Raw genomic sequence first — 60948 nt, forward strand, 5'->3', positions numbered from 1 at the left:
TATATATTCTTTGTAAAATTTCTGTCTTGAAGACCCCGTATACATGATGATGTATGTTAGGCTGTAAAACGTGTGTCGCATCGTAATCGTTTACGGTGATGTGGTGTATAGAGTCTGTCAACTTTAGAATTGATCTATGTAAACTCGTCAATCCTTTGAGAAAGACATAAAAGAGGGACGAAAGATACCAAAGGACAGTCAAACTCATAAATCTAAAACAAACTGACAACGCCATGGCTAAAAATGAAAAAGACAAACAAACAACAGCACATTTGACACAACATAGAAAACTAAAGAATAAACAACACGAACCCCATAAACTTATTATTAAAGCTGTTCAATTTAGTACTGTAATTATATCCTTGAATATTGTTTTATAGACACTTATATTGATTGTTATATATAAATTTAAACATATTTACTAGTGGATAGCCGGGGCAGGTTTTGATTTTTTCTATCGATCTCTGAGTTTTTTTTGAACATCGGTTTACTACTGTTGTCTTTATTAATCAGACTGACCGGATCCTCAAATACAGTTTGATAAACAATATAAAAATCAGATTATTCATCTGGAGACGAGGTGAGGTCGTTATTTATATCTTATTTCTTTCTAATTTGTTTTTATTTTTGTTTTAAAAAAAAGAAAATAACAAAACAAACATACTCCGAGGATAATTCTAAATGTAAAGTTCCTTAGCAAATAAATGGCACGGTGTTTTAAAGTGCGCTGTTCCTTTGGTTTTGTGTCCTTTTGTTGTTGCTGTGCATGAACCGATTTTGTGTCATCCCATATCAATTAATTTTTTGATAGTTTATGAATTTTTATAAAGAAAAATGTTGTTCAATTATCATTGATTATTTTGATGTAATTTGAAAAAAAGAATCCTATTTCGAAAAAGATTTCAATCAGTTACATGTTACTTTGATGTTTTATTTGAAATCAATACAACATGATTGTTAGAAAGTTTAAAAAGTACATATTATGTATACTGAATAATGTATAAAAAAACAGTTACTAATGAAAATAATGATTTTATGGATCGAAGCAAACCACACAATAAGACGCTATCCAGGGATATCCAGATTATAAATTGTGATTCGCTGTATCACATACTGTTCCGCTACCAAATTAGGGTACACGGACAATGAATTGTTTAGCTGTACGTATAAACAATTACAGTGGTCAGTTCTACTGTGTGATACTTTTGTAATTCTTATTTACTGTTTATATACGTATGATTTTAAATACATGAACGCTAATCACTTTAACTTTAAGTGACATGAAACAGAAGCAGATATTGTACTTTACTTCATGAAGTACTCAAGGGGTATAACTGTTATGCTTTTTTGGGGCAATTTGTTTCTTTGTTATCTGTTATTCGGGAGAAAAAAATTGTGTTAGCTGTTATTGTATTATTCCTTGTTACCTTTATAAGACTATTTTTTTTTCTAGCTGTTACTGTGAGAATGGATTTGCTGTTAACTGTTATTGACAATTGGAATGTAAGCATTTTGACAATCATTAGTAGAAACTTAAAATCGTTGACCATTTGGGTCTTTCCATTGATAATAGAGTGATCCCTAATTCGGAGAAGGATTCCAATAATAGAGACATATTAAAATCAGTCGCGTCCAGGACCATTCCAATATATATCTTATTAGATTCCTATGTAATTGATTAAATTTTCTAAGACCATTCATTCAGAGTTATCCGTAATTGGTTCATTCATTTTTTGCTTTGAATGAAACTCGCACGTGCTTGTAATTTTGATAATGTGTGTATCCTTAGAAAAAAATCACAGAGCTGAGTCTGTGTCTCTTGTTGTATAAAATTTATACACTTAACAATACACACTCAGCTCTGTATAAACAAGAATGTGCCCAAAGTACACGGATGCCCCATTCGCACTATCATTTTCTATGTTCAGTGAACCGTGATAATAGGGTAAAATCTCTAATTTGGCATTACAATTAGAAAGATCATATCATAAAGAACATGTGTACTAAGTTTTAAGTTGATTGGACTTCAACTTCATCAAAAACTACCTCGACCAAAAACTTTAACCTGAAGCGGGACAGACGGTGAACGAACAGACGGATGAACGAACGGACGCATAGACCAGAAAACATAATGCCCATACATGTCGCATGATAATGCCCATAAATGGGGCATAAAAAGGTTTTCTGATAAGGTCGTATGGACCTAAGCCTGTCCCTTAATGTATCCCTGACCATATGTTTCCCTATTTGAATTAATAAGGATTGTTCGAATTTGATTTTCATGTATATATGAGAATATATATATCCCTAGCTGTACCCCCATACGTAAAAATTAAATTCGAACAATTCCTAATATTACAAAATGAAAAACATACGGTCAACATATCATACAATATTTTTATTGTCATATAAACTTAAATAGTTTGTGAAAAAAACAAAAACAAAAACAAATTATGATATAGCAAAGATATAATAACTCTAAAAGAAATGAACACCAGGGATAAAATGAATAGCTATCCATATATGGTATACTTAGTATCTCCGGGTTGTTTGAACTTCTTTAGCAAAAAGATTACTAAACATTTCTATTGGTAGATTTCACAATGAAGCTACATTGGCTTTAATCAAATACATGACTTTTCTTGCTATGTTTTCTATATTTGAAGTAGGTTTACTATTACTCTTTATAGGAGTTCCTATGAATTTATATTCTAATACATTTTTTATCATATTACCATTGTAGTTAAGAAATTAACATACCCTTTTGGCAATAGGTTGCTGTAAAATCATTATTTTAGTTTTATTTATATGATCTCATATTAATAACAAGTTGCCAATTTTCACAGAAACTACTAAATCCATTTATACTCTTGTAGACCTTCTTTACTTAAAAGAAAATCATCTACCAAATATTGTGATCCAAGGTTTGAGTCTATTAGTTTCGGACAACAAAAAATTATTTTCATACATTGATTACTAGTAAAACAATTCTTGATAACTCAAATACATGTTCATGAAAATTGAATTTATTACAATGAATTATAATAAGTTATGCTGGATTGGTCCTGAACCCGACAGATTTTAACAAGTAACAAGTCACAATATAAAGTTACACGGAAGAAAAGCAAATGTTGTGTTGTTTTTGTTTTTATTTCTACCAAAATATGGAGTATGTTGAATGTTGAATGTTAAAAATGTTGAACCAACTTGACATCCGTTATTAAAAGGAAATTGAATAATTAAATGATAAAAAGACGCTGTATACACTGAAGCAAATCTCAAAACTACCAATGCAAAAAAAAAAGTTAAACCACAAACGCCAACCAAATACCGGGGTTGGTCCAGAGGGTATCACCAGCCCAGTGCAAAACGTATTTAGATAACTGAATGAAAACCAATCAAAGAAAAAAACAATATAAAAACCGTTTTACTAGAGAACCCCAATATTCTACACCAACATTTGCACTTTCTCATTACACTGTTGAAGATGGTTGACATTTGTAAATATATCTCAAACTTGTTTATCAGATTACTAAAAAATGTATCCCGAAAATAACACGGACCTTCCAATGTACCATATGTTTCATATTACAATGAGTACATTTACACCAAATACAATTAATCTGAACATGACCATAGCCACATGTCATACTTCCTGAGGTATAACAATGAATAACCACATATTCTGCCTCCTCTGTTTAATTTATCTTGTATGTCAATCTAAAAGTATAGCAGCCACTTACTCTGCTTCCTGTGTATGCATTCTCATCTGTATTATAATGAATCTGAATAGGATTATTGCTTAATACTTTGCTCCCTGTGTATGCATTCTCATCTGTATTATAATGAATCTGAATAGGATTATTGCTTAATACTTTGCTTCCTGTGAATATGTTTTTATATATAACAATGGATTTTTAATTTAGTTTCTTGTGTATAATTCGGAGTTTAATATAACGTCCATTATCAATTTACCAGTATACATTTTTTAAGGGGCCAGCTGAAGCACGCCTACAGGTGCGGGAGTTTCTCGCTACATTGAAGACCCATTGGTGGCCTTCGGCTGTTGTCTGCTCTATGGTCGGGTTGTTGTCGCTTTGACACATTCCTAATTTCCTTTCTCAATTTTATGTGAACATGAAAACAGCCACTTACCCTGATTACTGTGTATGTATTTTGATGCAGAAAAATAAATCTAAAGATGATAATAGTCAAGTATCCAGCTTCTTGCGTATGTACTCGTAATCATTATTAAGTATTAAATGATCATAGCAGCTACCGTTTTTATGAGTATGTATTCCTAAGTATTACAAAAAATCTTTTTTGACCACTGATTTCTGAGTATGTATTTGGCCTTTTTAACTTTTGTGGATCCGAGCGTCACTGATGAGTCTTTTGTAGACGAAACGCACGTCTGGCGTATATACAAAATTTAGTCCTGGTATCTATGATGAGTTTATTCATAAGGATCCAACGCCAGCAGGCAAAGATGGCATTAGACAGATCTTGTTACTATTTTGAATTTCCCTGTTTTGCTATTTTTCCAACCGGCTTTCAACATCTTGGCTTAGAGCGTTTCTGGTGAACATTAATCTAGTAATGAGCTTCAAATTCGGACACATAACATTGATATTGTTATTTCAATTTTGAGTAATGCAATGAATCCGAACATAATTATGTCCACTTACTCTGCTTCCTCGATAAACTCATTGATATAAGTATTCTTATATAATAGTATTATCATAGTGAATTAAGTTGATACAAGGACATATAACTAACATACGTCCTTGGTTGAGAGTAACAGTATGAGCACTGTGACCAGTTTTGATATAAAAAATTCGTAGAAAGCAGAAAGAGGTATATCACAATTTTGAAAGACAACAGCACGCACTTGTAGCTGTTACGGTCGACAACAGGACGCAGTCTTAGCCATAACGGTAGACAAGATCACGCGCTCGTAGCCTTCATGGGAGATAACATCACTTGTATCTAGATTGGTTTATTATGTGTTATAATTCTATATAACACGCACCAGAAAATATATCAAAAACGAACTTCATTATTAGACAAATTCGATTTATAAACACTTAGGGGACGACCATTTGATATTCTAGGGGGGGGGGGGGGGGGGCAGGAGGATTTGTTTTTTATCGGTTATTTATTTTTGTAAACTAAGAGGACAGATTATTCATTTTCTGCACTATTGAAGAAAGATTTTTCATTTTCATTAAAGCAAGGGACTGATTATTCATTTTCATTAAAGCAAGGGACTGATTATTCATTTTCACAACTATATTTTTGATATTCGAAAACATACAATTTTTAAATGATTTTTTTATTATAAATAATACATATAAATTTTTTTTTGCCTCGCTATAGTATTGTCAAGTCATTATGTACCATTCAATTACATAAAATTAAATGGTTCAGAAAAGATTAACCACCCCCTCCTGCAGAAATGAATCTTTTAAATTCCCAACTGCATATACGTGTATTGCATACATACATAGTATTAAAGTTAAGTTATAACTAGGCACTTTTAAATGTATTGGCAAACATACTACGCCGAGCGGAGCGAGGCAAAATGTTTTTGAAGGGTTTTAGAGCCACTGAAGGCCGAAGAAGCTATAGAACAAATGATGCAAAATCATGCTTTCTGGGTGTTCCAAAGACCCTTTCATAATCTGAAAATGAAGTTTTGTTTTAATAATTTTTTGACAATATTTTGATCTCAAAGCAAAATGTATAAATTCAGTGTAAGACTGAAGTTTCTAGGGACAACATCAAAAGACCAATGTGCATGATAAAGCAAAAATGGAATTCACATAGTTAAGTCTGGGGCTGCTGTTTTTTTTTAAACTCATGATCAACTTTATAACAAAATTACTAGATTACAAAAAGAATGCAACACTAACAGAATACAGAAGGGCAATCAATGAACAAAGGACAAATAAATAAGAAACATTGATCCTGAAAAATCAGGGCTATAAGTCTGAGCGAAAACAGAACTTTCTTCTTGCAAGGCCGTGAACACAATTTGATATGGAGACGAGCATTTGGTTTTGAAATTTCCTACATGTAGTTACGGCCCTGTTAAAATAAAAGTGATGTAAGGTTTCCTGAAACAATATACCTCAAGTAAAATGAAACCAATTTTCAGACATTTCAAGTATATTTTAATAATATTTATACTTTTGTTATAAAATTTGGGAAGTGTTTCCGGATTTTTTTTTTGGGGGGAAAAAAGATGAATTTATGAAGAATCTGGTGTCATCTCATACTTTCGATTAGACCTGCTGAGTTATTTATTTTCTATACATTGCAAGTCAGGTAATTTATTTTCAAACTACCACAGAACAAACCATTTATTTTTGTGATTATCAAGGCTGAGTTATTTATTTTCAAAATCCTTCTGCCCCCCCACCCCCCCCCCTAACCCCCTAGAATATCAAATGGTCGTCCCCTTACTAAGACGCTGTATTGAAATCTCAAAGATAGAAATAAAACGAAAAAATAAAAAAAAAAAAAACTCACCTCTCCGGATTTCCTATTCAAAATTCTCCAAAGATTTTGAATTTCATAACTTTATGATTTGTTAACTATATTATAGCTATGTGTTTCATGTTTTTCACAACGTAACTACATATTTTCGTACATGTCAATTTATGTACATATACATAATTAAAGCACCTGTTACCAGTGTACAAGATAAGTATACCAGTGGACAAAACATCTTACTGTTGTTTTATTGTTTACATACAGCTTAAGCCAGTACGTGTATGTTTTTCATGTGTAAAGGTCATATGCCATATAGAATGTTTTTAATATAATTTCGAACAAGTAAAGGTCTTGACAACTGTGTTAATGAATATTAAGGTGAACAAATATACACTTGTTTCCTGATCCTCCGAAGAACACACTTGGTAGGAAGGTAGGAAGGTAGATAGAAAAATAGTTTCAATTCGTTTGATGTTTTAGGTTTTGGTTTTGCCATTTGATTAGGAACATTCCATTTTGAATTTTCCTCGGAGTTCAGCATTTTTGTTATTTTACTTTTTGATGTTGTCTTTCATCTCTATGCCCATCCCTTTGTTACAAACAATGCAAAATGTATTCTCATAACTTTGTGCTTATAATATGTTTGTCATAGTCATTATTTATAATAGCAAATAAACTCATCAAAGATACCAGGATTAAATTGTGTATTTACGCAAGACGCATGTTTCGTCTACAAAAGACTCATTAGTGACGCTCAAATCTAAAAAATGTTTAAAAGGCCAAATAAAGCACGAAATTGAAGAGCATGGAAGAACAAAATAGCAAAACAATTTAGAAATATTACCTTGTTTCCGTTAAGTCATATGTCATACAAAATCTAGATGAATCAGATTGTTGAAAGAAACGTTTCCCTTGTTTGTTGATGATAGAAACAAAAATTGAATTATTTTCGCAAATAAGATATTATTCACATTTATCAAACTAGTGGACATCAAAAGCTGATAAAGTCATTATTATCAAGTTACAGATAACATATGGTAAAACATCAAACTTTTATAAGCACACATGTTTCAAACATAAACACATTCTTTTACTGAAATGTTGTATTAAAACCATGTATAAAAGTTAGCTATTATAGTCATGTTCAACTATAACATAAACGCCTTTTGATGTCAAATCCACCTAATGAAGCCATTTAGAGCTATTTATTCTTTAAGGTCCTTACATATTGAACAATATTTGTTCAAATTAAGAGACATGAAATTGAATTTATACATAAAATAATCATACATGTAGATACCAGGGTTGAAATATTATGTATTTTTACGCTAGACGCGCGTTTCGTCTACAAAAGACTCATCAGTGATGCTCCCATAAAAAAAAATGATAAAAAGGCCAAATAAGGTAAGATGTCGAAGAGCATCGAGGACCACAAAATCCTAAACATTTTGTCAACTACAGCTGAGATAATCTATTCGTGAGGTAGAAAAGCATTAGTATTTCAACAATTCTAAGTTTTGTTAACAGTTAGTTCATAATTATGAACATATCAATGATATGTCAAGAAGTGCTGACGACTGGGCTGGTGATACCCTCATGGTATTAAAACTCCATGAATACATGTCTCATTTATTATATATAAAACATAAGTTGATGGATCAAAAAATACAGGCGGATAAGGCTCTAAACATCATGTTAATTTATGAATTATTGAATGTTTAAGAGGTCAAAGTGTGTGTATTGAGTGGTATGTCGTGTTATATATAAACTCAATTTATGTCATTTGGTAAATTATGTTTGGCATTAAGGAGGATAAATCTATGTATAATCTTAATTATTGTCCAACCCTTTGTGTTTAATTTTATCTTGATCATGACAGTTGTCAACCACACTGTTAATGGAAAAATACACTTAGGTAAAAAGACAAAACCCGGTCAGTAATTGAAAAAAGTAGTGACTAATATGTTTGGAAATAATACTCTAAATCTAGATGTAACAAACTTTTCTTTCCAGTTCACTTGTGCATATGTACACAGACATGAAAACTGTTGGGAACTATATGTTAGTGTGTATAGATTTAGTAGCTTATCTGTCGACTTTCTGTTTGGAGGCCAGTGTCAAAGGAAAGAATTGAAACAAGATTCAATCTTTCCAAAAAGGGTAAATAATGGACAAAGTTGAAGAGAATTGAGGACCCAAATTACTGAAGATTTTGCCATGAACAGCTTCAATAACTATACCAGGGGTAGACATACCTTAGTATTTCGACAAAACTGGAAGTTTTTTTTAAAGTTAATTCATAATTATGACCATATCAATTCGTGTCAAACCAGAAGTACTGAAGTTATAGTACCAGTATAATGATATAAAAAGGCTTTGTTATTGTCAAGTTCATTCTATTTCAGTTATTCTGACTTTGGGTTTTCTGCAAACTTCATACATCCTGTATTCACTACAATTATACAATGTTTAAGCGATGATGAAGAGATTTTTAGGATGGTGACGTTATTGGTTGGTTGTTGTTGATAAATGTACAATGTTTTTCACTGTAAAAGAGGGACGAAAGATACCAGAGGAACAGTCAAAATCATCAATCGAAATAAATGTAAGAGGATATTGTTGACATATGTAAAAAGTAAAAACACAAATAATACTGAACTCCAAGGAAAATTCAAAAAGGAAAGTCCCAAATCAAATGGCAAAATCAAAAGTTCAAACACATCAAACAATTGGATAACAACTGTCATATTTCCGACTTGTCACAGGCATTTTCTCATGTAGAAAATGGTGGATTGAACCTGGTTTTATAGCTAGCTAAACCTCTCACTTGTATGACAGTCGCATCAAATTCCATTATATTGTCAACTATGTGTGAACACCACAAACAGACACAATAGTTAAAAATGTCAAAAATAGGGGTACAGCAGTCAACATTGTGTTATCATCATAATCACTACAAAAACAAACGAATGTAACAAAGAAGCACAAAAAGGCATACATCAAATTTAACATCCTCATTTTGCTTATATTATACGATTTTATTCATCTATGTAAAATCCATTCATAAAGGATAGAAGGTTTTCAGTACTGGTGTAAAATTGCGCGTTTAAAATTCGCACAGGTAGACATAAAATAATTTTGTCGTTGAAAGTATGACGGGATTCTCATAAAATTGTGTTGTCATTAGTAACAAGTAAAATAAAAAAAATACTGAGTAAATTCAAAACAGAAAGTCCCTAATCAAACGGCAAAATCAAAAGCTCAAAATACACCAAACGAATGGAAAACAACTGTCATATTTCTGACTTGGTATAGGCATTTTTTTTATGTTGAAAATTGTAGATTAAAGCTGGATCAATAGCTAGCTGAAACTCTTATTTCGTGTTGACATTGGTAAATAAAGGCAACAGTAGTATACGCTGTTCGAAATTCATATATCGATTGAGAAAAAACAAATCCAGGTTACAAATTAAAACTGAGGGAAACACATCAAATATTAGAGGAGACACAACAGAAACACTATAATGCAACACACAGAAAAACCATCTATAAAATTACAATAGCCATTTTCCTGACTTGACACACGACATTTTAAGAACAAATGGTGGGTTAAACCTGGTTTTGTGGTTAGCAAAATCTCCCTCTTAAATGGCATTGTTAAATATAACACTAAAATGACATCATTACATAGAACTACAATACAAATAAATGGAAGAACATACTGGACAGAGAAACACAAATAAAACAATACACTAGAACATTACAAGCTTATAGTTATTAAAGGGGAAAAGTGTTGGCATTGATACAATCGTGTTGGCATAGGTACAACCCATCATACAATGTAACATGTTACCTATAGCCACAGTACAGTCAACCACAGTTGACATTTTCAGAGCACACCTTAAACAAGGAGTTCTCTGTCAACTTATTAAATCAAGACAATACACAATATTTTAAGCACTTTTGATTTTGGTTATATACATATTGGTGGAGGTACCAACAACACTATATATAGAGAGCACTTGAGCTGAGAATGTAAATATGGTTAGATTCCCAATGTTGGAAGGAGAAGAAAACTGTACATAAAGAGAGCACCTGTTCTACATATGAAAATATGGTTCTTCTACAAAGGGGGTCTATTAATGATAAGTTAGATTAGATTAGATTAGATTAGAACAAATTGTTAAATTTGTATATATTTTTTCTTTGGCATTTACAAGAAAATAAAAATTATACCACAAATGTGCAACGACAAGTAGCCTTCAGTGTCCTGAAGTTTTGTTGCATAACTAGAGAAGAAGAAACACATAAGTATTTTGATAAACATCTTTAATCACTACAATTGCACAATTAACAAGCTTCCCATACAATGAACAAAATCTTCTGAAATAAACACTACATTGAAAAAATAATAAATAAGTCTACAACAACATATAAAATATGATTTAAAAAATATGTGGGAGACTAGTACATGTTTTAACTTGACACTTTTTCTGGAAATTACATAAGACGAAATAATCGAATTACATGTACATATAAATTAGTCAGAAATCTCACAAGAAATATAACTGAGTACTACTCCATAATACATTAATATGATAATGGGTATGATTACTGGCCTTGCTGACTTGATCTATTTGTTGTTTTGATACTATTAGAAAAAAAATATATATTTCATTTTCGCATTCTGATATCTAATACATATATCTGTATCCCAGATTTTCCTAAAATCACATTAATTTATGTCGCATCATTTTTATTTTTGAAAATTGCAATAATAAATGCATGCAATAATTTCTGAATTTACAGAATTTAATGGAGGGGGTCAAATATTGATTTAAAACTAGAATGACATTATCATTGTTTCATAAATAATACATAGTATAATCAAATAATTCAAAATGACATAAACTTCAGTTCTTTAAAAAGATTGCATGTGTAGTTGTAACAAGCATACTCCAACTCACATCAGAAACCAGGAAGTAGGTATATGGGTTAACTTTAAAACTCCTCACTTTCATTCTACTGACCATATATAAAGTCATTCTGCACAGACATACTTGAGTAACGGTGAAATAATATTTAATACAAGTTTATTAAACATATTCTAGGTACTGGAATAGATTCATAATTGTCAAGCTACTGTCAGTAGTACTTGAGAAAAGAAGAACATAAATATTTGTCAGAAAGGCAGACAGTCAGAAAGACGAATGGAAAAGGTAAATTCTAAAAACCTGAAAGAGTAGGGCTTAAGTTACTTTTAGGTTTATACAATTATTTCATAATGACTTTTTTATTATAGAACCTTGGATGTATTTTTTACCACAAAATATATACAACACTAATTTTTCATACCAGAACAAATGTAGACTTAAGGTGGTACCTAACACTACAGGGAGATACCTCTGTAAAATCAGCTAAACGTTTTAATTACATCGTGTTGTTAAGGGAATATTAAGCTTCTCAATGATCAAAATAAGTGTTTGTCAAACTGCTATATAACCAGTGTATTTTTTCTGATAAAACGGTTGGTTCAAATTTTTTGAAATTTTTGTATTTTTGTAAAAGGGTCAAAGTAAATACTTTGTCAAAATTTTAAGAAAATTAAACGAGCCAAATTAATTTTAGTGAAAGTGTTGGGTACCACCTTAAACTCATTTACACATGGAAAACACACTCTTATTGATAAGTGTACAGCTGATAAACATTAAAAGATCAAACTTCATGCAAGAACATAATAAGTCATATCATAAATGTGAACCTCAAAATTATATCTAACAGAATATAAAATAAACATGTTATTATAAAAAAATTCATATCAGGATAGAAGTATAAAATCAATTATAAACAACGGTCTCAACAGTTGCTCCGCTTAAATAATCATCCCTCTTTAAATTAACCACCACCAAACAATATTAAGACATGTCACCCTCTTATATAATCTATTTTATAGAGACCTTTCAATTCTTAAAATATCCTTCTCAAACAGCCTGCTTACAGCAATAAAACATTGATTCTTTGTACAATAACCAATCACAAAAGACTTTTTACAAGGTCGTTTTTTCATACATACTAGTAACAGATTTAAATGATACTTCAAAACAAGAATGTGTCCAAAGTACACGGATGCCCCACTCGCACTATCCTTTTCCATGTTCCATGGACCGTGAAATTGGGCAATTATCTAATTTGGCTTAAAAATTAGAAAGATCATCTCATAAGCAACAAGTGTACTAAGTTTCAAGTTGATTGGACTTCAGCTTCATCAAAAACTACCTTGACCAAAAACTTTAACCTGGACGGACGGACGGACGAACGGAGGCACAGACCAGAAAACATAATGCCCCTCCTCTATCGTAGGTGGGGCATAACAAACTTTAGCACCAATATTAATATTAAATGATAACATGGATAACCATATCCTAAATTTATGAACAATACATTTCAGAGCAAAGACATTTCTTATAGTAATAAATACTATTTATTACAGTAATTTCTCAAAGAACTTAATTGCAATCCAAATACTCATGTAAGCCCCTCAAAATAAAATTTGTTATCTTAAATAATCCACCACCAAATATTGAATCTCTGACATAAGGGAACCTTTTATTAGTAATTACCATTATTTAACAAATGTAATACACATTGATTGTGTTTCTAGTTCTTTGATTTTGTAATCATTCATTATATACACCAATTTTATTCAAATAAATTAATTAAACAGGTACCCAACAACAAATTTATAGGAATGTCATTTATTCACTGATTGTATTTTTTTTTAACCTGGATATAATAAACAGTTTATGCATTTTTTTTTTTGAATTTAGACCAGATAGCTTGGGCGCTTCATTACAGTCAATTTCCTCTGAATACATTGGGTTTTTTTTTTATTTCATATTGTTCTTTTGGGTTGTAGCTGATTTATTGCAGGAAACTGTATTAACCATGAAAAATAACTCACAAAAAAGCAAGTTTCAGGTTTTTCTGATAAGAATATTTCTTCTTCTCTTCAGCTACCCTAAATTTTTTTGAATGATCCTAAAACTGAAGCAAATATCACTAACCTTACATTGGGGTAATGCAAAACAGAGAATTTGACAACAACCCATAGATGAGATTTTGTAGTGCCTTACCTGGGTATGTTTTAATGGCACATCGTTAAATTTGTCATTTTACTCCATAATGTGTTATCATATATTTTTTAAGAAATAAATTAATTTTGGACAAGCAAATACAAAATTAATACAAAATATCTCCTCTATTGCTAGACCACCAAACCTCAATAAGAACCAGTCTCTACCATGGGTAAAATAAGAAAATACAATGCAAGTAAGAGCTTTGTATTAAATAATAAAAAAAGCTTTGCAAATTGAACCCAGTGGTGAACTGCCTCAGAAACTATCATCATTTTCTGTTTCTACATTGAGCAAAACATATAACAAGCATTTATCTTAAATGACAATGAAAAACATAACCATTTCTTAAACATGTTTTCAATTACAAGTCATCTCCTAATAATATTGTACTGTGAACATTATTCAAATCTTATTAGTGTCACCACTATCCTCCTTCACTCCTTTCCTCATATAATCATAACAAAAACTCTTTATTCCCATTCTTTCTACATTTATTATTCAGTTTTGACATCTTTTCGTTTTGCACAGAGGACTACAACAAGGGAGACAATAAAAGCTATGACTGCCATGACTATCCCTACTATTATCAGGAACTGGTTCCTCTTTGGACTGTTCATTTTCTCCTACAAATAAAAACAGTTTTAACATGTTTTAACTACTGTGGGTTTATTAATATTTGTGATACCGGTATATCAATTTTTATTGAATTTATGAGTAAATGTAACTAGAGGCTCTTAAGAGCCTGTGTCCCTCACCTTGGTCTATGTGCATATTAAACAAAAGACACAGATGGATTCATGACAAAATTGTGTTTTGGTGATGGATGTGTTTGTAGATCTGACTTTACTGAACATTCTTGCTTCTTACAATTATCTCAATTTATAATGAACTTGGCCCATTAGTTACAGAGGAAAATATTTTATTAAAATTTACAAAATTATTAAAAAAAAGGCTATAAAGGGCAAATAACTCCTTAAGGGGTCAACTGACCTTTTTGGTCATGTTGATTTATTTGTGGATCTTACTTTGCTGAACATTATTGCTGTTTACAGTTTATCTTTATCTACAATAATATTAAAGATAATAACCAAAAGTAGCAAAATTTCCTTAAATATTTCCAATTCAGGGGCAACAACCCAACAACCAGTTGTCGAATTCATCTGAAAATTGCAGGGCAGATAGATCTTGACTTGCAAAACATTTAACCCCATGTCTGAATTGCTCTTAATGCTTTGGTTTCAGAGTTATAAGCCAAAATCTTCATTTTACTCCTATTTTCTATTCTAAGCCATGGCGGCCATCTTGGTTGGTTGGCAGGGTCACCGCACACATTTTTTAAACTAGATTCCTCAAAGATGATTATGACCAAGTATGGTTAAATTTGGACAAGTAGTTTTAGAGGAGAAGATTTTTGTAAAAGATTAGAAAAAATTAGGAAAAATTGGTAAAAAATGACTAAAAAGTGCAATAACTCTTTAAGGGTCAACTGACCATTTTAGTCATATAATTTATTTGTAGATCTTACTTTGCTGAACATTATTGCTGTTTGCAGTTTATCTCTATCTATAATAATATTCAAGATAATAGCCAAAAAAAACGGTATAATTTCCTTAAAATTGCCAATTCAGGGGCAGCAACCCAACAACCCGTTGTCAGATTTGTCTGAAAATTTCAGGGCAGATAAATCTTAACCTGGTAAACAATTTTACCCTGTCAGATTTACTCTAAATGCTCAAGTTTCAGAGTTATAAGCCAAAATCTACATTTTACCCCCATGTTCTATTTTTAGCCATGACAGTCATCTTGGTTGGTTGGCAGGGTCATGCCACATATTTTTTAAACTAGATACCCCAATGATGATAATTTGGCCCAGTAGTTTCAGAGGAGAAGATTTTTGTAAAAGCTAATGACGGACTACGACGACGGACGACGGACGCAAAGTGATGAGAAAAGCCCGAAGGGCCAGGTGAGCTAAAAAACATGATTGCAAATGTAAGAAAAAGTTCATTTTTTTCTAATTGCTTGAACATGTTGAATGCAAACTTTGGAAAAAAAATCAAAACAACAATGAAAACACAATTTTCCTCAAACCATGAAAATCAATGCCAACTAAAATGAAACTAGAGGCTCTAAAGAGCCTGTGTCGCTCACCTGTTACTGTATTTACTGATGTCGGCCATCTTGGTTGGTAGGCGGGGTCATTAGACACTTTTTTAAAATAGATACCCTAGTAATTATTCATTGTGGCCAAGTTTGGTTAAATTTGGCCCATAGTTTTAGAAAAAAAGATTTTTGTACAAGTTACAACAAGAGTGCACACGCTGAAATGTCTCGCCTTCTATACCAATCATTGATATTATGTTGATAGTCCTAAGTATAAAGCTAAACTGTCACATAAACTTAACATTAACCAAGATAACTTAACAAAGACCAATGAACCTTGAAAATGAGGTCAAGGTCAGATGAACCATGCCAGGCAGACATGTACAGCTAACAATGCTTCTATACAATATATATAGTTGACCCATTACTTATAGTTTAAGAAAAATAGATCAAAAAACAAAATCTTTACACTGTGCAATGAACCGTGAAAATGAGGTCACGGTCAAATAAAACCTGCGCGACTGACATAAAGATCATAAAATATTTCCATACACGAAATATAGTTGACCTATGGCATATAGTATTAGATAAAAAGACCAAAACTCAAAAACTTAACTTTGACCACAGGACCATGAAAATGAGGTCAAGGTCACATGACATCTGCCGGCTAGACATGTACACCTTACAATCATTCCATACAAAAAATATAGTAGACCTATTGCATTTAGTATGAGGAAAACAGACCAAAACACAAAAACTTAACTATAACCACTGAACCATGAAAATGAGGTCAAGGTCAGATGACACCTGCCAGTTGGACATGTACACCTTACAGTCCTTCCATACACCGAATATACTAGCCCTATTGCTTATAGTATCTGAGATATGGACTTGACCACCAAAACCTAACCTTGTTCACTGATCCATGAAATGAGGTTGAGGTCAAGTGAAAACTGTCTGACAGACATGAGGACCTTGCAAGGTATGCACATATCAAATATAGTTATCCTATTACTTATAATAAGAGAGAATTCAACATTACAAAAAATTTTAACTTTTTTTTCAAGTGGTCACTGAACCATGAAAATGAGGTCAAGGACATTGGACATGTGACTGACGGAAACTTCGTAACCTGAAGCATCTATATACAAAGTATGAAGCATCCAGGTCTTCCACCTTCTAAAATATAAAGCTTTTAAGAAGTGAGCTAACACCGCCGCCGGATCACTATCCCGATGTCGAGCTTTCTGCAACAAAAGTTGCAGGCTCGACAAAAATGACGAAAAGTTGTTTAATATTGACTATAAAAGACAACAACTCCTTAAAGGGTTCTCTGACAATTTTGGTCATGTTGACTTATTGTAGATCTTACTTTGCTGAAAATTATTGCTGTTTACAGTTTATCTCTATTTATAATAGTATTTAAGATAATAACCAAAAACTGCAAAATTTCCTTAAAATTATCAATTTTAGGGCAGCAACCCTACAACGGGTTGTAGGATTCATCTGAAAATTTGTGAGGGGATAGATCTTATTCTGATGGACATTTAAATCTTGAAAGATTTGCCCTAAATGTCTTAGTTTCAAAGATATAAAGCAAACACTAGTACTGCATTTACCACTATGTTCTAATTTTAGCCATGTCGGCTATTTTGTTTGGTAGGTGGGGTCATCGGACACATTTTTTAAACTATATAGCACAATTATTATTGTGGCCAAGTAAGTTTAAATTTGGCCCAGTAGTTTCAGAGAAGAATATTTTTTGTACAAGTTACAAAAAATGATGAAAAAGTTGTTAAAATTGACTATAAAGGGCAATAACTCCTTAAAAGGTTGACTGACAATTTTGGTCATGTTGACTTATTTGTAGGTCTTATTTTGCTGAACATTATTGCTGTTTACAGTTTATCTCTATCTATAATAGTATTCAAGATAATAACCAAAAACTGCAAAATTTCCTTAAAATTACCAATTCAGGGGCAGCAACCCAACAACAGGTTATCCGATTCATCTGAAAATTTCAGGGCAGATAGATCTTGACCTGATCAACAATTTTACCCCAATGTCAGATTTGCTTTAAATGCTTTGGTTTTAAAGATATAAGCAACCAGATGCTCCGCAGGGTGCAGCTTTATACGACCGCAGAGGTTGAACCCTGAACGGTTGGGGCAAGTATGGACACAACATTCAAGCTGGATTCAGCTCTAAATTTGGATTGTGATTAAATAGTTGACCCAGCATAGGTTTCTGACACAGAATGAATGTGGTCTAATGAACTTAAATTTTTTTTTTGCCTTTGAGCAATTCACTATGCTGTTGAATATTAATCCTCTCAAAAAAATGTTTGAAGAAATTTTCTTTTTATTTATGAAATCTGAAATGAAAAAAATTGACCCCCCAATTTTTTTTTCACATCCCCCTTTCCCTTATTTCAAAACTGATCTCAATTCAAATTTCTAATGAAGTTTGCAACAATAACTACTCATTTAAATACATCATAAAATATTAAAATGTAAAAAGAGTGCTTGTTATTACTGAATGGTAAAGATTGTTTTAATCTATCAGTTGGTAGTAAAAGTGAATATACATTGTATATTGTATAAAACAATGATTTAAGTTGATTCAACTACTATTCTGGACAAAGAAAGATAACTCCAATTGAAATCCAATTGGAATTTCTTGCTATTGCACAATATTGTGCAATAAGATATTTCTTGCTATTGTGCAATACTGTGCAATTGAAAATATTTGCTATTGCACAATACTGTGCAATTGAAGATTTTTTGCTATTGCACAATACTGTGCAATTGAAGATTTCTTGCTATTGCTGAATACTGTGCAATTGAAAATTTCTTGCTATTGCACAATACTTAATATAATAATTTTGGATCCTGATTTGGAACAACTTGAAAACTGGGCCCATAATCAAAAATCTAAGTACATGTTTAGATTCAGCATATCAAAGAGGCCCAAGAATTCAATTTTTGTTAAAATCAAACTTAGTTTAATTTTGGACCCTTTCGACTTTAATGTAGACCAATTTTAAAACGTGACCAAAAATTAAGAATCTACATACACAGTTAGATTTGGCATATCAAAGAACCCCAATTATTCAATTTTTGATGAAATCAAACAAAGTTTAATTTTGGACCCCGATTTGGACCAACTTGAAAACTGGGCCAATAATAAAAAATCTAATTACATTTTTAGATCCAGCATATCAAAGAACCCCAAGGATTCAATTTTTGTTAAAATCAAACTAAGTTTAATTTGGACCCTTTGGACCTTAATGTAGACCAATTTGAAAACGGGACCAAAAATTAAGAATCTACATACACAGTTAGATTCGGCATATCAAAGAACCCCAATTATTCAATTTTTGATGAAATCAAACAAAGTTTAATTTTGGACCCTTTGGGCCCTTTATTCCTAAACTGTTGGGACCAAAACTCCCAAAATCAATACCAACCTTCCTTTTATGGTCATAAACCTTGTGTTTAAATTTCATAGATTTCTATTTACTTATACTAAAGTTATGGTGCGAAAACCAAGAAAAATGCTTATTTGGGTCCCTTTTTGGCCCCTAATTCCTAAACTGTTGGGACCTTAACTCCCAAAATCAATACCAACCTTCCTTTTGTGGTCAGAAACATTGTGTTTAAATTTCATTGATTTCTATTTTCTTAAACTAAAGTTATTGTGCGAAAACCAAGAATAATGCTTATTTGGGCCCTTTTTTGGCCCCTAATTCCTAAACTGTTGGAACTAAAACTCCCAAAATCAATCCCAACCTTTCTTTTGTGGTCATAAACCTTGTGTCAAAATTTCATAGATTTCTATTAACTTAAACTAAAGTAATAGTGCGAAAACCAAGAAAATGCTTATTTGGGCCCTTTTTGGCCCCTAATTCCTAAAATGTTGGGACCAAAACTCCCAAAATCAATCCCAACCTTCCTTTTGTGGTCATTAACCTTGTGTTAAAATTTCATAGATTTCTATTCACTTTTACTAAAGTTAGAGTGCGAAAACTAAAAGTATTCGTACGACGACGACGCCAACGTGATAGCAATATACGACGAAAAATTTTTCAAATTTTGCGGTCGTATAAAAATATATATTTTACCCCGGTGTTCTATTTTTAGCCATGGCAGCCATCTTGGTTTGATGGCCAGGTCATCGGACACATTTTTGAAACTAGATACCCCAAGGATGATTGTGGCCAAGTTTTGTTAAATTTGGCCCAGTAGTTTCAGAGGAGAAGATTTTTGTAAAAGTTTATGGACGACGGATGCAGGACGCCGGAAGACGGACGCCAAGTGATGAGAAAAGCTCACTTGACCTTTCAGGTCAGGTGAGCTAAAAATAGTATGACACAAGATAATTAAAAGATGATCCAAAAGTTATCCCCACTACTACAATATATGTTTACCTTTAAACTCATAGCTATTGATTCTGTCAGCTTCTCACTGTAAAATAAAACAAGCAGATATTGTCAAAACACAGTTGCAGATTCAGGGAAATACAGCAAAATGCATTGAGTTTGTAGGAAAAGGTAATATGTTTGGTTAGCTTGCTTGCTAGCTGAACTGTGAAGTAATTATTAGATTTAATGTATAATACCCTCCTTTCTGAAAAGTCTAGTCTACAGACAGATAGATTGGTTATCTGTCAGACTAGTCTATTATCAAAGGAGGGTGGTATACCATTTTTCTGTAAAGAGTATGTAAACTCTGTTTTGATTGAAAAATATATCATTTTCTTGTATAAATCCTTCAAATTTTAAAAATATATGTTCCGTTTTGTGGAATTACAAACACTTTAAAAATCCTGGATCCAAAATAAAATAAATAAGCCTCTAAGGTGGTACCTAACAGTACAGGGAGATAACTCTGTAAAATCAGCTAAACGTTTTAATAACATTGTGTTGTTAAAGGGATATTAAGCTTCTCAATGATCAAAATGAGTGTTTGTCAAACTGCTATATAACCAGTGTAATTTTTCTGATTAAACGGTTGGTTCAAAATTTTAAAATTTTTTATATTTTTGTCAAGGGGTCAAAGTAAATACTTTGTCAAAATTTTAAGAAAACGAGCCAAATCAATTTTAGTTAAAGTGTTGGGTACCACCTTAGTTGAGATGTAACAGTATAACAAGTATATTGGCTAAGTGTTTCTAAAATGATTAAAATAATTTATTCAAACAAAGGGAAGCAACTTTTTTTATTTTCAAATCTAGAAAAAGTTATACATGTTATACATTCTTTATCTGTAGGTGATGATGAGACATCTTTAAAAGACCATGTTAAATTTAATATGGCATATGATTAACTAGAGCTTGACTTTATGTAAATATAAGGTATTCAAAAATGTTGGCCACTAAATATCCTCTTTTTTCTGTGATATATATATTTGATATAGACCATGGTGAAGTGAAAAAGACAATTACAAGCTTAGTGTAAGGGTATACCAGATTCTATGACATCACAAGAAAGGAACTTTGACAACCTTTGCATTTTTATACCAGCTAGGGGCAACCAATCTAAAGGTTTTAAATGGTAACCATGGTGACAAGAAATCATACTTATTAGTAAGTAGGTATATTAATAACTTTGACTGCCTTCACATTATTATACCAGCTGGTAGCAAACAATCTTAGAGATTTGGTAACCATGATGACAAGAAATCATACTTACAAGTAAGTAGGTATACTAGGAACTTTGACTGCCTTCACATTTTTATACCAGCTGGTAGCAAACAATCTTAGAGATTTGGTAACCATGATGACAAGAAATCATACTTACAAGTAAGTAGGTATACTAGGAACTTTGACTGCCTTCACATTTTTATACCAGCTGGTAGCAAACAATCTTAGAGATTTGGTAACCATGATGACAAGAAATCATACTTACAAGTAAGTAGGTATACTAGGAACTTTGACTGCCTTCACATTTTTATACCAGCTGGTGGCAAACAATCTTAGAGATTTGATATCATAGTGGTTCTTGTCATCAGAGAAATACAGATACATTTTACCTTGTCTGAAACTATACAACAAAGCAACCATTAAATAATAAAATCAATTTTAACAATTTTATGGAAACTGTAAATAACAAAAAAATAGTGATGCTAGCTTTAGGAAATAAATTCCTTCATGATACAGCTTCTCAGACAACAAAAAAACCAGATTGTTTTAATTCATCAGTGGGAAGTAACACTAAATATTGCAATGTATAAAGCATAGGTTGTAGCTGATTCAATTAAAATTCTGGAAAAAAGGGAGATAACTGCATTTTTTTTAAAGATGACTTTAACAATGACATCATTTATATTATAAGGACAGACAACAGATTCATGTACCTTGCAATATTTATGTAATTTTCTTGTCAAGTGTAACATCATTTTGTGATTTGAAGATCTAAGCATATATTACATGTATTACATGGTTTAATTTCTGGAAATGTTCATGTATAGGATGTACAGAATTTAAGAATCAATGCACTATATTTTGTGTATCAAAATGGTAGTGATAATCCTTAGAAGCCTTATATATATCAAACATGCATTCATAATTCTAGTAGTGATTTCTCTTTTAAAAATTTAGAATTGTATTAATTATCTTAACCTCATATTTTTGCCAGTGATTCGTAATACTAAATGCACACATTAATTTCTGATTTTACATTTAATTGCACCTATTAGAAAGTAAAGATCAGGTGCCCTTTCACAAAGATTTAACTTTTTCATAAATAAACCCAATTATCCCCCATTTAATAAGGTTTTATCGTTTTTAATCTAATCCAATTATCTTCCCTTTACTCACAAATAAGTGGTAGGACACTCCTTGACACCAAATCTTGCGGCCAGTACTGGATTTATATCTGTATCAACTTTGGCCACATTCATTCTTTGTTTTAATCTGCAAGATTTTTATATAAAAGACTAGCCCTTTATCTAAGTAAATTTCTAAAACTACAATCTATCTTTACTTTTGCAAGTAAATATAATCCTGATAATGAATTGCAGCTGTAGGCACTGTCACCACCAGGCAATTTCTGAAATATTCTTAAAACATGGTAAATAAAACCAACAAGGTTTTTTGTATACGTAAACATTGTAGAGAGATATCTGTCTTGCTTGTATGCTATTTTGATCTAGTGTAGTGCATAATACAACTTTAATGCTGAGTTCACACGTAATTCGAATTCGATTCGCATTAACTAATTAGAATTAGTTTAATTCGCATTTGAAACGTTTTACGTCCTAACGTCAATTCTAATTTGAATTACAATGCACGTCAAATTCGCTTTACTGTCCAAACGACGTTAACTTTTACTTCGTATTGACAAAAGCATACTTCTAATGCGAATTAGATAATGCAAATTAGCCAATTCGAATTCGAATCGAATTAAAAAAGAGGAGTGTGTGAACCATACATGCCAAGTGACATGATATTCGTGTGTAATACACGCTTTTTCAACGGTTTACACGCGAGGAATTTGTCACATGGCGTGTACACGCTTTTCACCACTTTACACGCAATTACACGCTTTTTCGTTCTTTTTATTTTTTTGGTCGTTAGTGATATCGCTATTCTCTGGTTTTTTCCTTATTCGGAGATAAATACTGAAAAATTCGAAGTATTTGTTTGGCTGCCATACTGTTTATTTTTCTATGGACAAACAGTAAAAGGTAGATAGTTTGTGATTAGTTTTAACGATTTTGAGACTTTCATTCAATTTCACTTTATAGGGGAAATGTTCACAGGAAGAAGTTGCTCTCAGGGCCTGTAGCGTCGTCTAAAGCGCCGATTGTTAAGCCAAAACGATGTGTACGTACCAATTTCAAGATTTATAAATTATATTTTGGAGTTTGAGTTTAAATGTTCGAGTGACAAGTAACGTATTGTGCATTCTATGTTATAATGATAAAAACAAAACATGCGAGAAGAGAAATACAATGTAGCTACTTGAATAAGCATTTAACATGTTTATTTAATGGAAATCAAATTTATAAAAGATTTTTCTTTTTCAATTTCAGTTTCAGTTTCAAATCTAGCCAACAGATTTCTACAGGCCATGGGGATGAAATTATCACAGAACTGTTAGATCAGCTCTCATAGTACCAGCTATTTTCTGATGAACTACCCAGTTCTGACCAGGCAATAGCAATGGCAGCAATGACAGAGATAATAGATGACATTTTACATTGCCAAAAAAAACAACATTATCATTTATGACATTCTTTCAAATCTCGATAAAGCTAATGATGTCAAATACCTATTCCTACTGTGGGAGAGCATTTTCAATTATAAAGAAATTGACACTGACTTTTGATCAGAACTTGACTATGTGCTTTGTGGTGGTGCTTTAAATGCAACATAACAGACCACTGTTTAATACAATAAAAGTTTACAGTAGAATATATACAGTTTTTTTATATTAACAAATTTGTATGTGAAATTATGAACATTACCACATTCATATTATAAAGTCCGCATCTATGTCACGCGTTTTCACACGCTTTTTGACATGTCATGTCATGTCATGACATGATTTCCCATTGTCAGAGGTTGGCAAGTACGGTGTGAACGCAAATAGCGAATTCGATTCAATCTGAATTAAACGTACGTGTGAACGAGGCATTAAATAACAAAACTTTAACATGTAAGAAACGTAAAAATTTCAGAAAATAAGACCAAGACTGAGCAATTAAAGATCAAAGTCATTTATATAGAGTGAAATTAGTACTTCAGTAATTGTGAGTACTCTCAAATCTGTACTGTTGTTGTTAGGGATGTATAAGTACTATGCCAGGACTGGCCAGTGTTTTGTTTTTGGCCAAGTTTTCTCAATTGATTGATTTCATATTTTTCATGTCGGGGCCTTTTATAGCTTATTATAAGGTATAGGTTTTTTTCTCACTGTTGAAGGCCATTCCTGTTATTACTCACATTCACTTCATTTGAACTTGTGGCAGACAGCTATCTCATTGGGAATCATACTACATCACCATATTTTCATATCAATAGAAATCCCTAACCCTACTCCCAAAGGATAATCCTTGACTTACTCTATGGCAGCTCCTTCAATTGCAGATAGGTAGCTCTGGCAAGCTGAATTGTAACTGAAAAATATATAAATACAATTACATTTTGATATCTGAAAATAATTGGTAAATTGGCCTATAATGGTTTACTATTACAAACTGTGACTTGATTGGTACTCATACCACATCTTCTTATATGGATATATAGTTTAGTTCTCTATAGTAAGTACAATAACATTCTGACATCTGAACATAATTTTGTTCTTTATAGCAATAGCAGTACACTTGATTGGATGAGGTAAAATCATACAATATACACCCAAAATCAGTAAGATTACAATATAAACACATTTTTTATCTTTAGTAATAGCAACTTCTGATTGGTTGGTGCAGAGTCAAACATCATACTTGGTAAAAATAACAAAAACAACATGGCTGCTCAACCATCTAAAGCACTCTGGGTAATATTAAATCAAATGAGATTGTTTTACAATGTTATAATTACATTAGATGTATATATGTTTCATTATAATATTTTATTCTGATTGGCTAACTGCACATCACGTGATATTCCGTAAGCAGTTGCATTGCTCAATACAACTTTTCATTCATGATAACACGTGCTCCAACAATAAAGTGCACAGGTGAATTAAATAATAAAATATATAAAATTCGTGTTTTCATGATCCTAGCTAAAAAATGTAATTATAAGTATTGAATGCTTCTTTTTGTAAATTTATAGGGTTGTAAAAGCGTTGACAGTGCGTACATTTTTAGAATGAAGCGCTTCCGCGCTTCATACAAAATGTACTTCGGTCAACGCTTTTACACCCCAATAAATTTACAAAAAGAAGCATTCAATTCTTAAATAAAGAATGAATATCCAACCTAAAAAAATATTCAATTACCCATAATCCTTTTTATTCTGGTCCAAACTGGTATAGTTGTTGCAAAAGAATATGATGAGGAATAAACAAAGATGAGACATAGGCTGTACAATGGCCTCTTTACCTTCAATGTCATTTAATATCTGGCAAATATTTGTGTCTTTAATAGAGAGATATGGTGATAGCAAGACAAAAACTATTACTTTTTACTGGTAGAGTTCACTCTATAATGGGTTATCTAGTTAAACTCATGAAAATCCATAAAACATAAGTCGTTTAATTACAGGTACTAATGTGGATTCATTTATTTTCCTGGGTACCAATTTTTGTGGATTAAGAAAAAAATTGTGTACTTTGGTGTATGTTTGATTTCTTTGTTCTACAAAAGTGAAGCCAATACTAAATATACAATATAACAAGCCAGTTCCCTGCTGTAGCCCCATCAGAATAATATAAATCACTTACAATATTACAAGCCATTCCCCTGTTGTAGCCCCATTTAATAGCCCACTATAAAATACTTACAATATAACAAGCCAGTCCCCTGCTGTAGCCCCATTTAATAGCCCACTATAAAATACTTACAATATAACAAGCCAGTCCCCTGTTGTGGCCCCAGTAGATGCCTGTGTCAGGTGCTCAAACGAGTCCTCGTACAGAGTCTGGGTGGCAATGTTTTTAGCATTATCTAACCAGAGTGTTACATCTTCCCACAGTATAACTCTTGTGTCCTCAGGAACTAAAAAATACAATTAAGACGGTATATATAGCAGTATCTTACTAGATTTTAAAATCATTTGAAGGATAACACTTGTGTATTTATGAACTACAATACATTTATCATGCTTGCTTCTCATGAATCTTAATTATTCATAAAATTTTGTGAATCTTTTATGATTATTTGTCCTTTATAAGAATTACATACATAAAAATTGGTTCAATTTAATAATAAACCATGAATTTATATTTTGACTGTTTCTCTGGTTTGTTTTTATTTAGTGTATATTTTCACAATTTAACATCTGTTAACTACTTTTTTGTCTTTGATTCATTAATGTAACTCTAACCTACTTTCATACAATACTGGACTGGCTTTTCTGAAGAATATGAGCTGTGGGACTGTATGTACACCATACTTACTTTCATACAATACTGGACTGGCTCTTCTGAAGAATATAACCTGTGGGACTGTATGTACACCATACTTACTTTCATACAATACTGGATTGGTTTTTCTGAAGAATATAACCTGTGGGACTGTATGTACACCATACTTACTTTCATACAATACTAGACTGGCTTTTCTGAAGAATATGAGCTGTGGGACTGTATGTACACCATACTTACTTTCATACAATACTAGACTGGCTTTTCTGAAGAATATTAACTGTGGGACTGTATGTACACCATACTTACTTTCATACAATACTAGACTGGCTTTTCTGAAGAATATTAACTGTGGGACTGTATGTACACCATACTTACTTTCATACAATACTGGACTGGCTTTTCTGAAGAATATGAGCTGTGGGACTGTATGTACACCATACTTACTTTCATACAATACTGGACTGGCTTTTCTGAAGAATATTAACTGTGGGACTGTATGTACACCATACTTACTTTCATACAATACTAGACTGGCTTTTCTGAAGAATATTAACTGTGGGACTGTATGTACACCATACTTACTTTCATACAATACTGGACTGGCTTTTCTGAAGAATATGAGCTGTGGGACTGTATGTACACCATACTTACTTTCATACAATACTGGACTGGCTTTTCTGAAGAATATTAGCTGTGGGACTGTATGTACACCATACTTACTTTCATACAATACTGGACTGGCTCTTCTGAAGAATATTAGCTGTGGGACTGTATGTACACCATACTTACTTTCATACAATACTGGATTGGTTTTTCTGAAGAATATAAGCTGTGGGACTGTATGTACACCATACTTACTTTCATACAATACTGGACTGGCTCTTCTGAAGAATATTAGCTGTGGGACTGTATGTACACCATACTTACTTTCATACAATACTGGACTGGCTCTTCTGAAGAATATTAGCTGTGGGACTGTATGTACACCATACTTACTTTCATACAATACTGGACTGGCTCTTCTGAAGAATATAACCTGTGGGACTGTATGTACACCATACTTACTTTCATACAATACTGGATTGGTTTTTCTGAAGAATATAAGCTGTGGGACTGTATGTACACCATACTTACTTTCATACAATACTGGACTGGCTTTTCTGAAGAATATAACCTGTGGGACTGTATGTACACCATACTTACTTTCATACAATACTGGACTGGCTTTTCTGAAGAATATTAGCTGTGGGACTGTATGTACACCATACTTACTTTCATACAATACTGGATTGGTTTTTCTGAAGAATATAAGCTGTGGGACTGTATGTACACCATACTTACTTTCATACAATACTGGACTGGCTTTTCTGAAGAATATAACCTGTGGAACTGTATGTACACCATACTTACTTTCATACAATACTGGATTGGTTTTTCTGAAGAATATAACCTGTGGGACTGTATGTACACCATACTTACTTTCATACAATACTGGATTGGTTTTTCTGAAGAATATTAACTGTGGGACTGTATGTACACCATACTTACTTTCATACAATACTGGACTGGCTTTTCTGAAGAATATGAGCTGTGGGACTGTATGTACACCATACTTAACAGCAGTACCAGGGTCATCACATTTCACTTTTACTATATCTGTAAAATAAGAAAAAAAAACATTCAGGAACATTACATTTTACTAAGGTAGCAGTTAGTAACCGTTATCATCACACCTGCATAAACATACATAGGAATGACTGTGATTCATTGTCTTATCATCTATGATCTCAATTATCTCCCTTGAAAAAAGTTCCAAATTAGGAAACAACATGTTTTTCTGATAGATTTTCATAAAATCTTGTATCATGGTTGTTTTTATGATCACAATTAAGATTTAGGGTCAAAATGGGGAAGTGATTAGATGGATAAGAATAACAACACCACCCAAAGATTTATTGAATTATAGATAAATAAAAATATGAGTCCATAGGCCAATAAGTGTCTCTCGCACTATCTTACTTTAAGGATGTACTTAGGTGAGGTTTTGGAATTTGTGTCAAATGTTCGGACTCCTTGGTGTTTTTCCATACATTACAATGTAAAATATTTTGCCCCATAACACCCATTTATTTTTTCATATAAGACTTAATAGCTCATGAAAGGTCATTTACCAAAATTTTAGAAGATTCTTGATTTTTCTTTCTTTTGTTTTAAGACCCAAATAATACCAATGCAAATATAAGGTAAAAGTCCGAGTCAGCCTTTTCCCCCATATTTTAAATCTCAAATATCTTGAAATGAGGTCCATGACCTATCCACGGGGGGGGTCTCAACATGGGATTTTGGGTACAGGTGTGCAGCTGGGATTTTAAAAACACCCCCCATTCATATATTGAATAATTGTGAAATCCCTACCTATACATATATTTCACAGCGAAATCATAACCCATTCATATATTTATCGTTGCACAACAAACTGAAATTTATGACCCATTGATATATCACAATCGGTCAATTACTGCCTATTGATATATTTCCTCGGTAAAATTGCACCCCATTGATATATTTGACGGATCAAAAAAGGGACCCATTCCAGCGGCACATATGTATATATACCTTTATATAGGAAGAGACCCCCCCGTGGACCTATCAATATTTTTAGCTTATCTTTATCCTTAATGGATGCTCTACCAGCTTACAGTATCAATTTAAAATTTTTATTTTTTTATTTTTCACCTTACCTCACCTAAGTACATCCTTAAACACCATTCATCAAACGATGAAATATTGGAGACAAGCTCCTCAAAACCCAAACCTTAACCCAATATAGATGGGTAAAACATCATTACCTATACTATCATGACATAAACATCAACATAAATTGAAGTAAATCAGACTTGTTGATTTGATTCTTGTTTTGACGAAAAGACAATGTCAGAAGGATATATATATAGAATAACTGTACATTGTCTCGAAATATCAATGTTATTTGTACAAGGCTTAGAAACAGGTAGAAAGCGAGGCTGTGCAGAGCAGATCTACCTGTTTCCAGCCGAGTACAAATAACATTGATATTTTGAGACAATGTAGGGTTATTCTTTATATACTGCAACTCTTATAACTGTTCTAAATGAACTTTTTAGGGTAAAAGCCATCGATTTTTAATTTGGAGAAGATGACATTTTAAAAATTTCCGCGAACCTGTATGTTTTATTGACGTCATAAAACAAACTCTACGGAAACCCATTGTCAACGTCATAAACAAGGTGATATACGGTCATTGACTGTATATCACATATGAATATACGGTCAATGCAATTTGACTGCTCAAATAACACAGCTGCAGTATATATATTAATCATTAATCAATTTCCATTTCTTATGTTTAAGACCAGGGTAGAGTTTTTTGTTTGAACAAAAAATATTCTTTCTGTGACCAATAGCTGCTAACATCCATGTAATAAATAGTTGTCTTATTGGCAATTATATCATACCTCCCTATTTCCTATTATGTATACATGTATCATATAACTTATAATATACTTACCCTGATCAAACATTTCTGGTGTTTGTACTTTTTCAATTTCTTTTTCAGCATCAGCACATCGTGTACAAGAAGCTGTATCATAATCTGAAAGAAAGATTGGATTCATAAAACAGAGCAATAGGTGGTCCAAATAATTATGACGTCTGGCAAGGCTATTTTAATTTTTTTCTGAGACGCCTTCCTACATGTTTTTTTTATGTTTTTGTCAAAGGATCAAAGTAAGTATTTTGTTAATATTACATGAAACTTAAAGATGTAGACCTTATTTCAGGGAGATAACTCTTTAAATCAGTAATGCGTTTGTTTAAGTCAAGTTTCATCAATATATTTCATGTATTTTGAGCATTTACCTGAAACAGATTGGAAATAATCTTTGTAACCTAGAAGCTTAGAATATACTTATGAAAATGGTTGACATAAACGTACTGATGATTTTAAGAGTTATTTCCCTTAACTAAGGTCTACCTCCTTAAAGAGCCATATTAATTTTAGTCAAGCCTAGGTATCTACCTATTGCTTAGTCCAAATAATCATGATAATTATGACATCTTGCAAGGCTATTTTAATTTTTTTCTGGGATGCCTTCCTATGGGTAGCAATAGGTAGATATTAACTAGGCTTGACTACTGAAAAAAAAAGTTTGGCTCTTAAATTTTCATAAAATTTTAATCAAAATTTTACTTCGATACTTTGACCAAAAACATAAAAAATATCCACACTTTAACAGAAAAAAAATCATTGTGGATTTACACTGCTCACCAAACACTAGTTTTATTATTTCAAAGAGCCCACAGATTTAATTTATAAAGATTTTTGTCTTTCTGTCTTTAAGGTTTTCATCATGAAACTACTTTATACTTTAAAAACTTGAAAAATGTAGTTAACAGTAACTTTTGGTACATGAGGAGAAAATGTACATTTTGTTTTGGACTTTAAAAAATGAACAGATTTTGACAATAGTAATGATAATTATTTGAGACAATTCTTGGTAAGAATAATTTGACAAATCATAGATTTGATATGCCCTGTGCGAAGTTATTATAATGAAACCAAAATATCATTCGTTGCTACTCACAATCTTCATTTGCCGAGTTAAACCTTAGTGTACTATCATATAACTTAAACATGTTGTATCAACCACTATCATAAACATTACAACAGAAATATGATAGACACAAGAAAAATACTCAAATTCATTTATGCTCAACTTTTTCTGAGGAAGTAGCTTGATTGAAGACAATAGTTTTTAATTTTTATTAATATGATTGTTTTTTTTAGTTATGATTTTTTAATAGAGTAGAAATCGTTTTCTATTAATTACAGTTAAAGTTTAGCAAGTTTATTCTAATCGTTAATTTTCAATATAATTATGTTGAATAAAGTTTACATTTTCATCTGTTAAGATTAATTGAGGATAACATTACTTGTCAAAGAATTTAAGGACGTACTTAGGTGAGGCTAGGTGAAAATTAATAAATTAAGAATTTGAAATTGATACTAGAAGCTGGTAGAGCATTCGTTAGGGATAAGAATAAGCTAAAAATATTGATAGGTCATGGACCTCCTTTGTGAGATATATGAGATTTAAAATATGGCGGGAAAAGGCTGACTTGGACTTTTACCTTATATTTGCATTGGTATTATTTGGGTTTCAAAACAAAAGAAAGAAAATTAAGAATCTTCTAAAACTTTGGTAAATGACCTTTCATGCATGAGCTATTAAAACTTATATGAAAAAAATAAATGGTTGTTATGGGGCAAAATATTTTACCTTGCTTTGTATGGAAAAACCCCAAGGAGTCCAAAAATTTGACATGAATTCCAAAACCTCACCTAAGTACATCCTTAATACAGTATACATGGTATAGAAAGTTAATAGTATACACCTATTGACTGGGTGTGAGGGTAATAGTCCAGTCAATCTAGCATAAATTTGACCGTAACCTGAAAGTAATTGCAACAGAAGATTTTTAATTTTTAATCTTTAGCATTATACACCAAATATACACAGAAAAAAGTCCCATGAAATCTTTCTTGTGAAAGACTAAAAAAATCACCATTTAAAATTCCTATGGAGATTTGCATTGAAAAGGGAGATAACTCTTGCAAAAAAGGCAGAAATATCAATAAAAATTGATACAAATTTACAACTTAACCACTTCTATTCATCTGAATGTAGTGATTCTTGATATTTTAGCAGTCTTCAGAGTATTATATAACCATGATAACAAACAACTCAAAAGGTGTTTTCTTATCTTTTATCAAGCTTAATAATATAGATTTCGCAATTCATTAGTTTACCATTTATTGAATTTTTCAACATGCATGACATGTCAAGGTAAAGAATCTCAAATTTAATAAAATATAATTAAGGATGTATTACTCTTTTTGTGGTTTAAAGTTTCTTTTGACAAGTAAGATGCTGAAAAAATATAATATACAGATATAAACAATAATTTTCACATTATTTTTTCAAAATGGTCACATAAAGCTTCAAATTTACAATTTCTTTAATGAAAAATGCACAAAAAAAATAAAACTACCCATAACACTTCGGTTTTGTACATTTCATGAGCAGAGGATTATATATATAATGTATTAAAATACAAACTTATAGCCCCATTAAAGTAACATATTTTACATGAATTTCAAGAAAATCTACCGAAAAAGAAAAAAAAAAAAAAAAAGACTCATTTTTGCAGAGTTATCTTCCCTTCCAATGTTAATTTCCATAGGAAATTTAAAATGTTGATTTTGAGTTTTCCTCAAGCTAGATTTTATGGGACTTTTTTCTGTGTATATTAAGGGCATAATGCTATAGATTAGAACTATAACATTTTCTGTTGCAATTAGTTAGAGGTTGAGTCTTAGTTTGATTAGACTATAATAGCAAGTTTGTTGTCCCTGAGATACCAACTATTGCTCGAGGCAAAACAGAGAGCAATCGTTGGTATGTGAAGGCACAACAAACTTGCTATTACCCGCACAACCAGTCATTAGGTGTTTTATTATACTGAACAACACAAACATTAACTAATTTTCTAAAAGTGTACATACATAATCTGAAAGAAAAGAAAAAAATGTCACATAACTTGACTTGCACAAGATGAACTATACGTTTTTTAATAGTTCTTGCTTGTATTTGTAAATATTTCATTAATTATAATCAAGACTAGAAATACTTGTGTTAAATTGTCTGTGAATATGATAAATTTAAGCTAAAGTACACCAAACGCAAATTCACATTTAGAATACGACGACCGAACCCATTATGAATAAGGTACCATATATTTTAGATCTTCAAAAAATACGGCGAACATTTTCTCTCTTTTATAACTGCTTCTTGTAAGTGAAATTACAATCAACACAAACAGATGTATACCGTTTACAATATTAGAGTTTGACGCTGCCAAGCAAAATAGTCAATGACATCATCATGATCATTATTGTCCAATGAAAAATAAGCATGAAAAAGAACAGGAAAGATGATTATGAAACTATTAACGGGGGTAATAGTCTTTGAAACTATTGACTGGCATATAGTCTGTGGAATGAAATAGCACAACTATTTCATTATTTTTTATATAGAAAAAACATACTGAGGTATAATAAGTACTATATATAACATGGTTCTTACGAGTTAACATATTTAAACAAACAAATGCGAAGGATGAGTTTGTTTAAATATGTTAATGAGTAAGACACATGGTATATAAAATTTGATATATAAATAAAATGATTGAAAGTTTCAAGACCTTGAACTAACATTGGAAATTGATCATGTTACAGTTTTATCCAATGAAATGGAAGCTCGTGATAGCCACTTTTGCCCCTCTTGTATGGTCTTCTGTGTATTTCATGTAATAGAACCCCAGAATTTGCAGAAAGTAAAGAAAATGTTGGATTTTCCCGATTTTTTAGTTTTGCGCCCCGTGTATCATCATATGTGCAGGTAATTTCATAATGTCATCAGAAAGTACACAAAAATGTTGGATTCCAGCAACAAGGATTAAATAATTATTCTAATGACGGTAAGAATTGGTTTTTTTTGTTGGTTTTCAAGGTATCATACAAATTAATCATATTTCACAGGTTGTTCATCTCATTGAGAAATGCATATTTATACATTTATAGTTTTTTGTACAAACTGCTTTACTCAAGATCTGTTATTTTATTAATTCGATTATAAGATTAATTATTAAAACACAATTTTAATAATAAAACAATGTATTTAAAAGTGGCAGATCCAGGGATCGTAGATAGTGTACATCCCCCTAATCATGTTAATTGATCGCGATTGCAAAAAAAAAAAATCATGTTTTTTCACAGATTTTTGTAGCCAACATTTATTCCGTTTTCTATAGTTACCCCCCTTTTTGAATCATAATTTAATTGAATTTTCGCAAAAGAAATGATAGTACATTTAATTTTTTTCAAAACTGAAAGAAGAAAAAATTTAGTAATTTTTCCAAAATTAAGGGAACTCGTAACAAACCTATATTATAGTTTGTGAAAAGGGTTTCTTAAGATGTGGTACACATGATTTATTGCTTTTTGTTATAAAATGAAAACAAATGCAGATCTTGACCTTTAGTACATTTTTCCAAAAAAAAAAGGTGGAGCTTCAGCATGTTCAGCCATGGAATAGCATGAAAATGAATATGTTGTACCATATGTTGTACTATAGCTTAGCTCTGCCTTCTTTCCCTTGGATTCTAGCTGAGTTGCATATTTAATCAGCATTAAGTATGGTACAACATCAATTTGCATATACAAATAATGTAATATACCATGGTTTTCCCTCACCACACTTTTCAAGCAAATTATTTCATTAACATGATTAAAACATCAATGAAATAAAAATCCAATTTATGTTACAATTAAACTTAACATAAAATTTTAACCAAATTGTGGCTATAGATGTCAGCAATAAGAAAAAAATAACACAAGGACTTAATTAAGAGCTACAGTTCTGCAACTATCAAAGTGGGTCTCATTGGGGTCCAAGGGTGATGCAGGATTGTTAATTTTTTGTAAGCATGACAAAATGATGTCTAGCGGGACTCCATTGACTTGGGAAATTACAAAATACTGAGAATTGCTTACGTACATAGCTATCAAAGTTGGTCTCATTAGGGTCTAAGCGTGATCATGCAGGATTGCAGATTTTTTGTAAACATGACAAAATGACTCCATTGAAAATTAGGAAATACTGAGAATTGCTTACATACATAGTGTAAGCAGGATACGGGCATCTGACAAAACAGTAAGCAGGATTCAGGATCAGAACCCCTTGATACCCTTTAAATATGGCTCTAACATGCCTCAGGGGATAAACTGATAAATCATAATTTATTCAATTTATTGACATAATTATAAAATTGACTGCCAAACATTTTTTTTTTGTAGAAGGAAAACTGTTTTCTGTCTCAATGGTTTAAAAATTTAAAAAGATTCATAAAAATATTTTGTAGAGAAATCCTATCAGTATGGAATGTTTTTATGTCTTACAGAACAAAACTAGGACATATTTTTCCTTTTCTATAGTTTCACGGAATTCTTGTGTAGTCACTTGTTTCACATCCGAGGAATTTATAACATGACAAAGTGAGAAAACAAAAAATAACAGCAAAAGACTTCTGAACGTGTCACACATTGTCTGTATATGGATGTAAGCGACACCGGCCTTTTTTCTGTGTGGTAAGCGGCAAATGGGAAGTCGTCGTTTTCGTCAACACGTGAAAGGGAAGTAATTTTATCCCTGCATGAGTGTCGTTTCCGGGTACTTGTGTTGTGTAAAGAAACTTCAGAAGTATTTAGAATTCCTAGGTTTGTAAATCACTTGTTACTCCAAATTTTCCTGTTTCTTGAACTATTTTAACACAGTTTTCGACATAAAACTCCGAAAAATATTAAGTTAGCCAACATTTCTGAGAACTGTGTTTGGTGACAGGGTGTGTGAAAACAAAAATATTATTAATCTAAAAATTTCACTTTATTTTTTTTTTTTTTAAATTTAAGTACAATAATACAATTAGCTATAAACAATGTATATATGTATGCTAGCTGATCCTTATTCCTTATACTTTTCACTCTATTGACTATTGTGATAAATATACACCTTATCGCTAATCCCCGCTGACCAGGCCGCTTGAACTTTTGACGCATACAACAATCACTTTTCCATTGTGGCGTCAGATATTTTGCTTTATGACATCAAAATTTTACGGGAACGTGTGATATCCAGTAATGACGGACAAATAGCAATAAGGTGTATTTAAAGAATCGCTAAATTGTAAATTATATTTATGTACATGTACTGCGTTTGTGGTCAGTGCAGTTTACTAGTGGTAAAGACCAATAGCTACAGTGCTGAAGGTCCCAAGTTCTATTTTCACTAGGGGTGCTAAAAAATAGGAAGTGTACATGTACATTGATGCCACTGTACCCCTCGCAGCTTTCGACATGTTCAAGGGGTTATTCGGATATAGGAGGCATTTTATTTACCAGTACATACATACATATTGATGACTGATGTAGCCCTTACAGGGCGGTATGGAATTATGCTCTTCAATGTCAGCCATCAAATGGTCATTTATATATTGTTCGTGTGTCATATTGGTTAAGATTTTACTGTGATTTATCGAAATATCCTTATCGTGTATCGTTAAACACAATGTATTTCTTTCATGCAACAAAAATTATCGTTAAATGTCATGTGGCAAGAATATTTACAGTTATTCGTCTTAAACGTGCCCCCATTTTGAACCTCATATTACAGAAATACTTTCGAATTTTTGCACTTTCCCTTAAATTTGTTATGTATCAACATAAACAATGCTTACATTATTTAGTCAAAGTGAGAATCAATTGTTTCAGTGGCTTCATTTACGCTGATTGACTTGGTTCAACCAGTGTACATGGTGTAACTTATTCATATAAACATGATAAAAAAAAAAAACAGATCAAGATTAATATATATATATAGAGGACAAGCAGGCATGGTCTGATTCAGATTTATCATCGTCAAAATAATTTAGGGATGTCCAGTGTTATTTTGTAATTGCTATATGATGAGCCTTGTCCATCTGTATTTACATACATGTACGTTCTGAAATTGGTTTCAGCACACCTCCGGGTGCAGGAGTTTCTTGCTGCATGGAAGACCCATTTGTGGCCTTTGGCTGTTGTCTGCTCTTAGCCTTTGGTCAGGTTGTTGTCTCTTTGATACATTCACCATATCCATTTTCAATTTTACTAATTTCTTTTACTGTAGTTTCAAACTACAGTATAAGAAATTAATACTAGTTTGCCTTAACCAAATGTTATGAAACTTATACACAATGCTTATTACCACAAAACAACAAATACTGAACATTAGATTCCTGCATCTATATAACATGTATAATGATATAAGTTGGAATGATATTTATAGAAGTCACAAGCTCTGAAAGCATTAAGTGCTGAGCATATGAACCCATTTCAGACATATCTTTAGAGATTTATCACTGACATGACTGAGTGATGGTCCAAAGTTATCATGATTATGGAAAATTAAAAAGGTTAAAAAGGAACATGATGTTAAAAAAAATAAGAGGAAATACTCATATCAGATGAAGATTAATTATTTATAAAATGAAAGATGTATATACATGTACTAAGTAATTGAAAAAATTCTATCTTTATTCATAATATTATATTGAGTGTCATCTAAATTGATATTTTGAATCTTTATCCTTCTTTCTCTTTTAACAAGCACCTGCTTTAGAACTTAGACTGTTACATGTTATTGTATACAAGTAGACAGATTATACATGTATCCTCATAACTAATAATCAATAAGTTCTTCATCAGATAATTATCAATAAGAATACAAGTACAGATAGGTCACACAAATAAACAAGCAATCAATATAATATATAAATACACAACTGCAAGGGACATGAAATTACTGAACATGCTGAATGTCTTATCATGCTTATAATCATGATACTTGTGATCATATGATGCAAAAAATAAATTTGGTCTATCTGATCTGTCTATTGCAAAGTGTAAGAAATCAAGGAAGTTGTAGGACTTTGTATGGTTTAGAGGTGAAAATGAAAATCTGAAAGAATTAACATTTATAAACAGCAAAAAGTGTTATTTTTTAAAATTTTTTTTTGAGAAAATGACGAAATGATAATACTTGTAATTAATTTTCAGACATAATTTTTTTTTGAAAAATGATTTAGACATATCAAAGGGGAGATAATCACATTTTTTTTTAAAAATGATTAGACATATCAAAGGGGAGATAATCACATGTGTGATGGGTAATATAGACATATCAAAGGGGACCTGGTAGGACAGCCCCCCACTTACCCTTTTGCAGGAAAAATTTGGTTGATTATCAGGGATGATTCTACTATATAGTTTAGGGCCGCTTGGCGGCCCTAAAATCGGCCAGCGGCCCCAAACAAATATTTGTTAATATAAATTCCCAATTCATGAAAATAAAATAAAAATCTGTTTTCCAGAAAAGTTTAGGACTTTATTCGTTATAGGTTGAAAAATATAGGCAAAGTATAGATGTTTACAGTGTCCTATATTTTGACTTTAGTGGACGATTTGATTCTGTCATAGATATCTATGATTATGGCAACATTTGGTAAACAATTTTAGATGCCAGATTCAATTGATTAAAATGTTACTGGATTATTTGATCTCGTAAAAGTAGATTGCCTAGCAGATTGATCAAAAACATGTTTGTCAAAATTGGTGTGAAAGCAGAATCGGCTAAGAGCAAATTCAAATTTTGATATAATATTGATGAATCCATTTTAATGGGCGCCAATCTCGTAAAAGCAGATCGCCCAGAAGAGCTGCATGGTTATATAATTTGATGAAAATACCGGCAAATTATTTTATATTTGGCTCTATTTCATCAAAAGACAAAAGTTTGAGCGTTTTTGAATAATAATGTTGATGATTAGACCATTCATGAAATACGATATGTCACCATTTAATATGGAACTGTTTCAAAAGTTATGAAAATGATCTTTTCTTCTTCTTTAGAAAATCATCAACTTTTTGGGAATTACTTTCCGGCGCATGCATAAATAGTTTTAAGTTAATTTCAAATATTCTTTTATTTATTTATGAAATTTACAATTTTTCCAAATAATTTTAAAGTTCACTGGTCAATTGCTTTAAATATCTTATATATTAAGTATATAAACTTTTGTAATTGTCTTTCTGAATACGACAATGGACCAGTTCAATTTGAAATCCATTTTAATCAAGGTAAACTTATAAAGATGACCTGTTGAAAAAATACCAAATGGATGAATTTTTTTTCATTGGTTTATATGGCAAGCCATTTTGCTATTTAATTAAATTTCAAGATATCTTATACACTTTATAAGATATCTTGTATAGTTTATAAGATAATATATGAAATATCTTACAGATTATATAAGATATCTTATAAAGTTTATGAAATTTACAATTTTTAAAATAATTTCATAAAATATAAGAGATATCTTATTAACTATATAAGATATTTTATAAACTAAATGTATTGTTTATAAGATATCTTATATGAAAGATATTCATAAGATATATTAATAACTTTAGGAGATATCTTTAAAAGTATATGAGATATCTATAAAATATATAGTTTATAAGATATCTTATATAAATTTCTTTATAAGATATCCCATAAACTATATAAGATATCTTATAAACTATATAAGATATCTTAAAAATATCTTATAAACTATCTTATAAACTCTTAAATGTATATCTAAGATATCTAATCTGAAATATATTCATAAGAGATCTTTAAAACTTTAGGAGATTTCTTATCAAGTATATAATTAAGATATCTTATAAAATATATAGTTTATAAGATATCTTATATAATTTTCTTGATAATATATCCCATAAACTATACAAGATATCTTAGAAACTATATGAGATGTCTTATCAACTATATAAGATGTCTTGTAAATTATAAAAGATATCTTGTAAATTATAAAAGATATTTATAAGATATCTCATATACTTTATGAGATCTGTAATAAACTTTACATTTGATTAAATAGTAAAACGGCTTGCCATAGATTTATGTAAGCTGGTATATATGTTTATGTATATGTTATATGCCTAGGTTACTTTGAAGTAAGGCGTCAAAGAAAAAAAAATGTAATACCCTTTCAAGACGTCATAATTATTTGGACTAGTGCATCATGTGCACTGATATTCATGTAATACAACTTCCCTAGTCATGCTAGTCTCAATCCAATAACTTTCAAGTAATCTGGTGATCATATCTATGTGATCAGACTAATATATATCATAATCAGTAGCCCATCCATAATTATTCAAAATGTTACAACTTCTTAAATCAGTGTAGAGGTTAAACTTAATATACATTTCCGTTTTTAGAGGAAAATGATCATGATGATATGATTTCGTGTTAGATTTTATGCATAAAAAAATCCCAATTGGGATAAAAATTCCCAATTCGATGTTCAAGGGACCTCTTTGAAAACACCTGGAATCATCCCTGATTATATAGAGAATAACCGAAGCATGACTGTGACTTCTTATAACTGTCAGTGCCCCCCCTTATGAAAGATTCTAGATCTGTCACTGCGGGGTAATAAACACTTTCTAAAATTTTACACATAATTTATTTAAATCTTATACTCTTAAAATCTGATTCAGATATATATTCGGAATTTTCAATCATCATCTTTCAATATTTGTACAATTTATATTTTAGATTAAATAGTGTGATGTGGTTGACATCTAAACTATTTTTAGCACCAACAAGTTAAGGTTTTCTCATTTCCTTCATTACACTTGTTGTAGTATTAATAATAGATTTTATCTGAAAAGGAAACTGGTTACTACATATATGTTCATACATATACATTGTACCTTTACACACGTACTAAGAAATAATGTTTTACAAATAAGGAAAAAGTTAAGGAAATAATTTTCCTGTTTGTCATTATACAAATGAAGGTTACCTTAATTTGAATTTATCTTAAAAATATAATACTGTAAGTTGATCATGTTGATTTATATTTAATTTTTATAATCATTTTTTATACTTATAATCAAATTAATTAAATGCATATATTGCAAATTTTTTAAGACATATCAATTAAGTTGTTGGGTAGCCTGAGATTGCACTGACTTTAGGCTTCCTAACCAACCAGAAAAGAATGATAAAAAGGTCATCAGAAATAAAAGCAATCCCAAGCTGTATATGCTGTGGTCAGCTGGTTGACCAAATGCTGATTTCAATTTGTTACAATGTAAAAAATTCAATTTTTTTATCATCTTGAAATTATATCATATTTTATCCCCACTGCTTTACTTTAGAATACAAATAGAAATAGATGCATCTTGAGTGAAATTAAGTACATGAACAGTTATAAAGGTACCAGAGTATTCAATCTTTTTCTCTTGTTGACATAATTAACTTCTTCAGTTTTGGCATAGAACCTACATGTACTAGTATGTCTTAATGATGACTCATGCATGGCAATTTTATGAATTTGTATAAATTTTTGTCAATCACAGACTTGAAGCCTTGTGACCCAAAAGAAGAAGATTGCTTAACAAATGCTTAAAGAGGATATATATTATACTTTTTCTTGTGATTTTGGATTGTTGTCTTATTGTAATTTCTAATACATGTACCTTCATTTATGCATTTCCCAAACCCACATGTACATAACTCAGTGTTCTAGTGGAAACATTCCTTGAGTGTGGGATGTTGCATAAGGTCAAATTCTCTTTGACACAACTCATATGTATCTAATATATTTTGCTACTGGACATTAAACTCAAATCCATCCATCAAATCAAACCAAAAACTCAAATGGATCCATCTTGATGTGTTTTTAAAGAAATATGTATGAAGAATTGAATACACTTTCTGATTGTCCTCAGCCTATAGATTGACAAAACTAATTTATTTATAATTGCTGCAAAGGGAAAATTATTTAAAACCATTGTTTAATAATTATTTTTTTAGTAATTATTTAAAAACTTATGAAACCTTTTGTTTAAAACTTTTTTATAATACTTTCGGCCAACAAACATTGTTATCTTGAAGGAAAACAACAGTTGATTTATAAACAAATCTATATAATTACACATTTAGAAGTACAATGTAAACAATTTACAGGTAAATAACAGGTAAACAGGTGTTAATAATCCAATACACAACAAAACATCTAAAGATTTGTCAGTCAGTGAGTGATAGATTTCCCACAGATATATGAATGAACAGATCTGTATAAAGCTACTGGCATGGTTATGTTATCATTATTATAATCTGAGTTGGACTTTCACTTGGACTTTATTTTATATATTTAGAATGTATGTAATACCTCATTCATACTTTAATTTGGGTGAGTTTCCTTCTTTTTTTTTTTAAACTAAAATATATTTATAATCATGGGCAGTTCCAGCCATTTTAAAAAAGGGGGGTCCTAACCCAGGATAAAAGGGGGAGGGGGTCCAACCAAAGGTCCCTATTCAAATAAAATTGAGAATGGAAATGGGGAATGTGTCAAATAGACAACAACCCGACCATAGAGCAGACAACAGCAGGTCACCAACAGGTCTTCAATGTTTGATCGTTCAAATGCATTGATCGACCAAAAAATGGGGGTTCCAACCCCTAGAACCCCCCTTGATCCGCCACTGGTAATATACTTATAACATGTATAAAATTGAGCTCTTGGTTTAATGCATTGTTTTAAAGTAAACTTGGATGTGATTGTTAGCTGAGGCTTATTTAGAGGGAAGGGGGTGGAGGATTGTGCAGAGAGCTGTCCCCCACTTATGGAGCTACATAAATGATAAAAGCATATTATCTTTACAAGCATCAGACTTGGCAACCTAAGGGGTATGTCATCATTTAAAAATTGTGGAAAGTTGAAAATGTACTGAAGTTGATTTAAGGCCTTTATATGGAGAAATAGATCACTGTTTTACTAATATATGACACAGAATGTAATGATTGATGGTGTTTGTACTGACATACATAATATCATACAATGGCCAAATAATTTACTAATTTCCTTTGAATAATTCAATCAACAGAGTTACAACTGTTGATAATATCAACCTTTGATCCCACATATTGAAGGATTCATTTTAAAAGTAGGGCATCAATGAAAATGTGGAATGTCCTTATAAACTGGGTTCTCAGTTTTAATTATATAATATAAATAAAATATAACTTTTATTTCATATTAGAAGTGGATAGATGCAAGACTTTTACTGCTTTATCTATTTCATTGCAGCTTAATTTGCCTCTTAAAACATTGAATAAATGTCTGTATTTAATTGTCCATCATGAAATATTTGAATGTATGTGACTATGTGTTATAATATGAATTTGATTGATTAATTAATGATGTTTAAACCTACTTTTAGCAATTACTCTTATTGGTTGTCCGTCAGTTTTAATTGGTAGAGGAAGCAATAGTAGCTAGAGTAAACTGAAGAATGTCTGCAGGATATAGTAATTAGAACCCAAAAAGAATTTGATGTGCATATATATAAATACACAATTAAAGTTCAGTCCACAAAATAGGTTCTGTGTTTTATAATATGCCACTGAATATGAACCAGCTGTGTGCTGGAATAATACAGATCTTCACCCAAGTGAAAATAACAGATGTTTTATAAAACATTGTAAATGTCTTTGTTATCAGACACAAATATTTTATTAATAAACTCTTGACTGAATATTTTGAACTCTTAATCTCTCATCAGTTTGAAAGATTTCTTACCATGAAAGTATGCATTTCCTCATGTTCCTGGGAAGATTGAAAGTTCGATTGTAAATTTGTGTGTAATTAGCAATTTTTTAATTACTATACAAAAATAAAGCAATATACAAGATAAAGTTAAAAAAAATAATGTCCAGAACATAATGAAAAGGAAGTCTATGAAAAGATGGCACTTATGATAGATTTGTATACACTAAACTTAGATTTTTGGTTGACACTGATTTCTTGTATCTGAGATCTGAATAGGAATTCTCTATGACATTTAGAATCTCTGTAGTAAATTTGTTGAGAGGAGCCTAAATTGACCAACTGAACACCTTACATTTTGAGTTTTGATTTAATAAATGTCAAAATAATATTTGTGTGAAAGAAAAAAGATAATTAACATCTGTCAATGAGACACTGTGCTAATGTTTAACCCAACAACAGACATAACTAAAACTCATGTAGAAATTCTGATTAGCAATTGAAAGAAAAGTTTTTTTCATACAATTATATATGTGATACATCTTTTTTTTTTGATTAATTTTTTCAACAAAAAGAGACTTGTTTCATTAATTCGTGCTGACTGATTCAGTTAATATATTCTTTTTTATTAAACATCCACTTTTATTGAAGGAAGAAAATATTTTTGTATATATATATATATATATATATATATATATATATATATTGATATGAGGTGTACATGAGGTGGATTTTTATCTATGTTTAATAATTCTTTTTCTCTGGAGAGATCATGGTTTTGTTTCCCCTGTTGTGATCACAAGTTTTATATATCAATATTAACAGTATACCAGCATTGATCTGATTAATATGAGGGGGGATTTACTTTATGTGTTCTGATAATTCTCTACTTCTACCTCTGTGGAGAGATGCTGGTTATTTCCCCTGATCACAAGTTTTATATATCAATGTTAACAGTATACCAGCATTTATATGATTACTATTGGAGGGGGGGGGGGGGATTTTACTCCATGTTTTATCTAATTTTACCTCTGTAGAGAGGTGCTGGTTATTTCCCCTGATCACAAGTTTTATATATCAATGTTAACAGTATAACACCATTTATCTGATTAAGAAATTGATTATTATCAGAAATGAATTTGTAGGATTGGAATATACATGATATCTGTTAGAAGAAAATGTAAAGATAATTGAGTGTTTTGATGAATAATACATGGGGTTTTATAACATGTTTAAACAATCATTACAGCATATACCAATGCATATTCATGTGGTATTAATGAAAAAGGATGCTTCGTGTAAAGGTCTACAGCCAGGAATTCCCTGAAGGTGGTTATATGGGGACATGCAGGAGGAATTTTAATTATACAATGTAGTAAATCTTCAAACTAAATCTCAGCTTTAAAATAGTTAAACTATAATTTGAAAATCTGAACTTCAAGATAAGTTAAACTTTAACTTGAAACTAGACCAAAATTGTATTTTTGGGTCCTGCCCTTTGCAAAAACTTGTTGGTTGAAAACCATTGGAACACTGCTTAAAAATTGATAACTTGGTAGATTATTGCATTATAAACGTATGAAAATAACCTCAAAAAGATCATTTCAAAAATAAACAATTAAGAGATATATCCCAAAATATTTATTTCATAGATATCAGAAATAAAAGTTACATAGGATTTTTAAGAAAGAAAAAACTTTCTAATAATTAATAATAGATAAGTGTATGTAATGATTTCTGATTCAGAGTCAGATGTGATAACATTTTGTGGTTATAAATCGTGTGGCAATGAACATAATGTAGGAGTATGTATACAAGTACCTGTTACATTTTTATTGACACATTGTATGTGTACATGTAGTTAAATGATTACTTTGTCCTAGATTAATAACATTGTACACATTATCCAGGAAATTATACAAGTTTGTTATTTAAAATATTTATATCATCATGCATAATTTAGTAAAACTGTGAATTGAATCTGTCATTTAGATGATAAGACTGTTTTGTAATAAAGATTAATAATTTCGTCATGTTTGTCACATAAAAAAACTGAAAAAACTATATCTGTTGGAGTGATTAAGGTCAAGGTGACATCAATGATGATGATTACACAGCAAACAAACAACAAAAATAAGTAAAAGCATAACATATTATTTTTAATTATCATGCATCAGCATTTGTTAAGGGACGACATAAAAAAATCAATGAAGGATAAAAAAACTTAATTCAAATAGTTTGGGGGTTAGGGGGTGGGGGTCAAATTGCTGTAAGTTTTCTATAAATTGACATTGATTTTACATATATTCTTATTGGTCAATCAATTTTTCCCAAATTAAGTTAAGAGGGGGGTAGGGGGTCAGTGAAAAAACTATATGAATTAAATTTTTTTTCCCTTAATTCATGGAACTTTTGACAAAATGTTTGATGTCTTCCCTAAAGGAGTACCTTTTTAACATCCAAATGCTCCCACATGTTTTATTCTCAACCAATGGAATTATTGTTTGCTATTTTTAGGAAATAGACAAATTTAGTTGTATAACATCCGTATAATTGATGATATTGTTTGAGACTAAAGGTCAATGAGGATCATATGTATCGATCTAGAATGATACATCGTTACTCGTTTAAAATAAAGATAATCATGATAATGATAATTTATAAAAATATCCCAGGACTTTTCTCATCTTCTTATAAATATAAAAAGAATGTGTATAAAAATCTTATACATTTTATACCATATGCAAGTAAAATTTGTTTTACAACTTTGACTTTAAGAAGTAAGTACTTGGATAAATTTTGTCTTCTAACTTATTTACTGAAGTTGGAGATTTTAATATTTTGGTGAACATGGAAGAGGGAAAGAAAACAGCATTCAAATAGTATATACAAACACAATTAGAGGTCAATATTAGGTCAAAAACAGAAAGCTTGCATAGTATATAGTTCTGAAATCTTATACCTTAAATGTAGTATCAACAAATACTATATAATATAGTAAGTTCTGAAATCTTATTCCTTAAATGTAGTATCAAGAAATACTATTGTATATAGTAAGTTCTGAAATCTTATACCTTAAATGTAGTATCAAGAAATACTATTGTATATAGTAAGTTCTGAAATCTTATACCTTAAATGTAGTATCAAGAAATACTATTGTATATAGTAAGTTCTGAAATCTTATACCTTAAATGTAGTATCAAGAAATACTATTGTATATAGTAAGTTCTGAAATCTTGTACCTTAAATGTAGTATCAAGAAATACTATTGTATATAGTAAGTTCTGAAATCTTATACCTTAAATGGAGTATCAAGAAATACTTGAAACAAGGAAATATTTAAATTTTTAATAATTTTGAATACTAGAAAATTGATGAGAAATTTATGATGAAAATTAGCTATGCATGTATATGGTTAAGGGGGGTAAATTCATACTGAAATATTAGTGAAAGTAATAGCATGGATAATCTTAAAGCATGTTTGTTTAGTTATTTTTCATCTTACATTTCTTATCACTTTTCAAGAATTCAAACTTATTTTTCAGATTCAAATAATTCCTTATTTTGACATCTAGTTCAATGTTCAACTAGATAACAATCTGTGTTATCACCCTTTTGGCAATGTGTAATTCATACAGTGTTATTTTATTCAGGAACAGTTTTTATGCCCCACCTATGATAGTCTGTGCGTCTGTTCGTTTGTTTGTCCCTGCGTCCGTTCGTCCCGCTTCAGGTTAAAGTTTTTGGTCAAGGTAGTTTTTGATGAAATTGAAGTCCAATCAACTTGAAACTTAGTACACATATTCCCTATGATATGATCTTTCTAATTTTATTGCCAAATTAAAGTATTGACCACAATTTCACGGTCCACTAAACATGTAAAATGATAGTGCAAGTGGGGCATCCGTGTTCTATGGACACATTCTTGTTGTATACATGCTCTATTACAATGTAATTTTTGTATTTTCAGGAGTAGAGAGAGACAGAACAGGGATACAGTGTGGAATTAGGGGGAGATAATTCCTAAGTTAAAACATTCCAATCAGGATATTCCAGAGAAGTTCTCCCCCTTTGTGATTGAAAATTTATCAGTATTTATTCCAAAAATATTGAATTTGGAATTTAAGATAAAAAGAATCTTTGCAAATACAACGACTACTTCATTGATACCTCAGATTTGTTTGGATTAAAGAAGAGAATATATCTGTATCTGTGAGAGTTAACGACTGATCTCATAACCAATATATAGCCGTATCTATTGTCTACTCGTGTACTTCTTGTGATCTCAGCATATCCCGGAATCTCAACTCTGTTCTGTGATTTCATATATAACCTGTCTGCAAAGTTGTTATTTTTGTGTACTTTCCTGTGGTGTTTTGTGACCTCTGTTGACTGACTGTGATATTGAGAAGTCTGACAAAATATTATCTGTAATGATGGGTGATGGTTTATTTTGTTTTACATGCTGCATAGCTGAACAGCCTCAACCTGTAAGTATAACCTTGACATTCAGACAAATAACAAAAAAAAGTATAACCTTGACATTCAGACAAATAACAAAAAAAAGTATAACCTTGACATTCAGACAAATAACAAAAAAAAGGTATACATTTTGTAACCTTGACATTTAGACAAATTTAAGAAAAAGAGTATAATCTTGACTTTTAGATAAATTAAAAAAAGTGTAACCTTGACGTTCAGACAAATAACAAAAAAAAGTATAACCTTGACGTTCAGACAAATAACAAAAAAAAGTATACATTTTGTAACCTTTACATTTAGACAAATTTAAGAAAAAAAGTATAACCTTGACATTCAGAAAAATTTAAGGAAGAGCATAATTATTATTAATCTTGCCATGACCTTTTGACAAATTACAGAAAAAGTATGACTTGACTTTCAGAAAAATTACAGAAAAAATGTATAACCTTGACATTCAGAGAAAATACAAAAAAAAATATAACCTTGACACTCAGAAAAATTGCAAAAATAGTATAACCTTGACATTCAGACAAATTAAGGAAAAAGTATAACCTTGTTATTCAGACAAATTACAAAGAAATTAAATATATAAAAAAAGTTTACTCAAACCACAAACATTTAGTATCTCTGAAAATAGATGTATCGACAATTTATTATGTATATAACATTAAAGATCTGACAGAAATGTAAATAAACAATTTCATCTGATCACAAATAATGTTTCAAAAAGTCAAAACTACTCTCCTTATTTCCAATAGGAAAGTCAATTCATGTTAAGTAAGTTACACTTGATAATATATTGTATAATGAGTCAGTACTAATTATTAATATCTTCTTTTTTTTGCCCCAGAAGAGGCGGCGACGACTTGATCCAAGTATGATAGGAGAACCTACTGAATTCCGACACACTGCTCACATAGGATCAGGGGAGGCTAGAAACTCATTAAATGTAAGTGTTGTCATGGTTATTTTAGTCCTCAGTTGGACTAGGCCATGAACTAGATTTATTTTCTATTTCTTTTACATTTTTCATGTTTCATACATAAATGGTATTAACATTTTTCCAACAATCATTTTTATGTTTCCACAGAACCATTTTCATGTTTACACATAATCATTTTTTGCAAATGCAAAAACAGATTTTGTTTTGAAGTAATTTTACAGTTTTTTTATTTTTTAATCCTAAACCAAAACTGTTATTGAAACAATCACCCTAGTTTATATGGCTTTGTCATTGGCTATCCTATGTATTCAAGACTTGTTGGATCTCAGATTTGATAGATCAGAAAACAAACCTCAATCAGGCTATTAGAACAAAAAGTTTGTAACCTCAACTTTTGTAAATTTAACCAAAATGTATTGAATTTATACCATTGTGTGATAGGCTGATGGCACCAGGAATACGGAGACTATTTCAGTAAGTATAGCTTGTGTCCTGTACTCAATATTTCACAACTGCCTGTCAAGTATACAGATAGAATGTATCTATTAAAAAAAATCTGTAAATAATTTGTTCCGAAATTGTGCTTATTTTTTTTTGCTTTCTGAATACAAAGCATTTTTTAATTGCCTGATTTTTTACAATACCATCCATTTTTTGGCTAAAATAAATCTGTACTGACTCCGTCAACTAAACCCTCTTTATTTGCATAAATGAATACAGTTTGCCTCCAATCTTTGAAAATGAATTGAGGGAATTCCAAGAAATTTGCACTGATTCTTTTTAGAAATGTTAAGATGAGAATAATAGACCTGCAGCTAATTTAAAATTTAATCAGATTTATATTTTGGGGGTTTCACATACTAAAAACAAGAGCCCCTGTAATGTTACATTACGTAAGAATTTATATTAGATTATAAATATTCATATTTTTTTCTCATTTGAATTTCATTTTCATAAAATTTATGATAGCTACAGTTTTATATTATTTTTTTTACAGATAAACCAAATATTTATCATGTTCTTGTCTTATATCTTATTTATTACAACATTTGTGTCCTCATTTATGATAGCTATAAATAGAAACTTATCATATTATTTTGGCTGTATCTATCATGACAATAGTCACTCTGTGCCTATAAAGCTATAAATAGAAACTCATCATCTTATTTTGACTGTATCTTTCATGACAATAGTCACTCTGTGCCTATAAAGCTATAAATAGAAACTCATCATCTTATTTTGACTGTATCTTTCATGACAATAGTCACTCTGTGCCTATAAAGCTATAAATAGAAACTCATCATCTTATTTTGACTGTATCTTTCATGACAATAGTCACTCTGTGCCTATAAATAGACATTTATTATTTAATCCCTGACCCTGTATTAGTATTCGACCAATGTTATAGCCTATGCATATCAACATCCCTCCTAAACAATTATTATACTATCATCATTATATATTGTCATATATACCACCAAAAATTATCTTTAAAGCTGGAATAAACAGGCAAATGTATATCCAAAAATGAAATGTTTTCATTATTTATAGTATATCGTTGATCATCTCAACGAGATTGATTTTCTCGCTTGAGCCGGGATGGCGAAAGCGAGAAATGCAATCGAGTTGAGATGACCAATGATAATCTGTTTATCGCTATTTTACCTATGACGATGTAAAATTTCATGTCAATTTCGTTAGCAACACCACGTGTCTGCTTAGTTTTTAGCGATAATTTTCCATCTCAAGCGAGAAACATGATATGAAAATTATCACAGAAAAAAGATCAAACGAAAAATGCACAAAATAGCGATAAAACGTCTTATAACTGTCATGACTCAGAATTTAAAGTTGTTCATTTTTTTTTTACAGTAATTTATTTTTCTATTCATCATGTTTATATTGATTTATATTTTGATAACGATAACGGAAGTTTTACATAATTATGTATAATACATTTTTGCAATTATAATTTATAGGGATATAGTTTTTAGAACGTCCTTGTTTGTTTGAATCTCTCATGAACATAATTAATTGCTGGACTTTGTCCTTTTTTTATTTGGCTAAAATAGCTCAGTTTGAAAATCTTAAAAATGACCTATCAATAAATTGTCTTGCTTTCTTTTGTTAAAATCTGAACTCCAATATGAACTAAGTTTATATTTCAGAAAAAATTAATTCGCCGTTTCAGAATCTAAAGCATTCTGGGTAACATTTCCAAAAGCGTACACCAAAGCATTGTGATTGGTTCAAAACGTGATAAACAATAGAAAATTAACCAATGACGTAACATTATTATCATTTTGGTGTACTAACAATGAGATTAGCCATAGTCCTCTAGAATTGACTATTGATGTAGGATATCAACCTGTCTTCATTAACACTTGTCTAAGTAGTCTCTAACGTAACGGTACCCAAATTGCACCTATTTAGCAAAAATAGCAGCGAAAATCTTACAAGATCTCTTAGAGACTAAACAATTTGTATTTTTATGATTTGATACTATACATGTCCTTCAAAATAGGTACATTGTAAATATATTTAGATATACACAAAACGTTTACAATATTTTCAAGTGTTTACTGAAAAAGCAAAATGTACTGAAACGTCGCCATATGACGTCATCAAAACATCATCTTTTTAAAATTAGCAAATACAATATGTTTCAAGTATTCATTTCTTAAAAAAAGAAGAGTAAGCATGGACAAATATCCAATTGTTCAAAATATTTGAAAAAAGTAAACAAAAGCTCTGTTATTCGACTTTTGACATGTTTGACGATGCGAATTAAAGCATGGATGCAATTGGGGTATTCCTCATTACAGAATCATTGATGGTTTGGAGGTTAGTTCAGACCAATTTTTCTATGATTCCATATGAATTGAAAATCAAATTGGTGTACCTATATAGTAAAGACGGATACGGCTACAAAATAAACTCAAAATGGAAACTTTTGTCTTAATCATAAAAAAACGTAGTTGAAAGAACTGTCAAAATAGGTGCAATTTGGGTACCGTCACGTTATAGCAAATTTAAAATGCTAATGCATATTCATTGGATAAATGAATTACCTATTACACAGGTGAACTTGAAGAACACTACACATGCTACACATTCTTAGTGCCGAAAGTGGCCATAGAAAAGAAAAGATGTATTTTGAAAAGATCGTAGAGGTTTCCATTATTTTCATTTGTCATTTATATTATTCACAGAGACCTTCAACCTTCAGGTTTCACTAAAACAAATAAACTTGGTAAATACTCTTAAAAAAATCAATATCAATACATGTATTATCGAAATCAATATCAATACATGTATTATCGAAATCAATATCAATACATGTATTATCCAAATCATAATTCATCCTAGACTGCTGGTATAGTATTGAACTTTAGATCAGCTTATAAAATAATGGAGTAGTGGGTCAATACAATATGGACACTGGAGATTTCAGGTTATTGTTCACAAGTAATGGTTCATATTAATATTTATTCCTGTTATTTTTTATTGCAGTTAACAACTGTCCAGAATCAGATGTCCAGTAAAGGAGGGTATGACCACACGTGTCCACACGATGTAAAATTAAATGTCATAGATCTGCCTCAATCACAAAGATGAGTAAGTACTCCTCTCGATGCCATTGAGTAAACTGTGTGTCTGTTTAGGACTCATTTAGTACAATTCAGGATTCTGCTAGTATACATTTGGTTATCCCAATATGGTTGCAATGAATTACATTGATTTCCCAGTTAAATAAATACAGATAATTTCACATGTGAAATAAACGTGGTAATTTCACTCCCTGACGTCATACAACAATAGGCGTTGTCAAGACGTCGATAACGGCGGATCAAAACGAATTGTGAATACGTAGAAAAAAGATATAGTTCCTTACATGTTTTAAATTAATTTCTTTAAAAAAAACTATTTGCCAATGTAATAAAAAGAATAACTAATTAAAGAATTCAAATATCGAAAAATATTCAATTCACGACCGAACAACACTGATAATTAACTCATGCGCTACGGGCATTTGTGAATTAATGTGTTGTTCGTTCACTTGTTGAATATTTTCCTCTGTTTGAATTCTTCGATTAGTTATTCTATATTTCTTCCAAGTATAAAACCTGAAATATACATCATATGGGAATTCTGATTTGAACAAGGTGATAAAACGGTGAAAAGGTGAAAAAACGGTGAAAAAGTGAAAAAAAAAGGTGAAAAAACGGTGAAAAGGTGAAAAAACGGTGAAAAGACTAACAACAGTACTCAAAACACAACCTAACACTACAGGGAGATAACTCTGTAAAATCAGCTAAACGTTTTAATTACATTGTGTTGTTATTAAGCTTCTCGATGATCAAAATTAGTGTTTGTCAAACTGCTATATAACCAGTGTAATTTTTCTGATAAATTGATTGGTTCAATTTTTTTTAAATTTTTATATTTTTGTCAAAGGGTCAAAGTAAATATTTTGTCAAAATTTTATGAAAATTAAACAAGTCAAATAAATTTTAGTCAAGGTGTTGGGTACCACCTTAAGTTAAATACTATTTTGTTGTCTGTTCATCTTTTTTTTTTAGGAAAAACTGTTTACCGGTATATGTTAGAATGAAACATGAATTTTCTTACAAATTTTCAAGAAGACAGTTGACTAATTTTATAGCTTGCAACTATTGTATAAAAGGATGATCATGATTAAAGTGTTGTATTTCTAAATTGAGAATGGAAATGGAGAATGTGTCTAAAGAGACAACAATCTGACCAAAAAGCAGAAAACAGCTGAGGTCAACCAATTGGTCTTCAACACAGTGAGAAAATCCCACACCCAGAGGTGTATTCTACTTGCTCTTTGAATAAATGATCAATAATTTATAGGAATCATGAGTAAATATATATCTTTTTTGAAATTTGTAGAATATTATATAGCAATAGCATTTTTTGTTTTGTTTTATTTTTCAGAATTAACGAGAATAGCGTAGTTTATCACAGGACTCCTGTCTGATCAACAAATGTATATATTTCACAGATAGTGCTTTAGTTGGATGTTACCATGGTAATGAAGCTCTAAATGTATCGATGCTTCTGATTGGATGAAAGACATAAAAGGATGTTTGTTGTTTCCATGGTTATACAGTTCTTTCATTGTCATGTTACTATATATATAGTTTTGTTACTGTAATGTATCATAATGAAATATTATATATATATATGTGTCAATATAATTTATTTTTTGCTTTTTCTATCAAAGATTCAATTTCATCATGATCATAGTAATGTTTCTACACAAAATGTATTAAAATAAAATATTGACAACATGGACAATAGGTAATTCTGTTAGAGGGTTAATTAAGTTATTGACTCCTCCTGTATGTTATTGAGAAATGCTGACCTAAGGGAGCTACCATTTGATTTTTATGGGGGGGGGGGGGGGTGAAATTTGAAAAAATGGGCAGGACAGGTGTCTTGAGTAAAAAAAAGGCAGGATAAGACACTTGCAAAAAAAAAGTCAGGACGACAATTTAGGTAAAAAAAAGTCTAGATAAACTAAAAAAAAAAGGCAGGACCAAACAGAGTGAAAAATAAAAAGGCAGGACAGAGATTACAGGTAAAAAAAAATGCAGGACAAAATTTTCATCTTAGCCCCCCCATAAAAATCAAATGGTATCTCCCTAAGGGAAAGAACATAGCATAGACTACACACCTATCTTCCTTGATAATTTGAGCTTATTTTCCCTTAGTAGAAATCATTGTTAATTGACTATTATTAAATATTTGGTTATTTTAGTCCTTTTCTGTTAATGCAATTTGAAAAAAAGTACATATTCTGTTATAACTACAGCAATTTGTCGTAGAATATATACTTAATTTTGTTAAAAAAAACAGTAATGTATGATTTTTAAGTTTAAGTATATTTCTCACCCCTCTTTTTACACATTTAGTTGGATAATGTCTGAGATATTTCTTAATCAACCTCAGATATATACTAACAGATCCATATACTATGTGTTCAAACATAATGGTTGACCTTTGACAGCAAACATAATTGGGTTATGCAATGACAAATAATAACTAGGATGTAATTTCATATTAATGTGTTTGATCCATTCTGTCAATGTTAACATGGAAATTTAAAATTGCCATTTTTAAACTTGTAAAGCCAAAATGAACTTGCCATATCTGTTTATCCTTGAACAAATGCTTTCAATTTGACAATTTTCTTTAATGAAATCTTTGTATTTTCTATGATCTTTTTAAGTTTAGTGTATAATATATACATTTTTGAAATGATTTACTGTAAAATTATATGTAGAAAAATGTTAAATTCACATAATAGTAGAAAAGTTTCAATTAATTATTTGTCACTTAAACTTATTTTGTAAAATCTTTTTAAAAGAATTAATAATTTTACATACTGACATAATGTCTTTCGATAAATGCTGAATTGAAAATGCAGTTTTCGTATTTACAATTTTTTTTACCATTTATATTGGTATTAAACTCTCCTTTTGTATAAATCTATCTTTTTTTATATCATGTGATTCATTAAGCTTTAACTGTTTTCTGGATAACAAATGAAGCGGATTTCAGACCTAAGAAAGATAACTCTTCAATTATTATGTATTTTATTATATAATTGAATTTGGAAAAAAATCTTAAAAAATCAGATCTATTCTTCACTTTTGAAATTGGAAACACTGCCTATATTGGTTAACAACGAGAGAACTAAGCAATGCATAATGAAATATTCATTTCCTCTGTGCAACACAGACATTTATTGTACAGAGTGACTAAACAATATGTATAGCGGAGACAACTCACAATTTACCACACTTGCTGTCGTGGTATAGAACAATAATCACAAATGTGCTAATTTATATTTTTAATGAACAGTTGAAGAATATTTAAATTTTCATTTTGAATATAGTGCAGTGCATGGATATTCAATTTTTGTTCCATTTTTTTTTTTTATTTAAATGGTCTTGTAAAATTTAGGATATTTAATTATACAAATATGTCAGTCTGTATGATAATAAGGAGATGTAGTTATTCATAAAGGAAGAGATGAATAAATTAAGTGGACAGGTATTTTTACTTGTACCTGCATAAAAAGTCCTAAAATTATATCTTTAGAATCAAGAGGTTTAATTGATAATAGTAGCTTGCTTTCATGTGTAATGAAAGCTGTTGACAGCATCACATGACATGTTATTAACCAATAGAATATTGATGAAATGCCTTTTCCCCTGTTATCCACAAAACTTTCTTCATGTATGAATGTGTTAAATACCCATATTACACAGTTGAGGGATTTTTATACAAAATTTATATTTATATGTATATACTTGGGTGTTACAATCCTTAATTAGATTTATAATAATCATGTTTATATATAGAATGGGTTTCATAATCCTAAAAATAGATTTATACATTGTAGTATTGTTTATTTATAGAACTGGTGTTATAATCCCTAAAAATAGATTTATAATATTGTTTATTTATAGAATGCCTTATATCTGTGTTGACAATTAGTTTATAGTCACCTACAGGAAATATGCTACTTGTTAAATATGTTAAATGGAAAAATGTACTGTTCTAGATTTAATATGTGTCTTGGTTTTTTGTTTTGTTAAGTTTCTGTCTCATTGGCATATACCTCACATCTACTTGTATTTAAACTTTGAATTTTAAAATAGTAGAGGTCTAGAAAAATTTTATAAGTGTTAAATTAAAATTTGTATTTATTTAACTACCTTTTAAGCTTCTATTTCATTTCTAAGAGCAAAAGTCTTCCAAAGTTTAAATTTAATGAAGTTTAAATTTAGCAATTTTTTAAAAAGGGCAAAATATTCTTTTAAGGTTAACTTTGTTCTGACATATTTTCTGTAAAATAAAAATATGCCAGGAGTATTTCAGCATTGTTGTCCTAATTAGGATATAAGGGAAAATAAAACCTCTCCCGAAGATTCACAACATTAGAGTAGATCAGTGGCGGATCCAGAAATTTTCATAAGTGGGGGCCCACTGACTGACCTAAGAGGGGGCCCGCTCCAGTCACGCTTCAGTGATTCCCTATATAAGCAACCAATTTTTTTCCCAAAAAGGGGGGGCCCGGGCCCCCTGGGCCCCCCCCCCTAAATCCGCCTCTGTAGATAGTGAGAGCTGTTTGATTTCCTTTAGTTGTAGTATTATATAGTTCATGTTACTTGTATATATTGTTAAACAACATGTATATAATTTGTATATTTCAATTCCAATCATTTTCCTTAGAGAATATATTTGCTTTATGTTTCAATTTTACAAACTTTATAATTTGCATGTAAAATTGCATTCCTGTATCAGTTAAATAATTTTTTCTTAACGATTTTATTTTTGCAGTTTGGAAGAAAATCTTGATTTTGATAATTATTTTTTTTTATAAGATTTTATCATAATGAATAATGCATGAAGTTCGATATAAAACGCCTTTTAACCTTGTATATGAAATTTGGGGAAAAGTTTTTGTTAAGATAGATAAGGAAAAAATCCTAATTAGGGCTATTCCAGAAAAAAATGTATGAGGGGGAGGGGGGCTTGGGGGTTGGAAGGCAGTTTTTGTCAGCACCCGCCACCCAGACAATTGCAATTGAGAATTATAGTGCATTATAGTGTGAAAAGCTACTCTGATACCCATCACCCATGTATTATTAATGCAATGTGCCTTCCAACACCCCCACCCCCCACCATACATTTTTTTCTTGAATAGCCCTTATGAATTTAGTTTAACATTGTTTCTGACTTCTGCTTTATACTTTATACTGATATGAAAGAAAAAATATATATTCTTAATAACAAAACTGGGAATTTTACTCTCTTCAGGAGCGTTAATGATCAGTCTTTAGTATTAAATGAAACGCTCGACTGGAGTAAAATGATAAAAGCTTGATACCTTTAATGATTAAATTTTATTTTTTTCAGTAATTTATCTATCTTTTTCTTATTTTTTTATGTTCTGTATTGTTTCTAGTCAAATGTTGTCTTCGTCCTTTCCCGGCATTTTTTTTTTTTGTTTTGCTTAGAGGCTATTTTTTTTCTGTACTGGTTTACTCATATGTATTTTAAGGTCACACCAAAATGTTACTCATTCTGATATAGATGAAGGTATTTAAATCCTAAAAGTGTCATGTTTCATTTATATAAATGATTGAAAACAGTCTACACACATAAACATATTTTCCCGTGTGTCACTATGTAAACAATAAATTGGTGTGATTTTAAAATACAGAATAATACTGATGATCTCCTATATTCACCTTTGAACTTTAGAGTTGTCAACCTTTAGTTGAATTTTTTAGCCAATCAATGAAAAAATATTTGATCTATTATGAGTTTAAATAAATCTATATAATTTTTATACCTAACATGTGTAAATTTTAAGTGCAATAGATGTAGGAAAGAAATATCTGATGAAACACTGTCACAAAATTTAAGTTCAATCTTTGCTTTCAATAGAAATCAGTTGTCAATTTTTTATTAAGATTTTCAATTGTTGTTTTTTTACCTACTACACATTAAATCTTTACTTTGAATAGAAATCAGTTGTAATTTTTTGCTTCAATTTGTCCATTGTTATTTAGTTTATACCTGCTACACATGCTCAACACAATGCTCAGTTTCCCCAGAAATTATGTTGCTTGGCAATAGATGACAAATAAAATGTTACATTGTTATTATGTTTTTTTTATTATTATCTCCCCTTAGTTACTTTTTCTTTATTTTTTTATACGACCGCAAATTTTGAAAAAATTTTCGTCGTATATTGCTATCACGTTGGCGTCTGCGTCGTCGTCGTCGTCGTCGTCGTCGTCGTCGTCGTCGTCCGGCGTCCGAATACTTTTAGTTTTCGCACTCTAACTTTAGTAAAAGTGAATAGAAATCTATGAAATTTTAACACAAGGTTTATGACCATAAAAGGAAGGTTGGTATTGATTTTGGGAGTTTTGGTCCCAACATTTTAGGAATAAGGGGCCAAAAAGGGCCCAAATAAGCATTTTCTTGGTTTTCGCACCATAACTTTAGTTTAAGTTAATAGAAATCTATGAAATTTTGACACAAGGTTTATGACCACAAAAGAAAGATTGGGATTGATTTTGGGAGTTTTGGTTTCAATAGTTTAGGAATAAGGGGCCAATAAAGGGCCCAAATAAGCATTTTTCTTGGTTTTTGCACAATAACCTTAGGTTAAGTAAATGGAAATCTATGAAATTTAAACACAATGTTTATGACCACAAAAGGAAGGTTGGTATTTATTTTGGGAGTTTAGGACCCAACAGATTAGGAATTAGGGGCCAAAAAGGGACCCAAATAAGCATTTTTCTTGGTTTTCGCCCTATAATGTTAGTATAAGTAAATACAAATCTATGAAATTTAAACACAAGGCTTATGACCATAAAAGGAAGGTTGGTATTGATTTTGGGAGTTTTGGTCCCAACAGTTTAGGAAAAAGGGGCCCAAAGGGTCCAAAATTAAACTTTGTTTGATTTCATCAAAATTGAATAATTGGGGTTCTTTGATATGCCGAATCTAACTGTATATGTAGATTCTCAACTTTTGGTCCCGTTTTCAAATTGGTCTACATTAAGGTCCAAAGGGTCCAAAATTAAACTTAGTTTGATTTTGACAAAAAATGAATCGGTTGGGTTCTTTGATATGTTGAATCTAAAAATGTACTTAGATTCTTCATTATTGAAGTTTTTTTGGTCCAGTTTTCAAATTGGTCTACATTAAGGTCCAAAGGGTCCAAAATTAAACTTTGTTTGATTTCATCAAAAATTGAATCCTTGGGGTTCTTTGATATGCCAAATCTAACTGTGTATGTAGATTCTTCATTTTTGGTCCTGTTTTCAAATTTCAAATTCTACATTAAAGTCCAAAGGGTCCAAAATTAAACTAAGTTTGATTTTAACAAAAATTGAATTCTTGGGCCTCTTTGATATGCTGAATCTAAACATGTACTTAGATTTTTGATTATGGGCCCAGTTTTCAAGTTGGTCCAAATCAGGATCTAAAATTATTATATTAAGTATTGTGCAATAGCAAGTCTTTTCAATTGCACAGTATTGTGCAATGGCAAGAAATATCTAATTGCACAATATTGTGAAATAGCAAATTTTTTTTTTAATTAGTTATCTTTCTTTGTCCAGAATAGTAAGCAAGAAATATCCTATTTGTGCAATAGCAAGAATTTTTTTTAATTGGAGTTATCTTTCTTTGTCCAGAATCAACTTAAATCTTTGTTATATACAATATACAATGTATATACACTTTTTACTACCAACTGATAAATTTAAATAATCTTTACCATTCAGTGATAACAAGCAGTTTTTTTACATCTTAATATTTTATGATGTATTTAAATGAGTAGTTATTGTTGCAAACTCCAT

General features: G+C 30.8%; 2 protein-coding genes across 7 annotated transcripts; one reads left to right on the forward strand and one right to left on the reverse strand.

The window, feature by feature from the left end:
* Positions 1-10810: 10810 nt before the first annotated feature.
* LOC143052911 (uncharacterized) lies at positions 10811-36022 on the reverse strand. 2 transcript variants are annotated; one of them, XR_012971291.1, is made up of 10 exons: positions 35837-36022; positions 30326-30409; positions 28327-28434; positions 26254-26407; positions 24806-24859; positions 22557-22652; positions 21646-21780; positions 20167-20203; positions 12146-14257; positions 10811-11868 (listed from the first exon to the last, which is right to left on the reverse strand). XR_012971291.1 is itself a non-coding variant. In XM_076226072.1 (9 exons), the coding sequence occupies exons 1-9, from the start codon at positions 35979-35981 to the stop codon at positions 14129-14131; spliced, it is 942 nt and encodes a 313-aa protein (XP_076082187.1). In that variant the 5' UTR covers positions 35982-36022; the 3' UTR covers positions 10811-14128. The 2 variants fall into 2 exon arrangements, 1 of the variants encoding a protein (XP_076082187.1); XM_076226072.1 differs by having other exon boundaries at positions 10811-14257.
* On the forward strand, positions 36013-59235 carry LOC143052912 (CDC42 small effector protein 2-like). 5 transcript variants are annotated; one of them, XM_076226074.1, is made up of 7 exons: positions 36013-36154; positions 48071-48590; positions 49433-49531; positions 49967-49999; positions 53039-53143; positions 54488-57514; positions 57683-59235. In XM_076226074.1, the coding sequence occupies exons 2-5, from the start codon at positions 48534-48536 to the stop codon at positions 53141-53143; spliced, it is 294 nt and encodes a 97-aa protein (XP_076082189.1). In that variant the 5' UTR covers positions 36013-36154; positions 48071-48533; the 3' UTR covers positions 54488-57514; positions 57683-59235. The 5 variants fall into 5 exon arrangements, with proteins under 5 accessions (XP_076082189.1, XP_076082191.1, XP_076082193.1 ...); XM_076226076.1 differs by having other exon boundaries at positions 49436-49531; XM_076226075.1 differs by lacking the exon at positions 36013-36154 and adding an exon at positions 42600-42741.
* The last annotated feature ends 1713 nt before the right edge of the window (positions 59236-60948 follow it).

The sequence above is a fragment of the Mytilus galloprovincialis genome, chromosome 11 (genome assembly GCF_965363235.1).
Source record: "Mytilus galloprovincialis chromosome 11, xbMytGall1.hap1.1, whole genome shotgun sequence".
Classification (NCBI taxonomy): domain Eukaryota; kingdom Metazoa; phylum Mollusca; class Bivalvia; order Mytilida; family Mytilidae; genus Mytilus; species Mytilus galloprovincialis.

Excerpts from the sequence above, each read along its gene's own strand:
- LOC143052911 (XM_076226072.1), bottom strand. The coding sequence starts at position 35,981 with ATGTGTGACACGTTCAGAAGTCTTTTGCTGTTATTTTTTGTTTTCTCA. Across the intron at positions 20,204-21,645 it reads CCTAGTATACCTACTTACTT|TGAGAAGCTGACAGAATCAA; the intron begins GTAAGTATGATT and ends TTTATTTTACAG. Across the intron at positions 14,258-20,166 it reads CAATAGCTATGAGTTTAAAG|GAGAAAATGAACAGTCCAAA; the intron begins GTAAACATATAT and ends TTTTATTTGTAG.
- LOC143052912 (XM_076226074.1), top strand. The coding sequence starts at position 48,534 with ATGATGGGTGATGGTTTATTTTGTTTTACATGCTGCATAGCTGAACAG. Across the intron at positions 48,591-49,432 it reads TAGCTGAACAGCCTCAACCT|AAGAGGCGGCGACGACTTGA; the intron begins GTAAGTATAACC and ends TTTTTGCCCCAG. Across the intron at positions 50,000-53,038 it reads GGAATACGGAGACTATTTCA|TTAACAACTGTCCAGAATCA; the intron begins GTAAGTATAGCT and ends TTTTTATTGCAG.